Below are 60948 nucleotides of genomic sequence, written 5' to 3' on the forward strand. Positions count from 1 at the left end.
GACTGTCCGGTGTGCACCGGACATGTCCGGTGCGCCAACGGCTCCCAGATCTCCAACGGTCGACTGCACTGTTTAAGGAAGGAAATCGGGCACCGGACAGTGTCCGGTGTGCACCGGACTGTCCGGTGCGCCCGACGACAGAAGGCAAGGATGGCCTTCTGGATTTGTTCTCAACGGCTCCTAGCTGCCTTGGGGCTATAAAAGGGACCCCTAGGCGCATGGAGGAGTACACCAAGCAACCTTAGAGCATTCTTGATCATCCACACTCAGTCCTTGCGCATCCGTTTGTCATTCTCAGTGATTCGAGCTCCGTTCTAGTGAGAACTTTGAGATAGTCTTTTGAGCTCGATTCTTGGTCGTGTGTGTGCGCATTTTGCTGTGGATTTGTGTGTGTTGCTTCCCTCCCTTACTCCGTATTTCTTTGTGAATCTCAAGTGTAAGGGCGAGAGACTCCAAGTTGTGGAGATTCCTCGCAAACGGGATATTGAAAGGAAAAGCATAACACTGTGGTATTCAAGTTGATCATTGGATCACTTGAGAGGAGTTGAGTGCAACTCTCGTCCGTTGGGACGCCACAACGTGGAGTAGGCAAGTTTTGTACTTGGCCGAACCACGGGATAAACCACTGTGTCTTCTCTGTGTTGATCTTTTGTGGTATTATGTTTTGTTGAGACTCATCTCTAGCCACTTGGCGATTATTGTGCTAACACTTAACAAGTTTTTGTGGCTATAAGTTTAAGTTTCACAGGATCACCTATTCACCCCCCCCCTCTAGGTGCTCTCAATTGGTATCAGAGCCATTCTCTTCAAGAAGGGACTAATCGCCCGAAGAGATGGATCCTAAGGGAAAGGGGATGGTGGTCGACAACAACGAGAAGGAGTCTATCTTCAACGAGCCGAAGAATGACAAGTCTACCGACTTGGGCTCAAGTCACAAGCGCAAAGATGGGAAGAAGAAGAAGACAAGGCGCATCAAGGAGATCGTCTACTACGACAGCGACGAATCCTCTTCTTCCCAAAAGGACGACGACAACGACTACAGGAAGACGGTCAATTCGAACTTTTCATTTGATTATTCTCGTATTCCACATAGTTCGAATTCGCATTTGCTTTCCATTCCTCTTGGCAAACCTCCACACTTTGATGGGGAGGACTACAGATTTTGGAGTCACAAAATGCATAGTCATTTATTCTCTCTCCATCCAAGCATATGGGAGATTGTAGAGAATGGAATGAAATTTGATAGCTCGGATAGCCCTATGTTTATTAATGAACAAATTCATAAAAATGCACAAGCTACTACTGTGTTGCTAGCCTCTTTGTGCAGGGACGAGTACAATAAGGTGAGCGGCTTGGACAATGCCAAGCAGATATGGGACACCCTCAAGATTTCTCACGAGGGGAACGACATCACCATGCTCACTAAAATGGAGTTGGTGGAGGGCGAGCTTGGAAGGTTTGCAATGATAAGGGGCGAGGAGCCAACCCAAACATACAACCGGCTCAAGACCCTTATCAACAAAATAAGGAGTTATGGAAGCACGCGATGGACGGACCATGACGTCGTCCGACTATTACTAAGGTCCTTTACCATTCTTGATCCTCATTTGGTGAATAATATTCGTGAGAATCCCAGGTACACCAAAATGTCGCCCGAAGAAGTCCTAGGAAAATTCGTCAGCGGGCGAATGATGATTAAGGAAGCAAGGTACGTGGACGACGCCTTGAATGGACCGATCAACGAGCCGCAACCTCTTGCTCTCAAAGCAACAAGAAGCAAGGAGGCGCTACCCAGCAAGGTGGCACAAATTGAGGCGGCCGGACTTAATGATGAAGAGATGGCTCTCATCATCAAACGCTTCAAGACGGTGCTAAAAGGTCACAAGGGGCAGCCAAGCAAGACCAAGACAAAGGGGAAGCGGTCATGCTTCAAGTGCGGTAAGATTGGTCATTTTATCGCTAACTGCCCCGATAACGATAGTGACCAGGAACAGGGGAACAAGAGGGAAAAGAAGAAGAATTACAAGAAGGCCAAGGGCGAGGCACATATCGGAAAGGAGTGGGATTCGGATTGCTCCTCCGACTCCGACAATGAAGGACTCGCCGCCACCGCCTTCAACAAGTCATCTCTCTTCCCCAACGAGCGTCACACTTGCCTCATGGCAAGAGAGAAGAAAGTAAGTACTCGAAACTCTACTTATGCTTCTTCAAGTGAGGATGAGTCTAGTGATGATGATGACATAGACTATTCATACCTATTTAAGGGCTTAGATAGAACCAAGGTAGATAAAATAAATGAATTGATTGATGCCTTGAATGATAAAAATAGGCTTTTAGAAAAGCAAGAGGATTTGTTGTATGAAGAACATGACAAATTTGTAGAAGCACAAAAATCACTTGCATTAGAGATTAAGAGAAATGAAATGCTTTCTTGTGAGTTGTCTACATGTCATGATTCAATTGCTAGTTTGAAGAGCAAAAATGATGATTTAAATGCTAAACTAGAAAAATCTAGTAAATCAACATCTTGTGTAGAACATGTTGAGATTTGCACTAGGTGTAAAGATTTCGATGTTGATGCCTGTAGTGATCATTTAGTTTCAATTTCCAAACTAACTGAGGAATTGGCTAGTCTTAATGCCCAACTTAAGACTAGCAAGAATGAATTTGATAAACTAAAATTTGCAAGGGATGCCTACACGATCGGTAGACACCCCTCAATTAAGGATGGACTTGGCTACAAAAGGGAAGCCAAGAACTTGACAAGCCATAAGGCTCCCATCTCCGCCAAGGAGAAAGGGAAGGCCCCTATGGCTACTAGTGCTAAAAAGAATCATGCCTTTTTGTATCATGATAGGAGACAAATTAGAAATGCTTATAGGAGTTATAATGCTTACGATGATTTTTCTCATGCTATGTTTGCTTCTAGTTCTTCATATGTGCATGATAAAAATGTTGGTAGAAGGAATATTGTTCATAATATGCCTAGGAGAAATGTTGTTAATATTCCTAGGAAAGTTAATGAGCCTTCTACAATATATCATGCTTTGAATGCTTCCTTTGCAATTTGTAGAAAGGACAGAAAGGTGATTGCTAGGAAGTTAGGGGCAAAATGCAAGGGTGATAAAACTTGCATTTGGGTCCCTAAGACAATTGTGACTAACCTTGTAGGACCCAACAAGAGTTGGGTACCTAAGTCCCAAGCCTAAATTTGCCTTGCAGGTTTATGCATCCGGGGGTTCAAGCTGGATTATCGACAGCGGATGCACAAACCATATGACGGGGGAGAAGAAGATGTTCACCTCCTACGTCAAGAATAAGGATTCCCAAGATTCAATTATATTCGGTGATGGGAATCAAGGCAAGGTAAAAGGGCTAGGTAAAATTGCAATCTCCAATGAGCATTCTATCTCTAATGTGTTTTTAGTGGAGAGTCTTGGATATAATTTGCTATCTGTTAGTCAATTATGTCATATGGGATATAACTGTCTATTTACAAATGTAGATGTGTCTGTCTTTAGAAGAAGTGATGGTTCACTAGCTTTTAAGGGTGTATTAGACGGCAAGCTCTACTTAGTTGATTTTGCAAAAGAAGAGGCCGGTCTAGATGCATGCTTAATTGCTAAGACTAGCATGGGCTGGCTGTGGCATCGCCGCTTAGCACATGTGGGGATGAAGAACCTTCACAAGCTTCTAAAGGGAGAACACGTGATAGGGTTGACTAACGTACAATTCGAAAAAAATAGACCTTGTGCAGCTTGTCAAGCAGGTAAACAGGTGGGAGGAGCGCATCACAGCAAGAATGTGATGACCACTTCAAGACCCTTGGAGCTGCTGCATATGGACCTCTTCGGACCCGTCGCCTATCTGAGCATAGGGGGAAGTAAGTATGGTCTAGTTATTGTTGATGACTTTTCCCGCTTCACTTGGGTGTTCTTTTTGCAGGATAAGTCTGAAACCCAAGGGACCCTCAAGCGCTTCCTAAGGAGAGCTCAAAATGAGTTTGAGCTCAAGGTGAAGAAGATAAGGAGCGACAACGGGTCCGAGTTCAAGAATCTTCAAGTGGAAGAATTCCTTGAGGAGGAAGGGATCAAGCACGAGTTCTCCGCTCCCTACACACCACAGCAAAATGGTGTAGTAGAGAGGAAGAACAGGACGCTAATCGATATGGCGAGGACGATGCTTGGAGAATTCAAGACCCCCGAGTGTTTCTGGTCGGAAGCCGTGAACACGGCTTGCCACGCCATCAACAGGGTCTACCTACATCGCCTCCTCAAGAAGACTTCGTATGAGCTACTAACCGGTAACAAACCCAATGTATCCTACTTTCGTGTTTTTGGAAGCAAATGCTACATTCTAGTGAAGAAAGGTAGAAATTCTAAATTTGCTCCAAAAGCTGTAGAAGGGTTTTTGTTAGGTTATGACTCAAATACAAAGGCGTATAGAGTCTTCAACAAATCATCGGGTTTGGTTGAAGTCTCTAGCGACGTTGTATTTGATGAGACTAATGGCTCTCCAAGAGAGCAAGTTGTTGATTGTGATGATGTAGATGAAGAAGATGTTCCGACGGCCGCTATACGAACCATGGCGATTGGAGAAGTACGGCCACAGGAACAAGATGAACGTGATCAACCTTCTTCCTCAACAACGGTGCATCCCCCAACTCAAGACGATGAACAGGTTCATCAACAGGAGGCGTGTGATCAAGGGGGAGCACAAGATGATCATGTGATGGAGGAAGAAGCGCAACCGGCACCTCCAACCCAAGTTCGAGCGATGATTCAAAGGGATCATCCCGTCGACCAAATTCTGGGTGACATTAGCAAGGGAGTAACTACTCGATCTCGATTAGTTAACTTTTGTGAGCATTACTCCTTTGTCTCTTCTATGGAGCCTTTCAGGGTAGAGGAGGCCCTGCTAGATCCGGACTGGGTATTGGCCATGCAGGAAGAACTCAACAATTTCAAGAGAAATGAAGTTTGGACACTGGTGCCTTGTCCCAAGCAAAATGTTGTGGGAACCAAGTGAGTGTTCCGCAACAAACAAGACGAGCACGGGGTGGTGACAAGGAACAAGGCTAGACTTGTGGCAAAAGGTTATGCCCAAGTCGCAGGTTTGGACTTTGAGGAGACATTTGCTCCTGTGGCTATACTAGAATCAATTCGTATCTTGCTAGCATATGCCGCTCACCATTCTTTCAGGTTGTTCCAAATGGATGTGAAGAGCGCTTTCCTCAACGGGCCAATCAAGGAGGAGGTGTATGTGGAGCAACCCCATGGCTTCGAGGATGAACGGTACCCCGACCACGTGTGTAAGCTCTCTAAGGCGCTCTATGGACTTAAGCAAGCCCCAAGAGCATGGTATGAATGCCTTAGAGACTTTTTACTTGCTAATGCTTTCAAGGTTGGGAAAGCCGATCCAACTCTTTTTACTAAGACATGTGATGGTGATTTGTTTGTGTGCCAAATTTATGTCGATGACATAATATTTGGTTCTACTAACCAAAAGTCTTGTGAAGAGTTTAGCAGGGTGATGACGCAGAAATTCGAAATGTCGATGATGGGCGAGTTGAACTATTTCCTTGGGTTCCAAGTGAAGCAACTCAAGGACGGCACCTTCATCTCCCAAACGAAGTACACACAAGACTTGCTGAAGCGGTTTGGGATGAAGGACGCCAAGCCCGCAAAGACTCCTATGGGGACTGACGGACACACCGACCTCAACAAAGGAGGTAAGTCCGTTGATCAAAAAGCATACCGGTCCATGATAGGTTCCTTGCTTTACTTATGTGCTAGTAGACCGGATATTATGCTTAGTGTATGCATGTGTGCTAGATTTCAATCCGATCCTAAGGAGTGTCACTTAGTGGCGGTGAAGCGAATTCTGAGATATTTAGTTGCTACGCCTTGCTTCGGGCTCTGGTATCCAAAGGGGTCTACCTTTGACTTGGTTGGATACTCAGACTCCGACTATGCTGGATGTAAGGTCGATAGGAAGAGTACATCAGGGACGTGCCAATTCTTAGGAAGGTCCCTGGTGTCGTGGAACTCTAAGAAACAAACCTCTGTTGCCCTATCCACCGCTGAGGCCGAGTACGTTGCCGCAGGACAGTGTTGCGCGCAACTGCTTTGGATGAGGCAAACCCTCCGGGACTTTGGCTACAATCTAAGCAAAGTCCCACTCCTATGTGATAATGAGAGTGCTATCCGCATGGCGGAGAATCCTGTTGAGCACAGCCGCACAAAGCACATAGACATCCGACATCACTTCTTGAGAGACCACCAGCAAAAGGGAGATATCGAAGTATTTCATGTTAGCACCGAGAACCAGCTAGCCGATATCTTTACCAAGCCTCTAGATGAGAAGACCTTTTGCAGGTTGCGTAGTGAGCTAAATGTCTTAGATTCGCGGAACTTGGATTGAATTGTAGCATACTTGTATTTATGCTTTTGAATCATGTTCCTTTCTGCATTTTGTTGCTTATTGTGGTGCTCAAGTTGTACAAACACTCCCTGGACCTCACAAGTCCGTTGCAAAGTGATGCACATGTTTAGGGGGAGATGTGTTACAACTTGACCCTTTGAGACTAACCATGTGCTTGAGTTGATGATTTAGTCTCAAAGGAGGATTGAAAGGGAAAAGGTGGACTTGGACCATGAAAGACTTCCACTGCACTCCGATGAGAGGGTAACTTATTCCAAGTTCATCTTTAAATTCTCATTGCCTATTTGTTCTTAATTGAAGATTTTGGTGAGGCAATGGGGTTAAAAGGGGCCAAGATTGATCCCGTTTTGGTGCTTGATGCCAAAGGGGGAGAAAATAACGGCCAAAGTGAAAAATGGATCAGCTACCACTTGAGAGATTTTGAAAATAGTAGAAGAGAGCGTTTTGTGTTGACAAAACTCTTTTATTATTTCTCTTGTCAAAAGTTGGCCTCTTGTGGGGAGAAGTGTTGATTATGGGAAAAAGGGGAAGTTTTTGAAATCTTTGATCAATCTCTTTTGGAATGACTCTCTTTATGCTTCAACATGTGCGTTTGACTTAGAGACAGAGATTTGAGTTTGATTTGCAAAAACAAACCAAGTGGTGGCAAAGGATGATCCATATATGCCAAAATTGAATCAAAATCAATTTGAGTTTTATTTGAAGTGATTTTGCACTTGTTCTAGTTGCTTTATGTTGTGTTGGCATAAATCACCAAAAAGGGGGAGATTGAAAGGGAAATGTGCCCTTGGGCCATTTCTAAGTATTTTGGTGATTGAGTGTCAACACAAGTGCTTAAATGTGAATCAATGCCCATGGATGAACAAAGTGCAAATCTAGAGCAAAGGTATGTTTCTAAGTCTTAGTACATTGGTTTTGTGTACTAATATACTTGTCTAAGTATTAGAAACAGGAAGAAGAAGAAAAGAAGAGAGTTGGCTGTGTACAGCCAAGAGGTTGTTTCGGTCTCGGGCACCGGACTGTCCGGTGGTGCACCGGACAGTGTCCGGTGGTGCACCGGACAGTGTCCGGTGTGCCAGGCTGCCTCGGCCGAAGAGGCCGCTCTCGGGAATTTGCTGACGGCGTACGGCTAAAATTCACCGGACTGTCCGGTGTGCACCGGACTGTCCGGTGAGCCAACGGTCGGCCGCGCGATCTGCGCGGGACACGTGGCCAAGCCAACGGTCGGAAGGGGGCACCGGACTGTCCGGTGTGCACCGGACATGTCCGGTGCGCCAACGGCTCCCAGATCTCCAACGGTCGACTGCGCTGTTTAAGGAAGGAAATCGGGCACCGGACAGTGTCCGGTGTGCACCGGACTGTCCGGTGCGCCCGACGACAGAAGGCAAGGATGGCCTTCTGGATTTGTTCTCAACGGCTCCTAGCTGCCTTGGGGCTATAAAAGGGACCCCTAGGCGCATGGAGGAGTACACCAAGCAACCTTAGAGCATTCTTGATCATCCACACTCAATCCTTGCGCATCCGTTTGTCATTCTCAGTGATTTGAGCTCCGTTCTAGTGAGAACTTTGAGATAGTCTTTTGAGCTCGATTCTTGGTCGTGTGTGTGCGCATTTTGCTGTGAATTTGTGTGTGTTGCTTCCCTCCCTTACTCCGTATTTCTTTGTGAATCTCAAGTGTAAGGGCGAGAGACTCCAAGTTGTGGAGATTCCTCGCAAACGGGATATTGAAAGGAAAAGCATAACACTGTGGTATTCAAGTTGATCATTGGATCACTTGAGAGGAGTTGAGTGCAACTCTCGTCCGTTGGGACGCCACAACGTGGAGTAGGCAAGTTTTGTACTTGGCCGAACCACGGGATAAACCACTGTGTCTTCTCTGTGTTGATCTTTTGTGGTATTATGTTTTGTTGAGACTCATCTCTAGCCACTTGGCGATTATTGTGCTAACACTTAACAAGTTTTTGTGGCTATAAGTTTAAGTTTCACAGGATCACCTATTTACCCCCCCCCTCTAGGTGCTCTCAGTTAGGTAGTCCTCGACAGATTTTGGTGGCTAGAAACTATAAAAAAAGTTGTAACAAATAGGCCTTTTGTGTGCGCAGCTGGTGTTTCAAGTGGTTTTTGAGTTCCTGTCTCTTTTTTTTATCGGTTTGTTTCTATGGTTTCCTAATTAGCTGAGAAACTTCTCTAAGTTATTACACCACTAATTGACTTAGGTGGTTTGAGTTTGTGCTTCTTCTACCCTTCAGTGGTTTCAGAGGCTTTTGATGCTGTGATTGGTATGTTGCTAGATTAAGGGGACATTATCTTGCTTAAGGCAACACAACATGCCTAAGCTTAGGCAGAAAATGGTTAGGTACTTTGTGGTGTCTTAGACAGAAAACCAAACAACCCCTAAATATAAGTGCTCCGTTGTTTTTATCGGTCGTCACAGATAATATATATCTAGCCATTGTTTACCCTGTAAGCTACCCATTTGACATTTCTATTGTTTTAAGGGCTTAGATGAAGTTTTAGAAAACAAGATTAAATTGCATAGATGAGAACTTTTGTATTACCTTATATACGTTCACACTTTTTCCATTATATCATCATCTGATATGATCTTTCATGTTTTGATAATAATAGACATAATAAAATTTAAGGATCTGGTCGGATTAGGATCGAGCTTTATTTTTATTTATTTTTAACTAAAATTAATGAATAATCCGAACAAATTGTGAAGATGCATTTGTATTGTGATCCATTACCACCCCTACACTACCGTGTTACAATTTTGCACTGAAATTTTCAAAATTTCCTTAATTTCGGTGGGGTCCAAAAATATATGTTTCTAAAATTGGCATTTTTAATATAAATTATATATTTTTTGTTTTAGAAAATATTAAATCTATTTGATTTTAACATAGAATTTCGGAAATTTCATGTTTTTCACCCGGCGACGATGTCGCCCTGCTCGGCGCGTCCTACTCACCTTGTTGTGGATGCCAAGCGCGTCGAGGAGGGCGACGATGTCGCCGACGACGTGGAAGGCTGAGTAGGACGCGACGTCGGGCGGCGCGGCGGTGCCGCCGTAGCCGCGGAGGTCCGGCGCCACGCAGCGGTAGCCCCGCGCGGCCAGGTGCGCCATCTGGTGGCGCCACGAGTACCAGAGCTCCGGGAAGCCGTGCAGGAACACCACCGCGGGCGCGCCGTCGCCGTCGGGGCCGGACTCCGCCACGTGCATCGAGATGCCGTTCGCCTCCACCGTCCGGTGCCGGACCGCCGCCGCATCCATGCTCGCGCCGGCTGGTGCTAGGTGCTAGCTGGTCTCGCGCGCTCTCGGCTCACGTACGGCCGGCGGACGTCGTCGTCGTCGCTCTCGCTGCCCCGGCTCCCGTTTCTCGGCCGGCCGCTGCTACTTATCGGCAGGCTCCCGCTGGTTTCTCTGGCAAGCGGTGCGGATGGGGAATATATAATCCCAACGAGAGACACGCACATGACGCAACGCGGTTGGAGGTGTTGAGTATGGAGCGAGAGCATATATTTATCTTTTGCTGTTTAGATACATCATTAATCCTTTAGTTTTAATTTTTATGAATTTATATTATATAAAATTTACCGCATATCATCCATTATTTTATGTTCGAAACCAGCCGCTCCTTGGCTAGATAGATCGGCGCGCGCGGATTGCATTGCATTAGATTAGGCCGGTCGACCCGCCGCCGTACCCCAGCTTGCCGGCGGCCGGCCGGCCGCTGTAGCAGGCTCGCCATTCTATTCGTTCCTGGCGAGGCTAACGCGAATCAGAACCAGAACGAGCTGCTTATCGGAGATGTATCTGGCAGCTATGCCCTACGAACCGTACGGGGTGGCGGCGGCGCCAGTCGTGTCCTTCCCCGTTGCCGGAGCGGCCAGGGCACAGGCAGTGGTCGTCGGGCCTCTTCGACTGCTTGGACGAGTCCCGCGTCTCTGTAAGCCTAGTTAGCACCCTCGATGTTCGTCAGCTCGATCTTGAACTTTTGCTAGGTCGTATAGTAGGTAGCTGAGCTCACCGGCAGGCACAGGCTGCCTGACGCACTAGTGCCCGTGCGTCACGTTCGGGCGGATCGCGGCGCGACGTCGTGCGCGACGGGCGGGGCGCTATACGCGCTCATCGCCTGCCTCTCGGCGTCGCGGTGCCAGTGGGTGTATTCCTGCACGTACCGCGCCGTGATGCGCTCGCAGTTGGGCCTCCCGGAGGCGCCATGCGCCCGACTGCCTCGTCCACCTAAGCGCTCTGCCAGCAGTACAGGGAGCTCAAGGCTTGGGGCCTCGAGCCCTCAACCCCGCCATCGGCCGGGACTTGAACGATGCCATGTACCCGCCGCCGGCGCAGGGGATGCGACGGCACTGATCGGTGGATCCCTCCATGTATCGGGTCCATTTCGTTTGTTTGTTGACGACAGATGCAGACACAGTACAAGGTGTCCACCTACACCACACGCCAGGCTGGACCACCCTCCATATATATAGGGTGAGTAAATTGGAAGTCATATGCTTTCAAATATTATAGAAAGACCTGACCCTTTACCCCCGACCTGGCTGAAACATGCATACGCCAGGCTGTCAACTGTGTCACTGCCCGTGCACCAGGTCAACCTTCCCCACGATCATCAGGCAAACACCTGGTCCAAAATCAACCTCCCGCATGGGACGCAAACCATAAATTGTGGTTCTGTTTTTACACAAATAGAGTAAAACTGTCAACATAAATAGTGTAAATAGTTCAGAGAGATAGCATAAAAACCGCGCCACATGCTCATGCGCAGGTGCATGCATGCAGATTCTATTTTTATGATAGATCCAATAATTATGACATGGCGTGAGAATTTTAATTATATGTAATCAAATTTTAGATGACATTTTCGTTTCCATTGCATGCGCGCAAAAAATTACATGACAGGAATGTGCGAGATGAAAGGAAATTGATTGACATATATGGAAACAATAAAATCTTATTTTAGATTTGTATTTTATTCATAAATATATGATCGCTCGAACAGTCATGCAGCTAGTCTCGTTACAACCAGTTATGCAATATGGAACGCTGCATAAAAACTACCACGAGGTACACTAGTAGACGTATCTCCAGATTCGAGCGTAAAAACCTTAAGTTTTGAGCATGAAACCCCTCAGTTATGTGCGTAAATATCGAGCCATGTGAGAGAGGTTGATAACTCTAATGCGTTGTATGTACGATCCTATTTTATGGTAGATCCAAAAAATATGAGTCAAATGCATGTGGTTTCTTTTTTATGCAAATCCGAAAATTATGGAAGATCGTGTGAGTTTACATTGCATGCGCATAAATTTTGGATGTTATTTTCATTTCTACTACACGCATGCAAAAAAAATAGAATGACATGATTCACGCAGAGCATAAATTCTTATATAAAGTTGCATAAATACATACACTATGTAGCGTAATTGATAAAAAAATCGCATACATAAAAATCATACTTCATCATCGTAAAAATTATCACTGGAATGCATAAATATTGTAAGTAGCGGGTATAAAACATAATCATCGATGACATAAACATGGATCGGATAGTTCGCCGCTGGAGAATGATCCCGAGACCGCTACATCAAAGGATGCCTCAGAGGCCATCGGGTAGAAGGTGGTCGTCGAAGGAGGACGCCCTCCGATGCGCCACACCCGAGGAGATCGTTGTCTTTGGATGACACCACAGACGGTCAACGCAACCATCACCGCTCGCGCCTTGAAAGGTCATCACCACCGCCGCAGATCGCGCCTCGGGAGATCGCGATCGCCCCAACCGCTCGTGCCTCGGCAGACGCGGTCATCGCTGCTCGCGCTTATGGTCGTCACGGCCGCCACAACGCTCACGTCTTGGGCCGCCACTCGACGACATCGTCTTGGGCCGACGTTGCCTGGGAATGCCTCTCGCGTCTCACAATGCCGCTCGCGTCTCGCGTCGCAGCCTGCAGGAAGTCGTCATCGACGTCCGGTCGCCGCTCGCCTCCTCTAGCACCTCACGCAGTTGCAGCCGCTATGAGGCCTCGAAACCTTAATTCCTAGGGGTCTAGGGTGTTTTTATAGACGCTCGTACGTGATCTGGCTCAACCGAAAGGCACGTCGGGCCTAGGCTTCTGGTAGCTATTGGACATGGTATAGTTTCCAACATAGATGCCAGTATGCCACTGTTGATCGTCCGACAACAGTACACGGTCACCGGTACAAGCATTGTACATTTAAATTACGAAACGCATGGTTTATCCATTTCACATCGAACATACCATGTCCAAGTCACAAATTAAACCAGACATATATGCGAACACTTATTACTCTTAGTTCGAAAAACAAAACAAGTTGGCAGCACGGATATCGAGGTTGAGATTACAGGCTTTAGCAGGTAAGCAAGCAAGCTGATGGTCGATCCATGCACATGTATCAGAACTTGGAGATGAAGTCGTAGATGTGCTGGCTGACCTCGTCGGCCTTCTCCTGCTGGACGAAGTGGCCGGCGCCGGGGATGACGACGACGCTCTCGAGCCCCGGGACGTCGGCCTCGAACCCGCCCTTGTGGATGTAGTCCTGGATGCCCGGGTAGTGGTAGGTGAGGTCGCCGTCGCCGACGATGAACCTGGTGGGCACCCGCACCTTGGCGTCCGCCCACGGCGCCGCCAGCTCCCAGTTGCGGTCCATGTTGCGGTAGTAGTTGATGGGCCCCGTGAAGCCCGTCCGCTCGAACTCCGACGCGAAGTGGCCCACGTCCTCCTCCGTCAGCCACGGCGGCAGCGGCTCCTCCTCGGCGGCGTCCGCCGGCGGTCGCTTGTCGTCGCCGGCCGCCGAGGAGGTGAAGCGGTTGCACAGGATCCGCTTCATCAGGTACCCGGCGTTGGCCGGCGAGAACTCCTTCTCTGCGACACCAGGCTCCTGCAGTTCACTACTTAGTTGTTAGTTGTAAGGAAGGAGATCGAAGAATCCTCTCCATATGCATGCATGCACAAAAAAAAATGATTTCGTTCCATGATCCCTCCCCCTCTCTATAAATGTCAATTCCGGCCGCATTCTCACGTACCGATCGACAAACAACAAAAGCAGCAATGGCGCCGGTTATCCTTGCCATGAACGTGCACTGCTACGGCTGCGCCGGCAAGATCCGCGAGGTCGTCAAGAACCTCCTCGGTACGTAGCGTACGCGCCGGCGGCAATTAATCCAGTCCCCACGCATCCTTGGATCCTTACTGCTGTACTAGTAGCATATATATATAACTAATGCCTATAGCTTGCTCGTCGTCGTCGATCGCCGGACCACCGCGCGCGCGTACATGCAGGGGTGGAGGAGGTGTGGGTGTCGGTGGACACGGGGCTGGTGGTGGTGTCCGGGACGTCGCTGGACGCCTGGCTGCTACGGTGTCGGATCCAGAACAGCACCCGGAGGCCCGTCACCGTCGTCAGCGACGTCGCCGCGGACACGGCGCCGGAGCCGCAGCACGCCGCGCCGCCGCTTGGTGGGTACTACCCGCAACACCACTACAGCGGGGTGCTGCACATGGCCCCGCCGCCTCTTCCGGCCGGCGCCTATCCCTACTACTACTACTACGGCAGCGGCGACGGCTGGGTGCCCGCGCCGCCGCAGCACCTGCTCCAGTACGTGCCGACGACGACGACGGTCGACGGCTACTTCCCCTCGCGCCAGTACGTGCCCAACCTGGCCCCTGTGTGCTTCAACGACGACAACCCCAACGGCTGCTGCGTGCAGTGACCGACATCGGTCGGGCTAGTCGATCGGTGGTCGCCGGCGGCCGGCCGGCCGACGACAAATTGTTTGTCTGGATTGTAAGAATTCTTTTTATTTGAATAGCTACGTACTAATAAAGATCTCGAAATAAAAAGTTACCAAAGGTACCTGGAAGCGGCAGATGTAGTAGGTGGGCCCGTAGGTGCGGTGGAAGTAGTCGATGGGCGTGACGGCGGCGGCGGCGGCGCGGACGAAGATGTGGCGCATGAAGGCGACGCTGGTGTTGACAAGCGCCGCCACCCGGTCCGGCCGGAACAGGCAGAGGTACCACGCGATGATGGCGCCCCAGTCGTGACCCACCACGAACACCTGCTTCGCCATGCAATGCAAACATCTATCCGATCCGTGAAGAAGCGAAATCAAATCAAACACCGATGATGAGATCAGGCACAAACATTGATTATTGCTCCATTGTGTCACCGATGAGAGATCAGGCAATTATTTGATAAGCATGCATGCTAGCTAGTTTGATTACATATGTGCACACGCTAAATTGATGATGCTGATGCTACAACCACCGCTTTATTCTATCGTACATGTAACATGTGCGTTTTATACACATATTCTTGGATATTCTCGGATGCCTGGCCATACGCTGCACCACTTAGGGATAGAAAGAAAGAAACTTAGGGGTGTTTGGTTTGAGGAATCACTACATCCAAAATATAGTGGTGCATCATGGGTCCATTCCTTAAATTTGGTGGGATGACCTCATTCCTTATATTACTACTAACTAACTAACTATGAGGAATGAGGTGATGATGGATCAACTCATTCCATTCCACAAACCAAACAAAAAAAGTGAGGAAAGTGAGGAGTGAGAAGATAATGAACTAACTCATTTCTCAAACCAAACAGCCTATTAACTAGCTTGGTGTACTGATTAGACTCACCAGATTACAGTAAAATGAACTTAGTTTAACTTTAACTTAATTAGCTTGTTACTTTAACCTCGGAACAAAAGGCTGGATAGCAAACAATACGTACGTACGGGAGATCGTAATTAATAAAAAAATCAAATTTAATTTCGAAGAAACACGGATGCGAAGAATTCCATATTATTGGCTTATTATTAGTTTTAAGATGAGTAGATGATTTTTATCAGTTTTAGAATTATTGTTTTAGTTAGTTTTCAAAATTAAAAAAAATTATAGAAGTAGAGGCGTTTGTATATATGTTCACACACTTCACAGAGGATGGATGAGTACGAAGTGTGTTATAGGCTTATAGCAGTAGTACACACGAGAGGAATTGAAGAAGTCAACGTTGATACGGAAAAGGAAGGACCTTGTTGTGGATGCCGAGCGCGTCGAGCAGGGCGACGACGTCGCCGACGACGTGGAAGGCGGAGTAGGACGCGACGTCGGGCGGCGCGGCGGTGCCGCCGTAGCCGCGGAGGTCCGGCGCCACGCAGCGGTAGCCCCGCGCGGCCAGGTGCGCCATCTGGTGGCGCCACGAGTACCAGAGCTCCGGGAAGCCGTGCAGGAACACCACCGCGGGCGCGCCGTCGCCGTCGGGGCCGGACTCCGCCACGTGCATCGAGATGCCGTTCGCCTCCACCGTCCGGTGCAGGACCGCCGCCGCCGCCGCCTCCATGCTCGCGCTGGCTGGTTATCTAGCTAGCTGATGGTATCTCGAGGGCTCTCGGCTCACTTACGGGTGGCGTACGTCGTCGTCGTCTTCGTTCTCCCTGCCCCTGCTACTTATTATCGGGTGATTGGCAAGCGGTGCGGATGGGGAATATAATCCCAACGAGACGAGAGACGCGCACATGACGCGACGCGAGTCAACCAGCCGGCGCGCACCGTTGGAGTGTCGACTTCTACTTCTTCTCCTTGTTCTCGTGCAGCTGCCTTGACGATGACGTCGACCGTGACGCATCTGTATCATGCGGACACGTGGATGTCATGGGCGCAAGCGCAAAGCATCGCGGCGGACAGCAACAACAACAAGCAACCACCGGCACCGCGCCAGCGGTGGGCGGCGCCGCTCTCGGGATCGTCACTCTTGCACTGCATGGAAGCGGCCTTGACAGGTCGGTCACGGGCTCATTGTCACGTGACGGATCCAGTGCGCATCCCAATTCCATTCAGGCTCTGAGCTCCAGATTGCTTGACTTTGAGATCGATTTTGGATCGCAAGGTGCAGATGTGGAGGAAATATTATACAGTAGTATTTTAGCCGGCCGGTGCTGCAAGATCAATCCAACAGGTCCTTTATCTATATCTATATACTTTACTTATATCTAAATCTACATCTATATCTATATATCCAATATAAATAACCAAAAATTTATCCTTTTTCCACCTCCCCTTTAATTTTTTCCCCCTTGATTCAAACGTACAATCACTGACGTTAGTACAACCGTGCATCCAATCAAAATCTAACGTTTTATAATTGACCTCTTTATCTCTTCTATCTAAAAAAAACTTAGCGCCTATTTTCTATTTAGCCCCTTTCACCTAAAATAACAGCCACTGTTGGATTTTGATTGGATGCACAAGATCGTTTGATTACACCAATGTGACTAATTGCACAATTATATTCGTACGAGTTACTCGTATCCAACGATGATCCGATTTCAGTATGTCAACATGTTTCGTGTAAGTTAAAACAACTCGCGTCTAGTGATTATACAGAGTATGATTCGTTTATATGTATTATGTTCCTGAGCATGTTTGCTATATACATAAATATATAAAAGCTAGATTATTTTTTATAGTATGGTTTTTTGCAGAAGAATTCGAAGACAAAAGTTGGAACGAAGAAGAATTGAAGGATGGTGCCTCCCGGTTGTGAAACAGAACGGCAGGCTCACCTCCCGGTTGCTGGAGGCGGTTTGTCCTGCGCTTAACTTTCTGCACGGCATGCTCAACCCGGATCGGAAATCCAGTTACGTTGTGTTTTATTTATTTTCTTTCCGTACAGATATGAGATATCTAAAAATCACGAGTTGTTGGACTGGAGATCGGCGAACCTTTTCTACGGGGATTTATTATACTTTGTTAGAAGCTTGGATCCACACATGTGGGCTATTCCTCTGTTCTTTTATAGTATCAAATTTTAGTATTTCGTCTAGTATTTAATTTTATATAATGATTAATTAGTTCTAATAGCAAATAACTAATACAAATCATATTACACCTTTTGCATGGTATTCTCATTCTTAAATTTTCTGCAACATAGTTCTAATAGCAAACTTCCAAAACAGGCACACAAAAGTACTAGTGCTTCACTTCACATCATCACCTCTTGTGTGGAACTGAAGGGGAACATATGATGCTGGCGACGAAATCTCGGAACTAGCGCAGCAGGAATCGAACCGCAGCCACGGCATCACCCTTGTGCTCACGGAGCGTTCTCTCCGCGATCTTCTTGTCCAGCTGTACGCATGTAATATTCAGATGCACTTGAGGATAGGCTTTTAAACGAATTATGAGACACTATTATTTGTCAGTCAAGGTTTTGGATGTATGAACACCTCAAGCTCACTAGCGATAATTTCGACATCCGCAGGGTTGATCTTCACAGCAGCCAATTCTTTCTCCCTGGTGAAAAAGAGTAAATGCGGTGAGTGTGATAAAACTGTCACACGCATGGCACTTTTCTGAAAAGAAAAACAAACCAGTTTCGGAGGCGACCAACTATATCTGCTTGTTGTGTACCATTTCAGATGGCAATAAAATAACATGTTACAAGAACTACAGAATGATCACAGAGTGCACATAAATCGAAACGTCAAATAGCAATATAGTAGACTGAAATGCGTTAGGCAAGGCTAAAATTACTGAATCAAGAACGCTAGATTCCAATTGGATTTTCTTCCAAATTGTCCATGCTACTACTTTCTGGTCATCTAACTCGACCAAGATCCTGGAAGATTTATTTTCATACTGTGCAGCAAAACGTGCAGGCCCTACCGAAGCTAAAACCATAGGGGAAGGACTGCAAGGAGCTAACAGTTGTGAACATGTTATGTGCTAACCTCAGCCTCATCGCGTTCCAGTCAGCCTCCTTGGATGAAGCAAGTGCCGCCATGGCCTGCACCATAAACAAAGCATGTAAAAACATGTTTAGTATTTAAAAACATAGCTGAATCACAAACACAACATTTCTCCGTAACTCTACATTTGACGCTACTTTTATCTATGACTTTAATATTCATAAAACTATAAAATAATCCCCAAGAGTCCAAGACCGTTGCAATGAGCAGATAAGAATCAGATGTGAATAGAAAGGTTATCCAAGCAAATACAATCGAGGGCCATTTAATGCTGATCCAATGCTTTCCCTCAAGTACATCATACTCTGTAAATCTCTACTAACTATTAAGGCATTAGTGTAGACCGTCCGGGTGCCCCCGCCTCCCCCTCTCAGCAGCAGCAGCAGCCCACTTGCCTGGAGCGCGAGTTTTACCCCGAGCAAATCGCGGCAACGCTCGTGCTCGTGCCTCTCGCGCCCAACCCTAACACAACCACCAGATCCGGAGATCCCGCGCGACTGGTGGCGGCGGTGGTTTCCGCGACTTGTTGGAGATGTACTGGAAGAGCTGGGGCGCGGGTTTCGGCGGCATTTTGCGCGACCGCGAAGCGGGCGGCCGTTCGCGGTCCGGGTATTTGGTGTCGACTATCGAGTGTCGAGGGATCGCCCACCTCCCGGTCGTCGCGCAGATCCACCGAACCCCCTCCCCCTCGGATCCTCCCCGCAAATTAGATCCCGCTAGGTGCTCGCCCAGCCCGCGTCCCCCGTTGCTTCCCTACCTCGTCGCCTCAAGTGGCTCAAGAAATCCTCCGCTCAAACCACAGCCACCGCTAGCACCACCGTCGCTACCACTACTAGCAGCAAAGCAGCAGGATCTTCGAAGTGGTGCCGTGGCGCTGCCCTGGGTACATGTTCCAGGAGTCGGGGCCGGTGGGCACGACGAACCAGAGCCGCACCGAGGTGCGCGTGCTCATGGCGGAGCTCGCCGCTGACTTCCTGGGAACGCCTAGACCAGGACGACGACTCGGTTCGCGGACGAAGCCAGCCGTAGTCCTCCCTTCTCAGATCTGCGCGCTCGTGGTGCAGGAGCGCTCCTGGCCCCCCGCCGCGACGGTGGCCAGGGCCCCCTCGCTGGCGTCCCGATCGCGTCAACCACCTCAACCGCGCTGGCGTCCGCCTCCACGGTACGTGCGTTTGTCCACCCTCCATTTGCAGATTCGTCTGCATCTGCTGTTTGCGGATCGTCGACTCATTGTTCTTGCCGTATGTGTTCGAACCGTTTCTTTCAGATGTCAAGAGGTGTATCTTGTTTCTGCAGTGAGTTGCTCATCTGGAGACAATCGAGCGTAGATTGTTGAAGGCACATCTCCAATATTCCTGCACAAAAACACAATGCGCATCAACTAACAGAAGTGCAACACCCTCTCATCTGAGTGTTCACATCTTTCTTTCTTTTTTTGGCTGATTCGTTTAAACCTCACTGTGTACAGGGCAGAATCACAGTCCCTGCATCGCTGGCTTGCCATGTTTTTCTCTCTTTTGCCACCTCCTAGGTCAACTATTGCTATTGCTTCCGGTTCAGATGGAAAAACACTTGCATCCATAAGATCATTTTATACAAACTTAACTGAAAGACATTTATTTTGTTAGTGGCGACCATACAGTGAAATTAATTGACTGTCATATAGGGAAATGTTTGAAAGTTTTGAGTGGACATCATAATACAAACTGAACTGAAATACGTTTATTTTTTTTCAGTTATCAGCCTCATCAAACTGTATTGAAAGACACCAAACTGTATTGAAAGACACCAAACTGAACTGAAAGACAACAAACATGCCAGGTAACTGTATTGCAAAAGAATATGGTACTTATGCACCTAAGGAGAAAGGGAAGAAGCATACTTTTTTTTGGCTTTGGTATGTGTAGCTCCCATTTTAGATTTTACCAAGTATCAAATGTACGTTACTTATTGTTTGATGACTAACATCATGCAGAGGTCTTAATTTAAAAAAATATTGCTGAACCTTAAAACATATTCAAACCAATCCTTTTATAGTGGTATGTTTCTACAACCTTTTTTGCCAATTGGATTTAGTCCAGCATCTGACACTATTGTAGATTTCAATCCATGGATGAGTTAAATGGCTATTTTAAGCTAAAGCTTGTTTTCCTTTACAAGAGGGGTTTTTATCTAAAAGAATATCTTTGGAGTGGTTCTTTGACAGTCTATGAAACCATCCTTTTTATTTGATACTAATTGTTTTAGCTGACCTATAATTTATCTAAAAGACCGTAGTCCTTAGAGCTTGGAAGGGCTGCACATCCGACAAGCTACATGGTTGAAGAGATATGGCAGGAGCTTTCTAAAGCAAAATACATCGAATGGGAGAGCTTATCAAGAGACCGAACTTGTCAACTGCAAAAGCTGAAGTGCGTGACTTGAATCTATCTTTTCCGGACAGGGCTATACTATAGCACCCTAATGTATTTGTTCTGTGTCTTTTAGGGTAGCATGTAAGGAGGCCCTAACGAGTTACAACAGCCTTGATAACCCAGCCGCAGGTGCACCAGTAGAACAGCTAAATGAGCTCGAGGAAGTTTTCAAGAAGGCTGCAAAGACTGATACTCCAGCAGAAGTCCTACACTGCCTCACTCAATATTTTATTTCGCTCTGTTGGTTTTGTCTCTCTGGTCTAAGTCTAACCACTCAGCCTATCTTATTTGCAGGTACTTGACCATCTCTGTTGCAAAATCACCCATGCTGAAATTAATCAAGTTACCTATTGATTTTTTCTTAAAACTTGGAGAACTAGAAGTGTTTCCTCACAAGTTTTGTACATGTCTCGCTAATACCATGTAATTTCACAAGATGTTGTGATAGACCACATATATTGTCTGCTAGGTAGAAGGATGAATGATCTCACAGACCAAACAAAGCACTTATAGGGGACAGATTCAAACATGAACTGAATAGGAAAATCCCTAGAGCAACATACCTTTCTAAACAGGCCCTGAGAAGAATATTCATTTCATACAGCTAGACCACAAAAATAATTGGAATCCATATTGTTTGATGTGATGATATGATCTGTCATTATTCTATGTTGTTTTATTCAGCAATTTAGATTAACAAGGCAGAACGAGGAGAGGAGCAAGAAGGTGGCCAATGACCTCGCCGCGGCGCTGTTCGTGGTCACCGTGGAGGTGAAGCAGGTCAAAGCGTGGCTCTCCGATGCGCAGGATGAGCTGGAGGCCAGCAACATCGAGGCCGACTTGGTGTGCATTAGTTCCTATGCTTCATGAAAACTGTCTTTGCTGATGATAGACGACTTACATTGGCGCAGGAATGATCTGCCCACATATTGTCAACATCTCTGTCCTGCTTGGAGGAATCCTCTCGTGGGGACTCCAATGTTACATCCGGAGAAGGTTCTTGTTGACCGGAAAGGAAACATCAAGGTTCTGATTTTGGTCTTAGTGCTTTACCGTCGTATCTCGTGGTATATGATAAATAGTTTTTTAGACTGTGAAATGATTTCAGCAAGCTGACCGCTCATCGTATTGCATGATATATTTACTTTCAGATTGATGGATTGTTGTATACAACCTGTGGTAGCCCCAATTACATTGCCACTGAGGTGAAGAAAGCCTGACCACTCCTAGGCCAAACAATTCTTGGTGTCCAGTTATTAATTTCTTGTGATAAATGCTTACAGGTTCTGTAGACACAGAAGATACGATGTATCATTATCAGATATTTGATCTTGTGGTGTGATTATTTATATAATGCTCGTATGATATCTTTTGGTTGATGACCAAAACATTGTTGTTATCTATCATAAGGTACTTAATCAGATAAAAGTGAAGTTTAGTTGTAGCATTTATGTGACATCATTTTAATTATGCTACTTTTTCCTTACATGGTCTAGATTTTTAAGGGTGATACTCAGATCCGAGAGTGGCTTTCTCCTGGTGCATGAAATCTTCTTTGGAGGATTTTTGAACCCAACCCGATGAGGCTGATCTGGTCGGTGCACGAAAGTATATTGTGGCATCATCTGAATGTTGGTGTGTGTTTGTTAACTATGGTCGGTGCGACATCTTAACTTTTTGTCTAGGATGTCAATTGTGATGCGTGCAATCTAAATCGGGAATTTTTTGTTGTTTGGTGTTTGCATACTATGTAATGTTGCCCATATCATCATCAGATTTGTCATTCTGTATCGATGTTTTATACCATTTTTAACTACCGTGGCAACGCACGGGCATATATCTAGTAAATGTCTAAATGTATAACATTTTGGACATAATAAGATCCACTGGGGGCTTTCTTTTTCCTACTAATTGAATGTGCAATATAAGCATTTTATTTACAAATTAACTGGTGTTACTTTACTCAGTCAATCTGGCCAAAAAATAAATATATTTGTGTATGGAGTGACATAGGGTGCTACAAAACTGGGTTTAATAATAGAATAATAGATAGCAGTAAGCAAACATGTTGCAAACTATATTCAGGTCTGTAAGAAATACTACAGACATCTTTTGTGGTTATAAAAAGCTAGAAATAAGTACATAACTCGACCATGGCATGGCGTTACTAGTTTATTTTGGGAAGGAAACTTAAAGAAGGTTACACAGATTGACGTGCAAACAGAACCTCCTAAGAAATATCATGGGTCCTGGTACATACCACGGCATGGCGTTACTAGTTTATTTTGGGAAGGAAACTTAAAGAAGGTTACACAGATTGACGTGCAAACAGAACCTCCTAAGAAATATCATGGGTCCTGGTACATACCACGGCATGGCGTTACTAGTTTATTTTGGGAAGGAAACTTAAAGAAGGTTAGCACAGATTGACGTGCAAACAGAACCTCCTAAGAAATATCATGGGTCCTGGTACATACCACGGCATGGCATTACTAGTTTATTTTGGGAAGGAAACTTAAAGAAGGTTAGCACAGATTGACGTGCAAACAGGACCTCCTAAGAAATATCATGGGTCCTGGTACAATAGCCATTCGGAAATTATGAGATGTTCATGTGCTTGCTTCCATTTGTAGTAATATAAAAATAGCGTTAGACTCCCATTCGTGATGCAGTTGATTCGTAAGTGCAATGGAAGTTAGACTTCCTACTCGTGTAGCAGCCGATTCTTACGTGAAATGGCCAGGGGTGGAACCAGCGGTTAGTTTTTGTAGGCAGCCAACTACCCTAGAATTTGGTCTAAAAACAAACTACTTCTCAGCGTTTAGACCCAAGGAAACAAATCTATACGACTTGCAACCTAATTTGATGATTTAAATGCATTATGAGATATTTTGGTTATTTTCTGCTCATTTAATTGATAGAAATTATATATGTGTGGTACCAAAATATACATGTTATTACGTATCAAAAAAAATTATCCTTGACTACCTAGTTTCAAATCCTAGGCCCGCCACTGGCAATGGCAGTAGTACTGATACGAGATTTTGCACTGAACAACACGTTTTGTTAGCTCTACTTAACGCAGTATATGTTTCGTTGATGTATCAGGATTCAAACAAGCAAAATTGCACATGAGCTAGCTATATCACGATTCAGGTAAATTTACAGGGAAAACTTTAGGTGAAACATGACATCTCCGCAAAGAAGGTAAACTGCACGAAATCTGAAACCACCGATGCCTGATGGACGGCCACATCCTCCAGCTATTCCTCACTAGAGAACCACAGAGGAAGCAGAGGGCGGGAAGGAGGAGATTAAACGTACGGATTGGACACGGGATGAATCGAGCTGCCGGTCCTCGACATGATCAGTGAGCTTGTCGAGCGCCTTGCTCTGCTGCTGAAGGTCCTTGGAGTCCACCGCGCCCTCGCCCTCGGCGGCACCGGCCCCCGCGGCCGCAGCGGCCGCAGCCACCGCAGCCTTCTCGTCGCCCGCCGCACCCATCGCCGTCTAAAACCCTAATCCGGATCTACTTTTCTCCGATGAGACGAGTGTGTGCACTGTGCCACAGGCGGCTGACGAGATGGCCGTGCGCTTCTATTCCTACATCCGGGCCTTAAGATTCGTGCATGATTAGGTGTGAACCGCGAGAGGTTACTGGGGATAAAAACAGCGAGAAATTTTAAAGTTTACTTGCAAGATTAAATATAAAAGATTTAAATCTCTTCAATTCAAATCGTTTGCCACTTTGTTCACGCATAGCTAAGGGTCTTCATCACTTGATATTTTTTAGAATGTCCATTTTGAACATTTGACTTGTGCCAAGGTTTGAAGTCAATTAAACCTTTTGAGTTGATTTTCCAAATTGACATACATCACTGGATTAGTGTCTCGATTGAATGCAAATAAACTTATTCCTTTACTTTTATCTAGGTTCATCGGTTATCAAGTCGTTACTTGTCCTTCACCTTTTGTACCTCAAAAGACTTTCTTGCTATTTTCATCATTTAAAGTTTAAAATGCATTGTCAGTGCTTTCAATCACAAATTGAATATTATTTCCATTTGCATTTTTTTTCTACTTGAACTAGATTGTTTCCATTAATATTTTCACATGCTTTGACAACTAGCTTTGATATACATTTTTTGCAAGCTTTATATTATTATGAGACTAATACCTATGCAAAACCTCGTCTCTCATTATTCGATAACACACTTGCTTGCAAATTCTCGTTTCATAATTACTGCAAATTCTTGTTTGTCTGTAATTTGTAGTCTACCACAACATTATGTAAGCGTTTTGCCTCATTTCCCCATTCCCCTAAAAACAAGGTCGTTGAGGCGTGGCTTAGCCATGCTAGAATCAATGAAATCCAGGTAGGGATTCCCCATGACAGTCAAAAAAAACTATCTTTAATCTTGCAAATTCTTGTTTCGTAGTAACTTGCTTTATAACATTTTTTTTGCTAGCAAGTTACCGAGGGCCAGGACGATATATTAAGATCCGACAACATAATGAACCAGGATTTATAATGGCCATTTAACAGCCGTCAGCACCCCATGATGAACAAGGATTTACAGTGGCCTCTCGTTAGGAACCATTTAAGCCAGGGACCGATTTTTCCGAGTTGTATTTACATACCCAAAACGCTTATTCTGTTTGTTTCTTTTTTTCTCTGCCCCGAGAAGTGATCACCAGACCCCAGCCTGCTTTGCTTTGATTACCACTGTTTCTTTCCTTTCTTCTTTTTCCTACTATTGTTGTTGCTGCTGCTGCTACCGCTACTCTTGGCATTGCTTCCGTTACCAGGAGAAGTCGGGTCGCCTTGTGCCCCGAATGTAGTTTCAAACATTCCAGAGTTGACTGCATTCTGGAACCACTCGAAGAACTCTTCCTCGTTGAGTCCTCCTCCATCCATGTTTACACCACTTGGGGCCTTACCAGCCCTCTGCGTTGAGGTACTCGCCTTGCCACTGCTCTGCTTTGCCATGTTGGCATTGACATGGAAGGTTGCCTTGTGAGTGTTCGCCGGGCATCTCATTCCCTGGAAAAACAAATTCTCAAATATCAAATCACGTATCCACTACTACTCTGTCTGCTTTCATGTTCGAGAAAAGAGAAACTTCTTTCTGCGAACAAAGCAGAGCCAGAGTTTTTACACCTCTGTATGTGTTTGCAAACAACAGAGAGGGTAACAAAGTAATAATGATGACCCTTCATGCAGAAAAAGCAAATGTTTGTGCAAAAAAAACAGATCTGATTTTTTATTGAAAAAAATCTGAATCACCTGACAGTTGAACCACTCAGTGACATCAAATATGTAGCTTTCTGCGCAAACATATGCATGAGGTAAATCAGGCTGCAAAACAGAATACATCATATCATGTCAGTCACAACATATGCATGTAGGTCTTATGCTTGACGCATATAACTGCTCTAGAAGTGGTGCACAAATACATCACTTTATTTCCTGAAAAGAAGTTTATGTTTTTAAAAAGCAAGATCAAATAATTTTGCATTTACCTTCTGCAGCATGCCAAATAGAACAGGTTGAAAGGACTGTTCAACCCATCCATCGCCATCTTTAGCTTGATGGAACTCCTTGCAGTCCTGGAATATAGAAAACAAGTTAGTTAATTTAAGTCATTTATTACTAGCACGGTATTAGAAAATAGAAATCACCCATTTCACATGTCAAAACTCAAAAGAAAGCACCTGACACCATCTAGCTTGTGATTTAGCTCTTCCAGTATAAATCCAAAGATGAAAGTCGCTGCACTTTTTACAAGCTATTCTTCTGGAAAGACCATAAGGACCTTCATCAACACCTTCTGAAGGGCTGAACCCATGTTGGAAAGTACTGTTTCTTCCATTCTAGAAGAATCAGAGAAATCATGCCAATCAGAAATGTGATGAATTAAACCCTTTCAAAAGATAAAATAAAGCAACAAACAGGATGGTCCAATGTTTGCACATTCAACAGTAGAGTTTCCATGCAACATATAGCATAATAACTAAAAAAAACTGGGCCGGGGAGGGAAATACCGCCCTCCCGGTTTTCTAATAAAGAAACCGAACCATGGTCCCGGCCAGAAAACCCCCGAACCCTGCCCTCCCGTCACTAACGGGCCGTCTCAGGCTGTCCACACTGCAAAGGCCCACCCAGGCCCGAGGAGCCACAGCCGAGACGCTCCCCGAGAGCGGGCAAGGGACAGCGAGGGGATTTTTTTTTTGAAAAATCGGGAGTTCGAACCCCCGACCTGGTGAAAGGGCAACACCACCTCCACCACTCGGGCTAGCACCCGGTCCTCATAGCATAATAAGTACAAGTAAAACGAAATCCACCTTAGTCTATAGATAATGTCTTTCGATGTCAGATTTTTTATCTTATAGGTATCCTTCAGTGAATGAACCTTATAACAATAAAATTTTGTGTTTTTATAAAGTTTGACAAAAAATACAAACGTGAGACAAAAAAAATACAGTTTTATAGCAGGATTTATCTAGACTTATTTCAACATCCTAATCGTCTATGAAAAAAATTAACTAATTTTCAACAGCACTTAACAAATAAGCACAATGCAGTAAACAAAAATGGACCCATGATATGTCGGATAAAACTATTCCAGGATCCAGCAAAACTTTCCTGAAAGATACATTGAACAAGCTGCTCCCAAATTCCCATTGAAACCAAGAACTGTTTAGAGCGGTGTTTGAGGACACCTAGAACTCTAGAAGTAACAATGTTTTCGTCTAACAAACAAACCCACTAACACGTGCAACTGAAAACACTAGTGATAACTGATAAACTATATAATTCCTGGATAAATTCAACTTTAATGGCTGTCCATGAACATTTATGGGTAATGTTTTCGAAATTTAAGTACTCCATTGCTGATTGTGACCATATGTAAAATTGAGTTGCACGTCCACAAATGACCAGAGCCAAATATTAATTTGGTTACGCCAGTAGGTGACTTCATTCAATGTAATCCTCTTTTGTGATACTTGGAAGAACATTGAGTTCCAAACTTGCCCAGTGATATAATGTAAATCCATGAATGCACCTAAAAATGAGAACACTCCAAAACTAAACTAGTTCCAAACTTGTCCAAATTTGGATGATTTTAAAAATGAGAACACTCCAAAACTAAACTAGTTCCAAACTTTTCCAAATTTGGATGATTTTTCAGTCTACTGAAAGTAACCAGTTTCCCTACTACAGTCCTCACTGATCAAACTGTAACAGCCTAACAGGCCAGCGGTAGTTGCAGGTAGCTTTAAGAATGCATGCTTGAACTACCTCAAAGTCAAGAATGGACATATACAAAAGTTTAACAAAGCATAAATGGCAATCATAAAAGAAATCTAGTAAGACCTTTTGAGAAACACTCTGCCTGAAGTAGTTCAAGAGGTCTTCCCTCCTCAACTCATCATCATATGTCTTGCGTTTCAGTGAATCAAGAAGAATCTGTGCATTTAGGAAACTCATAATATACATGACCATAACAAAGATACGCCGTGATTGGATCAATGATTATCTTGACAAGGAATATACAAACCTCATATGCATTTTGAAGCTTTTTAAATGCATCAGCAGCTTTATCATTGCCCATATTCTTATCAGGATGGACTAACATAGCCTGCAAAATCAGTAATCACTGTTAACAATGATTACCATGTCACAACTTTGAAAAACATTAATTTAAACTGAAAGGTGACACGTGCAAAATAATGCTTTAGTTCATCTTTTAGCATCACCTTTTTCTTGTATTCTCTCTTAAGAGATGATACATCTATGTTCTCATATCGACGGAAACCTAATGCTGAATAGTGGTCAGTGCAGTTCAGTAAACGAGCCACTTCATCTTCAGAGGTAAGCTCTTTCTCAGGTCCACTTGTTGAAGGATCACCAGGATCTCGATCTGAAGCTCGAGCATATCTGGCTTGGTAGGTGCTATTTGCTGATGGCTGAAATTCTTCAAAGATATTGCCTTGTCTACCAGAGCTTCGCTCTGAGTACCTTGAAGAACCATTGAATTTTTTATTGTCTGCATTGTCCCTTAGGAACTGCACTAGAATATCACTAGAAAAGAAAGATAAGTTGAGGCCCAAAAGCAATCCGAGCCATCCAACATAGCATCTCGCGCAATACATCGAATATAAACAGGCAACAAGAAGAGTTATTCTTTCGCGTTTCAAGAAAAAGAGAACACCTGCATTTTGGAAACAAGGGATGTCATGATTTAGTAATCAAGTAATACTGCATTTACAAACTGTAAATTTGAAATACATCCGAAATAAAATATGAATAAGTTGCAGAATATGACCTCCAAGAATCATTACACAAGTGGTCGTCCAAAAACTTCCATAAAACCATAAGATTACCACTGCAAGCACTGATATAAGCAGGATAGCAAAACCTAGACCTATGAAGGCAAACGCAGAAGCTGCAATCGCCTGAAAAAAGATAGTAGCAAAGATGAAAAGAATGACAAGTTACAATGAGCATAACAATTAATGATTTAAACAAGAAACAGCATGGCAAGAGCAAAGACAATTTAAAACAAAACCAGACATAATTTACCTAGCAAAGTAATCTGACAATGGAACTTTTTTAGTGAAAACCTCATTTACTGATTTACAACCATGAGACAAGAGAAGATTAATCTAGTGATAGAATAATATAATAGATAATAATTATATCAAGTTACTAACTGATACCAGACTTTGATTTTCAGTTCATGCAAAGCATTTTGAATTATATTAGCATTTATCATAATTGAGAAATCGGTAAAATTAGTAAACAAAATATGAGATGAGATGAAATAAGATTGGGCGCTTACAATGCAGGCTCATATGAACATTGAATGTGAATGATACATGTTGCATGGCAACTAAATTCATTTTTTAATATCTGGGAATAATGACCATTGACCAAGATCATCTATGAAGTTTTCCTCTACCACAGATGCAGTATGCTGTGTTTTTTTTTCCACAATGAGAAACCTGGATTTCATTACTAGTATGCTGTGTTGCAGCCAGTTAATCAAGAAACCAAAGTAATGACTAATGAAATGTTGGTGAGCAGCAGATTGGCAATTCTAAGGTCAACATTTACTGTAAGCAGGTGTATATCATCATAATACTGAAAGCACAAAAATGTGAGGTCAAACAAAGGGTAGTAGAGCTAAAACTTTCATTAAACCATACAAAAGAGAAGATAATGTACAAGTGTTGCCATCATAAACAATTTTCTTGCTCTAAAGGTCTTGCTAGCAATATGCAATTACTGAGGTTGCTCACGCATGTTAATTGACAAGCAAAATGCATTTTCATTACTGAGGTTAATAAGCCCAACAACGTCAAGAATAGAATCTCCATATATGCTAACGACGTGTTCCTATTCATTAAACCAGAGGAAGAGGAATTAAGTTGCACTAAGGTCATTTTAGACTGCTTTGGTGAAGCCTCGGGGCTGAAAGTCAATATGGAAAAGAGTTTGCCTATTCCTATAAGATGTAATGATGCAGAGCTACATGTCATCTCCTGCTCCCTTCACTGCACTATTGGGTCCTTCCCTTGCAAATATTTGGGACTCCCCATTTCCAACTGGAAGCTTAAAAGATCAGATCTCCTTAACTGGGTAGAGAAGATTGCTGATAGACTTCCAAGCTGGAATGCTAATCTCCTTAATTTGGCTGGAAGAGCAACCCTTGTCAATTCAGTCTTATCTGCTATTCCAGTTTATCTGCTAATGTTCCCAGTTGGGTAATCAAAGCTATTGATTAGATTAGAAGGGCTTTTCTTTGGAAAGGTCGGAAGGAGGTCAATGGAGGTAGCTGTTTGGTGGCATGGGATATAGTGACACGACCTCGGTGTCTAGGGGGTCTTGGAGTGCCAAATCTTCCATTCATGGGCTGGGCATTGCAACTCAGATGGCTTTGGTTCCACAAAGCATACCCTTCTAAACCATGTTACGGTTTAGAGTTCAATGTCCAGAAGCAAGTCCGCGGTTTTTTTGCCATCTCCGTGGTGGCTTTGGTGGGCCACGGGCAAAACACATTTTTTGGAAAGATCGTTAGCTTAATGGGAAGACCATTGCTGATTTGGCACCAGAGGTTGCTGCTGTGGTGGTGCCTAAGGTGGCTGACTCTAGAACAGTGGCTCAATGTCTTTCTAACCGTAGCTGGGTTGCAGATATCAAGCCAGTGCTCACCATCAATGGCATTCACCAGTACCTTATTCTTTGGGATTTATTGGAGAATGTGGTTCTCACCGAGGAAGCTGATAAACATATCTGGGGGTCTATTGTTTTTGAACCCTGGAAAAGACTTTGGAAGTCTTGGACTCCTCAAAAACGTAAATTCTTTCTTTGGTGCTGATAATCTGGAGAAGAGGGGATTGCAGCACCCAAGCTGATGTCCTTTGTGTGACCAAGAAAGGGAGACGATACAGCACATCCTCACAACTTTTGTTTTTGCCCGGCATTTCTGGTTTCTTATCTTTGACTCTCTCGGGATGAGTCACCTCGCTCCTAGGGCTGATGAGAGGTTGTTTGAGGACTGGTGGAGGAAGGCCAACAAGATTACAAGGAAGGGTAAGAGAAAATGGATCAATTGTGTCATCATTTTGGGGGCTTGGTGCTTCTGGCTGCATAGAAACAGAACGGTCTTTGATGGGATTAGTCCATCCATTCAGAGGTTGCAGCAGCATTTCAGTGACGAGTTCTCCTGTTGGCTCATGGCAGGCGCCAGGAGTTTGGGTCAGCTTGGTTTCCCTAGTTCCATGAGGAATATCGGATCCATTCCTTATGATCCTCTGTAACCTTTTTTGGTTTTTTAATTTTTGCTTTTCTTTTGTTTCTTTTTCTGATGTAGTCTTGAGAAGGGCGGGTCTGGTGCAGCGGTAAAGCCTACCGTCTGTAACCGGAAGATCCCGGGTTCGAGCCCCAGCCTCTGCATATTGTGCGGGTAAGGCTTGGCGCTTAAAGATACCCTTCCCCAGACCCCGCACAGTGCGGGAAGCCTAGCCCTTCTGATGTAGTCTTGGATGTAAGTCCTTTTTTTTCTCTCTCTCTCTAATATAAAGATGTGCAGCTCTCTTGCGTGTTCTAGAAAAAAATGATCTGTATTGAAAAATGTGAAAAAATAAAAAGGTCATTGTCGACCTTTCCATATAATATCTACTTGCATGTATTGTGTAACTAGGAGAAATATCATAAATTAAGCTAGTACACATTGGCATTGTCAATAAATTTGAACAGAAGCCTAAGGGATACTTAAACCATACCATGAATATGAGCATCTTTTTTATCCCAATCATTGCAAAAGTTGACAGCGTGCTGCACCAAAGTACTGCTAGGAGAGAGTTTGTCCCCAATCGTAGCAAAGAATCAAAGCCCCTTACATTGCAGTCTAACCAAACTGTAAACAAGAGCAGCATCACCCTTCCAGCATTAAGCATCCAAGCTCGAACTATGGGATAAACATATGCAATTTTGCTTAAGACATATGCATGCCCTTTGTTGACAAAAGCCATATAAGTGTTGATTGTTGGCATTCTTTTTTCGATAAATCTTTTGCCTTCTTCAACTAGATATATCATGGAAGCTCTAATAATGGATGCAGCCATGCAAGCAATGCACCTGGTCTTCTCCAAAACATTTCCTGCCAATCCAGACGATGTTGTTTGCTCAATGAAAAAACTTCTACCAAAACCGCGCCTAGAGGGTTTCTGGCTACCTCTTCTATTTTTAGTACCTCTTACCGGAATCTCCTTTTCTTCTGAACTGTTTATATCACAACCGGTGTCCATTTGTTGTTTTTTTCCAGAGGATGATATGCCGTTGTTTGTGCTGTTCCTTTTGCTGCCTCTTCCTTTCTTCTCACTGCTTCCTTCAGGACCCTTTGATCTGCCTTGAACATGTGAACTCGGATTTTCACTATCTGCAGCACCTCTTTCTGGTGTACTTAGTGCATCACCATCAGTTGTATTTTTCCACTTAGGTGAAGCATGATTGGGGCCACTCTTACTTTGATTTCCTTTTCGTGCCATGATTTCACTTGAAACTAGGATACTCAAAGTTTATGTAGGTGTTAACGCATGAGGGCTAATACATTATTCTGTTGCTTCAGCAAAATCAGTACCTATGGGTGCACCAAAACATACCACAAAACTAAATGAGAAAACAGGATGGATGATATGGTTAGTTGGAAGATAAAAGGAATACTTCTACAAATAAGATGCTCACATTCAGGTGTGACATTTTTAATGAGACTGAGAAATAATAAGTTCACTAGCTATATGTTAGACATAATACAGAAAGCTTGTCATCGTATGATAGAACTTTACCAGCCCAGGGTCCCTGTTACCGAGAAGGTTCCTGCTAGTGAGCAAAACTAGTGGAATCTTGCAAGTTTAGAATCTGAATTTTTAACTTCACATTTGATACAAGCGTATGGAATGATAATAGAATGAAAGAATGAGTCGTCTTTATACGTGTGCACGATTTTCTGATCAATCTGTTGGTGTTGGTGAGCTAGAGGGGTATTTTGTTGATCAACCATTTACAAGTGTTCTCATTAATTATCCCATGCATGACATAAAAGAACTAGCCGTACGTGTTCAAAGTACTCCACTAAGGTGGGGGACAGCTAGTTTACGTTTCTTGGCGTTTTGTCGACTTGGACACTGAATGGTGCATCCACGTGCTCGAAGTGGGAGCGAACGGTACTGCATGCATGCATGTCTTATCTAGAAACGTACACGACGCCAATCACTGTGCCCAGCATTTTCTCTCTCAAGCCCTGGGGTACCACATAAGCTGTTGCGTGCAGTCTCATATAGAGGCTGGGTCCAGGATTACAGCTAGCTGCATTTCCATACAGGGAGTTAAGCCACCAGATAGACGTGCTCCTACAATGCAGCTCGCATACTTATCTGACATTATGACTGAAACCTAGTTAAGTTCTGCTTCCCTGATGTTACAGAGCTCAGTAGAGCAGCTCTCAAACAGGGGCATACCCAGTAAAGGACGTGCACCCAATGATTTTTGCAAAGGGAGAAAAAAATAATTCTAGGTTTCTAGGCATAATGCATGCACACTACACTTAGTTGGATCAAATCAGATCCCGACATGAGGATAGCTTCATCTAGGGTTTGGGTGCTCGGTTTGGCACAGCATGAAAGGAAGAGAAGGGGTGGGCGTACCTGTTGGGTGCTCGTCGCCGGTCGAGGTCCCGAAGATAGATACCTGGGAATCTGGCGGCGGGCGTCGGCGTCGGCGGCCGGCGAGCAGCCGCCTAGTCGTCGCCCCGAGAGACAGAGAGCGCACGCGAGGGGCACGGGAGAACCACGAGAAGACAGAGTACGCGACCGGGAAGGACGGGAGAAGAAAAGGCCACAGGGCGTGCCAATAATTTATTTGCTTTTAACGGTGTGCTTTTCGGGTTTTTCAGGTACATATAAAATTTTTATCTCTACTATATTAAATCATCAATTTTAACTATAGACTCATTTCATTCATCATTATTAATACAAAAATAAAATAGAAATATATACAAATACGGGGTTTAAACCTCGATTGTTGACTCCATATTCATAACTAGTTAATCAATTGTGTCTTGTTAAAATAAAGTCTACGCATACATATATAGAAAATATAGCAATATATAGACAACTAACTAGTGATATTATTAACTTTAACCTCTTTTTTCTTATTTATTACACCCTCGGTCATTATTCTACACTGAAGTTTTTTCCTCAAATAAATCAAACCAATTTATTTCCTCAAAATTATTAGCAATATGCTCCTAGACAATATGCTCCAATAGTTAAAATTGTGTGCGCATTGTGCAACAGCATTTAATATGTTATTGAAAACAGCAATACTTAGGGTCTGTTTGGTTGGGCTGTGGCTGTGAAAAAAGTTGCTGTGGGCTGTGAGCTGTGGAAAAAGCTGCTGTAGGCTGTAAGCTGTTAAAAAGCTAAAAACCGTTTGGTGGAAACCACTAAAAGTCATTAAAAATTCTTCGATATATGTTTTCATAGTTCCATCCGAAAAGCCACTAAAAGCAGGTCCAGGGGTGCTTTCAGATTTGCACTACGAGAAAGTCGGCTTTTAGGAAAAGCTGCTTCCTGGATTCAGTCCTTTGGTTGGCTTTTGGCTTTTAGGGGGGCAAAAGTCAAATCTAAAAGTCAAACCAAACACACCCTTATTGCTCCGGCTTTCTCAATTATTGTTGAATACACCAACACGGTTGTGAGTGTTTTACCATATTTGAGAGGCAAAGAAACAATTAATAGAGAACACTTGGTTATATACGGATCAAAGGGCACGACAACATTTGTGTGAGCGCTCTAATGGGAGTTAATAGAGGGCATCCAATGGCATAGCTAGGATTTTATCATGATGTATGTCGTAAGTTTTATTATAAATAACTTAGTATAGTCTATAACAATTTGGTGCACAATTCAGAACATAAAGAAAAATAATAGTACATGGAACTATAGATTTAACATTTAAGTCCATGAATAAACACATTATCTAAATATAATAAGTTTCTTTTTATATTGGTCTTTGGTAGATCGGTGAGCCGGCGTAGGGTATGCCACTGCCCATCCACAACACTCACTGGCTACGCCACTAAGGGCACCGACTCTCCAACACCTCAATACTATTTCGTTCTTTATATAAATATTTATAATTAACAATTTCTTTCAAATATTAACTTTACTAAAATGTCATGTTAGTGTATAGACGATTAAAACTAAGGGCTCAAAACTTTTAATCACACTATTAAACGTAACGAGTAAGGTTGGACTTCATCACAGGTTTTAATTTGTGAAACAAAATTTGAGAAGTCCAATTCAACCCCCTCTTATGCATATCAATCCATTCACTTAGTCCTAGTGAATGTCGTCGCCCAGATGGCCTAGAGTTTGTGGGACCGTTGAGCTGCTTTTAGAGATTGTCACCGTCTTCTGTCATCATTGTGAGAAGCACTTATGCTCATTCATCATGAGAGACTCGTGAAGAACAACTTGTAGAGTGCATATGTATAGTGGTTCATACAATGTACTTATCGTGGGTTTGGCGCATGATACCAATAATCACATAAACCACCTAGTCTGGACTAATTGTAATGAGGATATAGATTGTCGGTAAGCAACTGGACATTAGAGATATATTTCCCCATTTAGGGCTTGTTCGGTTCTACCCCAATCCATATGGATTGAGGGGGATTGAGGGGGTTTCAATCCCTAACAAGTTAAAATCCCTCCCAATCCATATCAATCCCCTCCAATCCATATGGATTGAAAATAAGCGAACAAGCCCTTATTGTATCGTGTGGTTTGCACCCATTGTTTATTCATATGTTTACATCTATCTACCTATTGTACATCTCGTGGTCAACTAGAAATGTGTAGATGATACTTGATAATTACTGTTTGATATCTCTTGCTAGTGACTCAATTCGTTGAATATATTTTCTAAATACCAAGCTACTATATTTGTTTATGAGGTTTGGGTAGAGCAAATAAAAACTAAGGTAAGTATGCGCTTCCGTGGCACTTTATATTCCAGTCAACGTCATTCTCGTGATTTGATAATGTTTATAGAGTATTTACTCTCATTTAGTCATCAAGGTCCTAGCACTTAGACCAACCAGAAACTATATATGCCATTTGAACGTCTCTATAGATGCAACGAGATTGACGTAGACAAAATAGATGTCCCAAACTCTACCAACATAGAATTAGGCTCTCTCTTGATAAGACTTTGATGTAGATCCGGTATACGGCCTTTTCGGACTTTTGGAGTGAGGAGTTGTGCTTCTAACTCCCTCGTAGCGCTTAATTAATTGATTAGATGAGTTTAGGTATGGAGAGATTAACCTTGATCCCAAAAACATCTTTGGTGTTATTTATATACACGTTATGCAGACATGCAGTAGATGCTAACTCTATATAGTCCTTAGAGTTATTGTTGATTGTTGTAAATAACCTAATAGATGAACCTTAACTGTTGTGTGAAGTTAGCAGAGACTAGAGACCACATCCAATGGAATGTCCTCCATTCAGTCCAGATTACAAAACATTCTAATTGTGTCAAAGCATCTAAAGTTTGACCAATATTATATTAGAGAGCTAAAAAACATCTTAGCATTTAAAAAAGTATACTATAAAAATGCAATTAATACAAAGATTTATTTATGCTTATTTAATGTTGTAATTATTACTTTTCCGTTCCAAAATATTAGTCGTTTCAGTTCACGATTTTTATATCTATGATCAAATAGATGATGACGAATCTAGACATATATATAAAAAACAAATACATTATTTTGTATGAATCAACAAAAAGGTAAAACAAAAATTATTTTATGAAGTGTTATTTTGTTAGATAAATTTGGTTAAACTTATGATGCGTTGAATTTATAAGAAAGTTAGAGTAACTTATAATTTTTTACATAGGGGTGTACGACAAGCTAAAATTGCTTGTGCGTATACGAAGTGTGCAATGGGATGTAAATTATGTATGATCGATGGGCCGAATGCTTAAATTTGAGAATACCCCTCGACCCATGTTCAGAAAAGCATGCACATGAACTCTGCAGGTCACAAGGGAGATGCACCCTGGCTACAATGATTGGTCGGTAGCGAAACAAAAAGGTAGGATCGATGATTATTCTCCTAATTGCTTGGACGAACAGCAAGCCAAGCTGGAGGGCTCTCTACTCTTTGACACCCATGTCCTGTCTGAAGGCGTCGAGCAGCAGACAGCTCGGGCTGGCCGGTGCAGGGGTAAGCAGCGGGTACCAACAAATTTATGTGTTCATCAATTTCTCGGTACATAACCTAAACCTAGTGCTTGTCTGATACAGTCATACAGGAACTGTAGTCACATGAAGGTTAGTTATACACTAACTGTTTAATGGATAGATTAACGAATGGACTGGTTTTCAGTCTATGTCTCAATTAATAACTACTCCCTTTTATCCCTATGGTTAATAAGGCTAGTTTGGAAACTCAAGTTCTCTTTAAAATTGAAGAGGATTAGAGGAGAAAATAAACTAATTTTCCTTTAATCCTCCTTATTTTCGAAAAGGAACTGAGTTCCAAACTAGTCCTTAATAAGGCTAGTTTAGAAACTCAAATACTCTTTGAAATCAGAGGAGACCGAGGGAGAAAATGAACTAATTTTTTCCTCTAATCTCCTTTAATTCCGAAAAGGATCTGAGTTCCAAACTAGTAGCTTGACTAAGTTTTTATACGTAACGACGTCACACAATCATATTTGATACTTATAAAAAATAAATTTAATATCAAGATGAATATGAACAACATATCAAATACTATTAGATATTAACAAATATTAATACAAAGGCCGATAAAAGGTATATGTTAAAAATAAGCATGACCCTTTTTTATACTTTGCTGGGTCGCTTCTCCTCCTTTAGCTAGCGAAGTGGTACCTTATAGGAGTGTTGCTACGTGTGGATTATTGTTGTGACGTGCTTAAGTGTTTTCTCATGACCGATATGTGGTGTACCCACCCCATTGATAATGATACTATCTCTATTTTCGAATATTTATCGTCCACAAGTTTATTTATGAAATAAAAGGTGACAATAAAAAAGAATGGATGAAGTATATTTTATACATATCACATTTGATTTTTTTAGAAAGTAAGACATTTCGAAAACTGGACTAATAACCATCAGTTGATACATTCAAATTCATTGAACAACATTTATTAAATAAAGAAATTTTATCCGGACCTCGAATATTTAGCTCGAAGGCAAAAATGTCCGCACAATGTGTTTTCATTGGGCTAATGTGGACCGCTTATACTCGATCAGACGGTCGATCTGGCTCTGCGAAGATCTCGACAGCACCGTTCCGTTTCCATCCCCATCGTCGTCGTCGCCGCCGCCGCCGCCGGAGATGGGCCATGCGCCAGCGAACGGCAAGCGCTCGCCGCCTCCGCCTCCTCTCGGACGTTGCCACTTCTGGCTCCCCAACAAGCGCCGCCACTGCGCCAACTCCCCCCTCCCGTCCTCTCAGTAAGCAACTCCTGCTAAGTTTCCTCGCTCGTCAGCCTAACCACTGAGCCCTAACCCTAGCTGCTCCTGCTCCTGCCCCTCAGGTATTGCGGAAACCACCTCCCCGAGTCCGCCCCCGGGGCTGGCCGCCGCGTCCCCTGCCCCGTCGACCCCTCCCAGTAAGCCTGTCCCAGCACCGACCCACCCACCGTTTGGGTTGGCTCCAGCACCACTGCTAACCCGCCTTCTCTTCTCCTCTCTTGTCTTCTCACGTGCAGCACGGTGCTCGAGGAGAACCTGGAGGCGCACGTCGGCAAGTGCCCCCTGAAGAAGCAGGTCGCCGCGCTCACCGCGCAGCCGTACTACTCCAAGGGCATCAACTCCGGTACACCTGAGGCGGGCTGCGGTGTGACGTCGGCGGAGAAGCGTGCGGCCGTGTACAGGCTTACCGAGGAGGAGTTCCGCCTTCTGCTCGGGAAGATCCGGTCGGTGCACGCGGCGGTCGCAGCGCCGATACGGGAGTCCAACCTGATCACCGCTGCTTGCGACAAGTGGATGAGCGGCCAGGTTGATAGGTGCGGGCCAAATCCAGTAATCCACATTCTGGGAGTGTAAAGATCACTCATTCTTCTACCGGGGAGTGATTTCTATTTCTGGGTTGGACTACAGGAAGATGCCGTACCAAGAGAGGCATGTCGCGCAGCAGGCGTCCATTGTTGGAAACATGGAGGCATTTGGCTTGCTGCAGAAGGCTAGCCATGAGGTGGTTGATGGGGAGAATGCGGCGGTGAGTGCTCAGGCAGTTGTGGAGTTTGGAGCTGGAAGAGGGTACTTGACTCAGGTGCTGGTGGACTGTTATGGGATTAGAAATGTCTTCTTGGTTGAGAGGCGGTCCTACAAACTTAAGGTCAGTAATTCTAAGTGAATTATTATGTTTATGGGATAAGACCCACTCGATCTGTATTAAGCTTTTTTGTTGCTTACTCTATCTTGTGAAGTGTAGCTTAACTTTCACAAGCCCCTCAAATCTGCATCATAGTTAGGCTCAGTAATCAATGCATCGCCTCCCAATTTTCTTGCAAAATCGAGTGTCAGCTTTTTTTTTTTTGAGACATTTTGTAGTTTTACTATCCTCAATGTTGCCTGTATTTTCTTTGATAGAATGTGACCCATATTTTGCAAGCGATCGTTAAGATGCAATGACTTGTGCACTAGGGCAATGTGTAGTTGTGACGTTGTGTGTTGTTTCTAGTGAGGTGACTACGGTTTTAACTTGTTATTCTTTTCTGCATCTAATACCGCTGCAATTATTTTGGATAATATGTTATTTTCTAGAGTAAGCTTGATTGTACTGTGAATTTTCTCTAACACAACAACTCGCTGTTATGCTAAATCTAATTTGTCCAAGATAAGTTCTTTCACTTCCTCATTGAGCACCTGTTCTCTTTCCTCTACAATTTTTAGGCTGATCGAAGCTTGCGTCAAAATGAAGATGTTACCTTGGAGCGTTTGAGAATTGATAGTGAGCTTTCTTTTTCATTCCGGTATTTATTGGATTACCTGACGTAACGGATTTTGAGTGTTCTGCACTTTGCAAGCACATTCTTGAATGAATCTTTTTTGCGTGCGACATATCTGGTTCATTTGACATTTAAATTTCTGTTACTCTCTGACATTTATAAGCACTGATTATAAACATAAACACATTGCAGTTGAGGATTTGAAACTGCACGGAATTGAGGCATTGAGGGGGCTCCAATATCTAGCAATTGGAAAGCATTTGTGTGGACCTGCCACAGGTTGGCCTGATTTATGAAATTTATGCCTTCATTTCATGTTGCGGAGAAGTTGAGAATATCTAAGAAAACTTATCTTCCATCTCCAGATATGACCATGATGTGCTGTCTTCCTGAACGATATGACCAAACCGAAGAAAACGGCAAACGTAGTCTTCAAGGCCTTGCTCTAGCTACCTGCTGCCACCATCTTTGCCAGTGGAAGCATTACACGAGTAATTTCCTTTTTAAAGTTCACCTCATCTATAGATATACAAAAGTTTGCCTTCCCTTGAAAGTTACAGCATTACACGAGTAAATTGCATGCCAAGTAATTTGTTTTTCTTATCGCCGCAGATAAATCTTTCCTCTCGGGACTAGGTATCACAGAAGAAGATTTTCATGCCATGACATGGTTTAGCAGCTGGGCTGTGGATGGTGATCATAGCTACCCAGATGCTCCTGTGGAGGTTGAAGACACGCCCTCTGAAGTCAGGTAGGGAATTATCAATCATTTCTGTTGTGGTTAAATACTCTGTTCGAATCTCTGCTCTCTAGTGTCATCTGTGCATCATGCTTGTCATCTCTAGGTTATTTATTTTTCGATGTTTGTGGTTCAAAGAACTCTCACAACTCACTTTCTGGACTTCCAATTTTATTGTGTCATGCCACTGAAAGCTTGATATTTGTTTTATGCCATTTTGTGATGGACTAGAGGACCAGAGAAGCTTGATCAGGAGGCCGTCGGAATTGAGAGAGTAATCCGAAGTATACCAGCAGGGGAGAGGGCCACTCTGGGATCCATGTGTAAAGATATCATTGATACGGGGAGGCTACTATGGCTTGGGCAGAAGGGTCTGGTTGCTGATCTTGTAAGCTATGTTCCATCCAGCATTTCACCAGAAAACCGTCTGCTTATCGCAAAATGTACATCTTGATTATAGGCTGAAAAGCAAGTGCACGCATTTCAGCCCTGCAAATTTGCAGGAGCTTGGATTGTATAAGATACTTTCAACTAATAAAATCTTGAGTTTTTCAGTGTCATTCCAAGATATGTTATGTCTCAACGATTACATAAACAAGGACATGTTTTATTCTGACGGCTCACAAAATCTCCGCAAGGAAGAAACAAATTCTACAATAAAAATGATGAATGGAATCGAAGCATGTTAGGCTGTAAATATAGTTGATATTGACGATATATAAGCTTACAACAGCAACCGGATCTTGCTGCAAATGCAAAGGAACTTCTTCACACGGTAATTATGTTCCTTTGCGCTAGAGCTCTCAAGTTACAAAACTGCTAGGTTTATTTCATCCTAAAATTTACATGGGTCCACGCTCCAGCAGCTCCCATCTGAATGTGGGCGCGGCATAAACCCTGGGAAAGGTGTGGAGGAGTATGCCCACGCAGACACAAACCACAGCGACTCCCATCACAGTTAACATTGCTGGCCTATAAAGGAAGGTCCTTGCCGTAGAACTTGGATGCATCCGTGCCTGACGGCTGCAGAGGAGGCAACCTGGCACTGATGCAGACATTGCCCTGCATATCTCGAGGCTAACATCGCCAGGCTTAACGCCATCGGTTATTACAGGGCATATACTGCTCGGAACACCGAGGACAACGTGGCCTTCGCCAAGATGCTTATCAATCTTCTTTTGGACCAGATTCAGGTAAGCGCCATTGCCTCTCTGCCGAGCATAGTCTTCTGGGGTAAAACCTGTTTCGTCCCGTGCATTGCTCCAAGCACTAATTCCAATCTGCACGGGACACAGAATGTCAGATATAACAATACCATTCAACTCTGTTAGTCAGATTTTGAATCTATGCAATGCATCTGACATCTGGTAACTCATGTATTCATCACTTCACAGTTCAATGTACGTGTAAGTGTGTGATTTAATGAAAGAATAAAACATCAAAAGAATGATAATTTACTAAGTTTCCCATGATCTACTGTTGTAAATTAATATAGCTCAGCTTGAGGTGGTGGGAAAAAAGAGGGACAAAATTCCAAGAACTAGAAAAGAGAATACCAGTCCAGGATCATGGGTAAGCGCGTCCAACACATCCTCTGCATCACTAGTGGCAGCTGCTATATGGAGGGGGGTAATCTTTGAAGGGCCCAGAGCATCAGGTCTAAATAAGTATGCCTGTGCAGTTCCCTTCGAGTTTTTATTTGGTTTGTATCTCAGCAGAAATCTAACCATGTTAACAGACTTCCTCCGTACAGCAGCATGCAACAGATTTTCTGAAAGCACCATCTCTTCTGCAGACCGAGATCCCACATCAACAAGGCCAATAAATAAGAAATCTAACAGCATTTTGATCACGGCACACCACTCCCGCTCCATGGCAAATACACCGAGATTTCTGAATCTCCACATGTTAAAGGGAGCTAGAGATGTGTCAGTTTCATCCTCTTTAGACATTCTGTTCGCTCTATGAAGAAGCCAACCCAGCTCATTTAGAAACTCCAGAGCTTGGTCCCTGGCATTTGCATGTTCATTACTGGATGACTCAAATATGCTCTCCAGCTCAGAAACCTCAGCGCATACATCCTTCTCAGCAATTATGAAGGGGAAGAAGCCATTGCTAAAACCACTATCTTCGACCTGAAATTGCAGGTGATATTGAGGCGGGGTTCAAGGTTACAGAAGAAAACCAAAATAACCACATAAGAAGAAAAGCTCTATAAGTATATTTTGTTCTAGAACAGAAGTTATGTAAGTATACTTTGTTCTCCAACAAAAGCTGTATAGGTATAAATGTCTGTACCTCTATAAATCCTCTTCCTCTTGGACCAGGAACAGAACAACAAAAACTGAGGCATTCGATGTCCCTATCCTTGTACTCAACATTCTCTGCTCCAGAATCCGTGTCTTCATGGAATATGCAGTGTCCTTCAAAAGAACAAATTAGCCTGCAAACACGAGAATATGGTATTTAGATGTAAATGGATAAGCTGAAGGGAACATCAAGGTTTATATATATAATTGTATATACTTCATGAATAAGTTAATCAGAATTGAAGATGATGAAGTACCTTGAGGAAGTACTGAGTAGGTTAAAACCTTCTACCCTGAAATTTATTGTTGCAGAATAAGGTGCAGCAACAGGTCTGACACATAAAATCTTGCAGTAATGATGAGAACTGGGTGCCAGAGGCCTGTCCAACATAATTTGACCTGCAGTAACATGACCAACAAAGCTTGATAGTTAACAAATTTCCTACATAAAGTATCCAGAATAAAGCTTGCATGGCAGCATCACTGTACAAGAGCAGCTAAGTGCGTGGGATTGGCTCACCATTGAGCATAAAAGCTAAGTGGTGCCGAACCATCACAAATACCAAGCCAGATGCCCAAAAGTCGTCAGTGGAGCTATTCAAAAGCTTACCCAGGAGCAGGCTCATATTCTCAGAAAGCTGTTGAAAAGACCATTAATAACCAGACAAAAAAGACACTATTTTGACATGAGAATTTAGAAAGGAGGCGTACGCGTACCTCTTGCCATGCAGACTCAACTAACCGAACATATACAGTTAGAATAATACAGCCAGGACTAATATGGCTTTCTATATCAGATGGGCTACTCGACAACCAACCAAGAATCTGAAAAATCAGGATTTAAGTGTTAGGTTCAGGATATATTTTCTTGTGGCACGCTGAGAGAATGCATAATTTACCTGCGACCGCAAAACTGGAGGTAAGTCACTGGGAACTTTATCGAAAAGCTTGAAGACAATCTTATCAGTTCGGCACTGCAGGCAAAACAATAAGAATCAGGTGTTTCACAAAATGGCATCTAAGCATAGTAAGGTACTAAGGTGCAGTTCCATATATGGAATAATATGGTAAAATTAGCATCTTGGTGTTTGCATAAGTGCTGCCAAGACTATGACTCTTCATCAAACTTTCCATGTATGTTGGAAGGCTGTCCAGTTCATGTTAGTCCTTTTCAGTATTCACATGGCATGTTTGTTCAGCAGATATGCAATCAAAAGCATGTATATGTATCTTTGAAGAGAAATTTAGTGGCATGTAGTAATTTTTTTACTTTTAGGCTAGTACACTTAGATCTTCGAGATTGAGCACTTGTTTGGTTCACTTTTCCATCAGAAATCATTCTAGCATATGTTTTAGTTCTTGACAGTGATGGATACCACAACTTCTAGTAAATGTATAAAAAAAGTCAGGTAGGTGCAGAAGTCAAAAGGTTGAACGATTAAAGGTAGGAGGTACTAAATCCCGAAAGCCAAGTATGGATACACAATCTAGTCCTCATAAATGCCAACACTTGTATTGTAGTGGTAAGCTCCTCAGTTGAGGGAGACACCAACCAGGGTTCAAATCCTGGTGGCAGCAAAAAAAAAATCCCCTCACTGGCAACCCCCAATAAATAGTGGCAGGGCACCAGCCTGTGGCACCTGTAGTTGGTTTGGGCCCTCCTACCAGGGAGGTAGTTGCAGTGGTCACCAACCCAGTGGATCATGGTCAGCCCAGATTACGGTGCGTCCCTATATGTATAGGGTGAAGCTAGGGTTTGGGGGTTTTCCTGGCTAGCTTGACTGAGATTTCTTTCCTAGTGCAATGCCGTGGGGGCGGTCTTTCCTCCACTGGTCCAGTTTTTTTCTAGTCCTACATAAACCAAGTGTATTGATGTGTCTCTCCCTCATTCAGGTGCACTGAAAATCTTATTCCAATTCAAGTCCAACCTTGAATATTCTCCACCTAAGTTCGTTGCCGATAACAGCTTGATGCATATGAACATATACTGCTGCAATTGGTTGTTAGTGACTTGTCAACTTCCCATTAAAAATTATAGCCACTCAAGCTGTCTCACTAATATACAAATATGTTAATATACAGGTTGCTAAGTCATACGAGAGCTCACAATCTGCCACCTATCATTCTTCATATGTTTGCAAGGAATAAAAGACAAACCTGAGTGTCTCCATTTGAGCTTGACAATGATTGTGTTGATGTTGAATCTGAGTTGCCACTAGTCTGTGGTGGGCTTTGAGTAGAATCTTGCTGCATCCATGATGCACAATTAGGAGAGTCAGCTGTCTTAAAGGCAGGTGTAGGTGAACCTTCTTGCCCATCCTCAAAGCCTTCCATATCAATGCAAGTGTCATTCAGATCAAAATCTTTAAGCTTGCATGATGCAGGCTCTGTGCAGTCAGAGGGAAAAAAAGTAAGCTGAAATTGTTAATCAGAAAACAATTTCTGAAGGTTTAACAGTGGTTGTCCACCATACCTGGAGTTACCACCGTGGTAGCCTTCGATTGTACTGGCACAACAGATGATGATGCCTGTCCATAATGACTATCATTCACAGAAGGCAACTTAGAGTTAGATGGTCCTGCAGCCTCTTCTGCACCATTAGCTATTCCAGAGGTTCCAGCATTCAATCCATTTTGCAGGCTTTGGTATGCCTCCAGGAATTTACATAGTTCTTTTGGCTCCAGTGATTTGGCAACAGATCCTAGGTTCTTCAAAAGAGTGGATAGCAACTCCTGGCCGTTTGCATTCTGAGCATTGTCAGCTGCAATGAGAATTCTAAGAGTCATGTGCCTTCCTTAATATACAAGTAGTTCTGCAGAATACATATATGAAATACATGTGAAGTTCATGTGATTCGGTAAACAGAATACAGATTCCATGATTGCTAGATTGATCCATATGGAGTTATGGACTAATGAAGATTTAAAAGGTTTTTTTTCTTTGGTGATTAAGAAACTTAAGATTCAAATGCTCCAGAATGGAAATGATGGAATGTCCACAATATCGGAAGGTCACACAGCTAGTAATTGCAGCATTCTGTCAGTAAAATATGCTAAATTTCAATATGATATCCTAGCATGCAGCTGATGGAGGCACTTCCTGTGACTGTGAACAATCCTAGAATTTTATACATAAGACAATGCATGAACTTCAAACACACTGAATACCATGTACATGTAGCATCCTTATGGCCCTAAGACTACTAAACTTCCAGCATGTCAATAGAGTAATAAGAACTCGTATACTCCTGTAAAACAGAGTACAGTCGCTAAATTTCGCCAAAACATCGCAAACACAATTTCATAACACTGAAGGGAAAACAAGTTATACGAGTATCATAGAAAATAAAAATGCATATGTTATATAGCAAAGTTGGCAAACGTACAGTTCATATTAGCACAGATTCCGATAAGACTCAACAATAAATAATTGCTGACTTTGTCCTCAATTGAAGCAGTCCCACCAATTGCAGTATCAGGCCGGGTTTTCCTCCTGCGTCTATTGTGGCCTGCTAAGCGTCGCCGGCAACTTCGCCTCCCTTCATCGAATTCATGAAGAAGGTGAAACCTGCACAAGAACATGTACAATAATTACAGAGAACTTGGGAGGGGGATGTGATTTTAAGTACACAGTGGCATAAACACATTACTTAACAACTTAAGTTCTAAGCATGAAACTATTTAGCCACTTACCACATTACTCTGATGTATTCTACCCATTCGTTCTTTTATGAACAAATAAGTGCATTTAATTGAAAGGTAATGCAAGAAGGCGGAACCATAAAACAAATAAGTGCATACAATTGAAAGGTAATACAAGAAGGCAGAACCATAAAACTAACCTACTACATTGCTGGCAGAACCTCTGGACAGTGTTCCCGACCACGGCGGTGCTGGCCTTAGCATGCTTCTCGCAAACCTTGTGTCGGCGGTGGTAATCCTTTTCTGCAGCCAGATCCGCTCCGCAGTCCTCAACCTGGCACGCCGGCCCACTTGAGCTGCCTCCTTGTACCCTGACCTTCTTTCCATTTCTCTCATTATCCTCGTTTACATCGCTGTTCTCCATCGCTCCAACACCACCAGCAGCACCCCCAATTTTCAAGCTGAGCGACCTGCCACCATGCAAGACCGTGCACTGATCCTCGGTTTCGTCATCATCGATGACCCTTTTCCTCTTGTCAGTGTCACCTCTGAAGCCACCATTCCTAGCCACCTCTTCCACGGCTTCCTCGGACGACGATGGTGAGCTGTTCAGTCCAGAGCCATTCGCCGCCTGCTGCTGCACCGGCGTCGCAACAAAGCGCTGACTGTCCCAGCTCCAGTCGTTGAGGTCCCAGCCAAACACCCTCTTCTCGCGCCTGTTGAGGTCAAGCCCACCGCCGTACAAGTGGCTGCTCTGGGTGCCAAACCTGGCGGCCTCCATGTCCCCTCCCCTCCCAAAACCCTACACCAGCCTTCTCCGATCACAGCTAGCTAGCCTCCCCGACTCTCCCGAGGAGCGCAGGAGCCGAGAGATCTAGTGGGCTTCCCTCCCGGTCTGGAAATCGACGAATGTGACGCCCACGCAGCCCCGGACCCACACCAGCGAAACCCACATGCCCCTCGCGCCTCCTGCCAGAGGGAATCAGAAACGCCACCTCCAATCCGAGCTCATGCAGAAAGAGGGTGCCGGAGCGAATCAGCGAGGCAATGAACCGAGCGAATAGGCGGCCCAGGCCGCAGCTCCGCGGACGAATCGGGCTCCGTAATCCACGAGCTTGGCGAATCCGGCGGGAGGTTGGGGAATTCGGCGGGGAAGCTTTGGTTGGGATGCACAGCAGTCAGCAGTGGAGTCTCGAGGTGGGGGGGACTGGGAGCAGCAGGGTGGAGGGGAAAGAGCAGAGAAAGGTAGAGGTGGGATGGCATGTGTGAGTGGGCCGTGCGGGACCTACCCGTAGCCGGGTCGCCTAGGACCACCAGAAATGTATGCGACACCCTATGATTGGCGGTCAGAGTCTTTTGATGCAGTGACCGGAGGATCAAGGTATGTCAAAGTGTATAGGATTTTAGGGGTTTTAGAGTAGGGTTGAGAGTGTTTTCAGTTAGAATCGGCTCTGAAGTCTTTGTGGTTTTAATACAGAGAAAAATACCTACAATCGGCTCTAAAGACATTCGGTTTTTAAGAGAGCGAAAATACCTAAAATCCGCTCTAAAGTCGAAAATTCCTTATGTATGTCATATGATAAGTTGACGATAAAATATACCTAAACGTGTTCGTCACAAGATCTAAATGTACTTCCCCAACTGATTTCATGTACAGCAAACTAAGTGAAGCCTCTTGTTTTCTAGGAAAAACTCTACACCACCCTGTGTAGGGCTGCAAAATAAACTATGATCTACTTTTTTATCTATTTATCTGTATATACACCTACTATCTTTCACTGTCATACAGAGAAAAAATGATAAGGTAACAGGTTAACATCAAATGACATATCACTCTCTATATATATTTGTATATCTTATAATTCTAAACTTCACTGTAGAGCCATATACAACCACTGTTAGATGCAATTATAACCTGCTAGCATCTGCAATAATTATGATATGTTGAAAGTTGCCTAGAGGGGGGGGTGAATAGGCAAGTTAAAACTTTTTCAACAAAAACTAGAAGCAAACTGGGTAAAACTGAATTGATCTCGAAATTCACCCAGTTAACTTTGGAAATGAGATGTTCTAAATGATCCACAGGGTTCAAAGTAGTAGATCTGAGAATGGCACTTCTCAAAATCCACACACCAAAAAGATATAAACAAACCTTCCACGCAATGGTGAGAGAACGAAGAACACAAACAAACACAATGAGCAAGAACACAAGAGACACAAGATTTATCCCGAGGTTCGGTCACACCACCAAGGTGCCCTACTTCCTCGTTGAGGCGCCCACAAAGAGCCGGGTCTCTTTCAACCCTAATCCTCCCTTTGCCGACCACAAAGGTCAAGCTCACACACTAATCTTTGCTCAAACGAGCGGGTAATACAAACTTTCTTGTGGTCTTCCACAAGATTTGGAGACTCACAAGAGACACCTAGTCGTCTAGGAGCTACAAGCTCCAAGAGTAATGAATCCACAAAGAACTCGATGTAGTACCAAAGCTCGAATCAAGAAGAAGAGCAAGAGAGATTTAGAGATGAAGCACAAAACCGCAGCTCTCAAGCTCACTCAAAGATTTCTCTCCAAAGATTTGAAATGGGAGAGGCAAGAGATGTGTGAGAGAGAGTGAGAGGTGTTTCTCAAGTTGGAAATGGAGTTCAAATCGTGCTCTTGGCTGTGGGGAGAGAGGTAGGAGGTAGTATATATAGTGGGAGCTCAAAACTAGCCGTTGGACTAAAAAATCCGTTGAAAACCGGTTGAACCGCCCCCTAGGGCGGTTGAACCGCCCCTGGCAGACCTGGCAGCCTGTCTGCCAGTCTGACTGCCAGACTGACGCGCAGACTGACCGCAGACTGGTCAAAGTTGACCAAGACCGGTTGAACCGCCCCTAAGACCGGTTCAACCGCCTGGGGCAGGCTGACAGACAGTCTACCAGTCAGACTGGCAGACTGCAAGTCAGACTGCAAAAACAGGTCCTGACACCGGTTGAACCGCCCCTAGGGCCGGTTCAACCGGTATTGACCAGTGAGGTCCGGGAAAAAAACCCCGGCTGAACTTTTCTTGGACCCCGGTTGAACCTCTCTGGACCCCGGTTGAACTTGCCCTGGACCCCGGTTGAACCTGCCTGGACCCCAGTTGAAGTTGAAGTTCAGCTGGAGTTGAGAAAGTTCAACCCAGCTGAAGTTCAGCTCAGCTGAAAAGCTCAGCTGCAGCTGAAGAAGCTCAACTCAGCTGAAGTCAAGTTCAGCTGGAAAGCTCAGCTGCAGCTGAAGAAGCTCAACTCAGCTGAAGTCAAGTTCAGCTGGAAAGCTCAGCTGCAGTTGAAGAAGTTCAGCTGCTTTTCAACAAGAACACTCTAGGTTTCTCAAACCTAACCATGGTCAACCATAGAACGTTAAAGAGATTTTTGCTTTTCAAAAATAGCTTTTGAATAGAGAGGTTTGAGCTTTGGCAAACACCAACCTTCTTTTTGGATCCCCCTTTATAGTACGACGATTCCTATACTCAAGTTAAATAAAATATAATGAAGTAAACTCCTTGAGTCATTGGTGTCTCATGTGTGATTTCTCCATGGCATTGCTTCATAAGGATCACAAACATCTTTGTCTCACCTTTTGAAGCAAACTCAAATCAAACCCTGTGACTTGTACCATATCACCTTATATGAGTTCAAATCATGGCTTCAAGTCACCTTACTGATGCATCAACATGTTGTAACTCTTCATAGCTGATTAGTTCATCGACTTAGTGCAAGTACTCTCTTCTTCACCTTAGCCATGGTACCTCGGTCTACAAGCCGTCGCTTGACCTTCACCTTCGCTTAGTTCCTCGAAGCCCTTTCCTTGCTATCTTCACCCTATCAAGCCATTCTTGAGTCACATCAAATTGAGCATCCATTGAGAGAACCATTTCTTCAATATTGTGAACCTTGCTTGAATGTCTTCTAGATATAATTGTCAAGATCAATCAAGCTCTAGTTTGATTCTCATAGAAGCATATATGGACTGACAGTAATATGGTCAAGCCAATTCACGATTCCTCATATCTTATTCTCTTTGGCTTGACCAATCCTCTAAATCACTTTGTCCTCTATTCTGGTCATATGTATGTAGTGATTTCTCAGGTCTTGTCCATATATTCAAACCAATATAGAGATCATATTATATCCATTTGCATTGTCTCATTGGTTATTTAACCTCGTGTTGAACCTTTGTTCACTGATCATTATACACTATTCAAGTATGTTCATCATACTGAATTTCCTGTTCAACACTTAGCAAACTCGTTAGACCTTTAAATGTGTTGTTATCCAAATCACCAAAACTCACAAAAGGGATGAATGCACTTTCAATCTCCCCCTTTTTGGTGATTGATGACAACACATTTAAAGCTTACATAAGATTTGATAAATAAGATTTTAAATCCTATGATATAGTTTCCTCCCCCTAAATATGTGCATTTCAGAAAATAACACTTTTGTACTCAAATGCCAAAAGCACATATTTGGGTCAAAGTATGGAGACAACTTATATCATACTATTCATGGGGTGCAGTGTGTCATAAAATAAACATGATGCTCATGAAATAGTATGCACTCATCAACTTTCTACATCTTATGTTTTTCTTATGATTCCCCCTTTTGTTAATTATTTCTCCCCTTTTCAAAAATAAAGATAAGCTTTAATGCAAAATTTCTCCCCCTTTGTCATAAATCTCCAAAAAGGATACAAAGAATATAAAGGGTAGAAATTATGATTTAAGCAAGATGTGAACACACTATCATGAAAAGGATCCTTAGAAGACAAAAAAATAATGTAGAAGTGACATGAAGTGATGTACCTTTGTGTTTTACCTTTTCAAGGGGGTGTTCCAAACTTGTGTTGGATTTTGAATTCATTTTGCAATATCTTGTTGGCATAATTTTGACATAGGTCCAAGATATCAAATGAATATTGTCATACTAATTGAAAGATAAATCTTGATACCTGGAGTCTAGATGTCACCTAGCATTTTCTTATCATAACAAGAGGCAGCATGAAAATTGTACAAGTATGAATTATACAACTAGTGATCATGTACGAAAAATATCAATTGAAAACCACCAATTGATACAATTTGATAGATAATCAGATCACTAATTACATATTACACTAAGTTCTCCTCAAGTTTTAGTGCACACATATATATGAATTCAATTGATACCTGTTGAGAGTACTTATTTGCAACTTAAAGTACCATTGGCATAAAAGGAGTATCAATTGAACATAATCATGCAACATAAGAAACATGTGCACTATTTAATCAATTAAGTTCTAGACAGGAGAATCTATAAGCTATGCTATTTCAGATATTTGCAATCCAAAAGGATGTGATACATATTTACCAATTTTAGATGATGTTGGAGTAGTATATAAAAGAGAAACTCATTCTCTTATGAAATGTATAACATATACATTTATTGGAGCAAAGAATCTTTGATACCCATCAAATTTGCAGTGGAAGCGATTGTCTTTGCCCGAAGATTCCTTTCTAATTCGAGACTTTGTTCCATGCCATATGGTCTTCATTATAATCATGAATTTCTATCTTAGCTTTTGATAGGCTTGACATTTCAAAGAGAAACTTATCCTCTTTAAACAATCAAGAGAAACTCATTCTCTTCAAAGAACTACACAAATTCACTAAAAGAAAATGTTAGTCTTTAAGGACACAAGATATAGAATGAGCTCCCCCTAAATGTATGCATCAAGTACTTGAATTACTTGTAACATGCATTTGATTCAATTAAGATTCTTAGAGGAGTTCATCATATATCTTGGTCAAGGCATAATATATTTGAAATAATTGAATTTATGCTAGAGAACACATGTCGTTCCCCAAAAGAACTAATCCATGGGGTGACATGTGGTAATTATTTGATCATTTCTTTGGAACCACTCATCCTCATTTGATGTTCTTCTTTCACCAAGGTGTGAGACTACACAACATGAACTTGAAAGAAATCATTAGTCTCACAAGATATAGGCTAAACTCTCCCTCAATTTGTGCATGTAAGAGTACACAAAGTACACTTATTCACATCAACAATACGAGGTTAAAGGAGATGTTTGCACTATATCTTGGTTGAACATGACATGCTTTACATAGATAATGAAAATTAAACCAATTGAAAGTTTAAGAACTAAAAGTATATCAATTGAAATCTTGAAGGGTAAAGCATGCTAATATGAACCTCAAACCTCATAATGAAGGATATCATATAAATATATCACTACATCTTCATTATTTGGTTGACAAAAAAATATAACTCCCTTCTTGAATCACTGTGATCTCTTTTCTCTTTACGATTTCATCCAACCAAGTTATCATGAACTTCTTTCATCTTTGCTTGGTTCGATCATACTTGATATGAGACCCATTGAAACTCAATGATTGAAAGAACCAAGTCTCTTATATTTGTAGATTTTGAATCCATCTTGAAAGCACTTGGAAGGACCTTGTTGAAACACTTAGAAAAGAGAGCACTAAAAACACATGGGAAGGTTTCACAAATGATGATCCTTATATGTGGATGAAAATGAACCATCATTCTTGAAACCCAAAAGGATAGACTAAATTCCTTTAAATTAGTGCACACATATAGTTGATGTCAAAGTTATATGCACTATTGAACATTTTATAATGCAATGAATTTAACCTATACTATGGTACATCCCACTAAGGATAGAATACTAAAACAACTGAAGGAGAGGAAGTTTTCATACCTTAGCCTCTTATCAACTTCTTCTTACTTTAGTTGAATAGTATCCTTTAAGCTTGTGATTTATCCAATTTAAAACAAGCACCATCTCTTAACATAGATTTTCTATGGATAAACTCAACACAAGAGATGGCATTAGTAGCACAAGCACTAGTTTCTTATTTAGCAACCCTTTATATGCGAAAGACAAGCGTGTTGCTAAAAATAGAGAAACCTCATAATATGGACTAAATTTCCCTTGAGCCCTTAAGCACAATATATTTTGAATGATATGGATAATATGCATGGTTATTCAATGAAGTCTAAAGGGCTAACTTAATCCATATTATGGTGAGTGTCTAATATAGAAGAATCAAATCCAAATTAACTAGAGAGAGAGTACATCACATAGTTTTGAATTTGTTGACCATATGATAATATTCATTTATCTTCCAATTGGACCTTTATTTCATAATCAATAACTGATGTATATCCTCAAGTGCTTCTTTTCCCTTAGTGGCTACACAAGTCACAAAAGAGATAAGATTTGAAAATAATATGCACTTGAGATTCAGTTGTTACCACCCTTGCTACTATCTCCAAATATGATTTATATATTCATTATCGAGCACCCAACTTGATCCATTGAAGGAGTGATCCTGCAAAACAAGTTTAAGCTTTGTATTTTGGTACCCAATTTTAATTGGGTCCTTTAAGATTAGTAGTAAGAGCCTTGGATACCCACACATTCCTTACTGTGGCCTTTCTCTTTGTATAGGCACCCACATATACTTGACAACCATCTTACATGGTTTCAAGTCAATATTTAATCACTTAGATAAAAACTAGAGTTAAGAATAGGAGCCTTTTCTCCTTTTATTAATACATCGTTGTGTTGCCTTCTTGATGATGAACCTACCTTGACTTTGGGTGCACCTAGCTTATCAAGGTTAGTCGCACAAGCATTCATATCATAAAGACAAGTTATGCATGGAATTTACAACTTAGTGATCTAATTCAATGTGAAGCATACGGATATCAATTGAAGTAGATTTCTAAAATATCAAAATATGGGTTTTCAAAATTTAGAGAGTATGGATCACTAATTATACCTTTTACAGTTTAAAAATCATATCCATGTTAGTGCATATGTATGTGATGAATATCAACAGAAATATTATTATGCACTTTTAGAATTAACGATAAGGGAATTTTAAACTGCATCAAGAGTAGCTATTTAGAAAACAAAGATTACAATCCATATGAATGAGATACAAATTTACCATTTTGGATTGTCTTAGTATAGCTTACACAAGTGAAACTTATTCTCTATGACACAAGATATATAATGTTCTCCCACTAGATATGTGCATAAAGTATTTGAATGACTTACCACATGCACTTTCAATTCAGATAAGGGTCTCATGAGGAGTATATTACATATCATGGTCAAGGCATGACAAATTTGCAATGAATTAACTTATGCCTAAGAATACTTACCACCATATAGAACGTACCATTTGTTATACCAATTTGACAGATCTTACTATCTGTGGTGGTGTCACCTTAGTATTCTTCTTTTCATCATTTGTGGAGACTTCCTTCTTTGTTATCTCTTTTCCTTTTAAAACTAGTTGATAAAACACTTTGAAAAGAGGTATTAATAGTACAAGGAAGTATTTAATGAATGATGATATCTATATATGAATGGCAAACAAATTATCATTTATGAGGCATAAAGGCATAAATTAAATTCTTTTTAAATTAATGCACATGGATGAGTGAATTAATAATATGCACCAATTTACAAATTTAAGCCAAAAGGAATTTAACCTTCATATTGGCATTTCTTTCCATAAAATAGATTATTACCAATTGAAAGAATGCCACTTGAAAGGAACTATTATTGGTCACATACCAAATGAAACAACTAGTTCCATACCTTTGCCTTGAGCATTCCTAATCTTTCTTTGTTTGAAGATTAACCTTTAATGCTTGTGATTTTACCAAATGAAAGAGCACAATCTCTACTTATGAATTTCCACGAAATATCTTAAAGGAGATTGTATTAGTAACACAAGCAATAGTTTTCTATTTAGCAACCTCTAGTATATGAATGACAAGAAGGTTACTAAAACAAGGAAACCTCATGATATGAACTAAATTGCCCTTACAAGCATCATGCATAATTAAAAAAAAAGATGAAAGTAGCATGATTATTTAATTAAGTTTACGTGGCAAGTTTAATTCATAGCATGGTGAGTGATTAATGTAGAAGACTCAAAACCAATTTAAATGAGAATGAATACATCACATAGTATTGGTTAGATCTTCTTTGAACGTTGAATGTCACACTCCATTTGGGAAACACATTCTCATGTTGTGAAACTACATAAATCACTTAGATAAAAACATTAGTTTCACAACTCTAGTCATATAGAGAATTTCCCTTTCGGTAAGTGCTTTAAGAATTTGAATTTCTTACTTAGCACTCTATTCATTTAAGAATATGGGATAATCCTCTTTATGTCTAGGTCATGGCAATAATACGATAATCAATTTGAAATATGCCACAAGATATATACAACCAATTTAAAGCATGTAGATTGTCATAATATAAAAATATGAACTTGCAATCTACCATATAATTAGATCCTTTCCAAAGCAAGGTAAAATCATTTAAGTTCATTCTCAAGTGCTTCATTTTTCCTATGTGGCTACAAAAGACACAAAGGAATATATTCCAATTAAAAGCAATGTGCACTTAAGAATTAATTGTTACCATCCTTTGGATATCACTTGGTTGTAGGCCTTTTGCTTGATTCCCACAAAGGTTAATCCTTATTCCCTACAACACAAGTTCTTGCTAGAGATGAATATGAAGTTAGTGATATAACAATTCAATTCATCTTTGGGTCAATCTTAAAGGATAGACAATGTAAGATTGATATCTTGAGATAATAATTGAGTTAAACCGCTCAAGCACCCCAAAGCTTCATATCATCTCTACGTACCTGCAAAAACTTATTAAGTATATTTTGGTACCCATTTTTGGATGGGTCCACCAAGGTTAGCTAGCAAGTACTTAGGCACCCAAATGGCCTTTGTGCTAGTTTTAGGTGAACTAATTACCTTTCTAGCACAAATGTCATTTTTGGGTCTCCTAAGCGAATATGAAAGAATTGACATGGTAGGCTTAGGATACTTACTCATGGGACAATCCTTGAATAGATGACCTTTTTCACGGCAATTGTAGCAAATGTGATGCTTGTCCTTGCAAAGCATTTGCCTTTTGCTTTCATCCTTTTTGATGGTCATATTTCTTGATCCTGCAAGGTCTTGATTCTTCATGTGGGGGCATGAATCAATTTCATGGCCCTTCTCCTTGCATCCATAGCATCTCCTATCGCTTCTCTTTGATCTTTCTTTGTTGAAGCACATAGGTACATTGTTAGAGCAAATAGTATGAGCATTAATTTTCTTACCATGAATTTTGCTCATGCCCTTCTTGGAAAGCTTGGTATTCTTTTGAAGGGGTTTTGTGCATGCTACAGTTGTCCCCTTCTCAAGCTTTTTCACCATATTATCACGGTTATCTTGAGAAGGTTGAGCATGACACTTTCCCTTCAAAATAGTTAAGCTCCTTTTTAGCCTCTCATTTTCTTCCTTGAGCTCTTTATTTTCTTGTGTGATAGAAATATCACTAATTCCTGAAATTTCTAGCTCAATGGAAGATTGGCTTGCTTGATAACAACAATTGTTAGCACATGGTAATATAGTTTCTATTTGAGTACATGTGCATATGTGAGGTTGGCATGATTTCAAATTAGTTAACACAACCTCATGAGCCATTTCTAACATGATATGTGAATCCATAAATTTATTATGAGAGCACACAAGCATATCATGTTTTTCTTGCAAAGCTAGATTTTCAATATTTAGCCTTTCTACCGTGTTCTTGAGCATAGCATTTTTATTTTCTAATTGAGCAATATATGATGAATGTTTAATAGCTTTAATTTGCTCAATTGAAATGTCTTCATACCTTTGGACCAAATCATCATGAGAGCACTTTAGCTTCTCATGCTCTTTGGTCAACTTCTCCAAGTCTTTGATTTTTTCGATGAGGACATCTTCTTGCTTATGAAGCATTTCCTTTTGTTCTTCCGCTCTTTTCATGAGTTTGAGCAAGCTCATCCGGTTCTTCTTACTTAGTTGAGCGAAGAATTTTTGAAGATCATCCTCATCTTCACTATCACTTTCATGCTCCTCCTCATTCTCACTTTCGCTTTCACTGTCACTCCCATTAGCTATAAAGCACATATGAGAAGTGGATTTGAAAGACGAACCTTGTGAAGAGGTGGATTCGTCGTTTGGTCTCCATCGATCATTTTCTTCTTCTTCAATAATGTTCTTCGCCTCATCTTCCTTCATTTTGAGGAACATCCTTTCGGCGATTCTCATGGCAAGGTCTATTGCCCTAGGATCAACATCTGCACCAAAAGATAAAGTCGAGGCAACCTCAACTTTTTCAAGCTTAGAACCACTTTCATTTCTTAGTCCCCCCGACATGATCTTTTCCTCACGCGGTTAAGCGTTAGAACGAGGATTAGGCTTTGATACCAATTGAAAGTTGCCTAGAGGGGGGGGGTGAATAGGCAAGTTAAAACTTTTTCAACAAAAACTAGAAGCAAACTGGGTAAAACTGAATTGATCTCGAAATTCACCCAGTTAACTTTGGAAATGAGATGTTCTAAATGATCCACAGGGTTCAAAGTAGTAGATCTGAGAATGGCACTTCTCAAAATCCACACACCAAAAAGATATAAACAAACCTTCCACGCAATGGTGAGAGAACGAAGAACACAAACAAACACAATGAGCAAGAACACAAGAGACACAAGATTTATCCCGAGGTTCGGTCACACCACCAAGGTGCCCTACTTCCTCGTTGAGGCGCCCACAAAGAGCCGGGTCTCTTTCAACCCTAATCCTCCCTTTGCCGACCACAAAGGTCAAGCTCACACACTAATCTTTGCTCAAACGAGCGGGTAATACAAACTTTCTTGTGGTCTTCCACAAGATTTGGAGACTCACAAGAGACACCTAGTCGTCTAGGAGCTACAAGCTCCAAGAGTAATGAATCCACAAAGAACTCGATGTAGTACCAAAGCTCGAATCAAGAAGAAGAGCAAGAGAGATTTAGAGATGAAGCACAAAACCGCAGCTCTCAAGCTCACTCAAAGATTTCTCTCCAAAGATTTGAAATGGGAGAGGCAAGAGATGTGTGAGAGAGAGTGAGAGGTGTTTCTCAAGTTGGAAATGGAGTTCAAATCGTGCTCTTGGCTGTGGGGAGAGAGGTAGGAGGTAGTATATATAGTGGGAGCTCAAAACTAGCCGTTGGACTAAAAAATCCGTTGAAAACCGGTTGAACCGCCCCCTAGGGCGGTTGAACCGCCCCTGGCAGACCTGGCAGCCTGTCTGCCAGTCTGACTGCCAGACTGACGCGCAGACTGACCGCAGACTGGTCAAAGTTGACCAAGACCGGTTGAACCGCCCCTAAGACCGGTTCAACCGCCTGGGGCAGGCTGACAGACAGTCTACCAGTCAGACTGGCAGACTGCAAGTCAGACTGCAAAAACAGGTCCTGACACCGGTTGAACCGCCCCTAGGGCCGGTTCAACCGGTATTGACCAGTGAGGTCCGGGAAAAAAAACCCCGGCTGAACTTTTCTTGGACCCCGGTTGAACCTCTCTGGACCCCGGTTGAACTTGCCCTGGACCCCGGTTGAACCTGCCTGGACCCCAGTTGAAGTTGAAGTTCAGCTGGAGTTGAGAAAGTTCAACCCAGCTGAAGTTCAGCTCAGCTGAAAAGCTCAGCTGCAGCTGAAGAAGCTCAACTCAGCTGAAGTCAAGTTCAGCTGGAAAGCTCAGCTGCAGCTGAAGAAGCTCAACTCAGCTGAAGTCAAGTTCAGCTGGAAAGCTCAGCTGCAGTTGAAGAAGTTCAGCTGCTTTTCAACAAGAACACTCTAGGTTTCTCAAACCTAACCATGGTCAACCATAGAACGTTAAAGAGATTTTTGCTTTTCAAAAATAGCTTTTGAATAGAGAGGTTTGAGCTTTGGCAAACACCAACCTTCTTTTTGGATCCCCCTTTATAGTACGACGATTCCTATACTCAAGTTAAATAAAATATAATGAAGTAAACTCCTTGAGTCATTGGTGTCTCATGTGTGATTTCTCCATGGCATTGCTTCATAAGGATCACAAACATCTTTGTCTCACCTTTTGAAGCAAACTCAAATCAAACCCTGTGACTTGTACCATATCACCTTATATGAGTTCAAATCATGGCTTCAAGTCACCTTACTGATGCATCAACATGTTGTAACTCTTCATAGCTGATTAGTTCATCGACTTAGTGCAAGTACTCTCTTCTTCACCTTAGCCATGGTACCTCGGTCTACAAGCCGTCGCTTGACCTTCACCTTCGCTTAGTTCCTCGAAGCCCTTTCCTTGCTATCTTCACCCTATCAAGCCATTCTTGAGTCACATCAAATTGAGCATCCATTGAGAGAACCATTTCTTCAATATTGTGAACCTTGCTTGAATGTCTTCTAGATATAATTGTCAAGATCAATCAAGCTCTAGTTTGATTCTCATAGAAGCATATATGGACTGACAGTAATATGGTCAAGCCAATTCACGATTCCTCATATCTTATTCTCTTTGGCTTGACCAATCCTCTAAATCACTTTGTCCTCTATTCTGGTCATATGTATGTAGTGATTTCTCAGGTCTTGTCCATATATTCAAACCAATATAGAGATCATATTATATCCATTTGCATTGTCTCATTGGTTATTTAACCTCGTGTTGAACCTTTGTTCACTGATCATTATACACTATTCAAGTATGTTCATCATACTGAATTTCCTGTTCAACACTTAGCAAACTCGTTAGACCTTTAAATGTGTTGTTATCCAAATCACCAAAACTCACAAAAGGGATGAATGCACTTTCATATGTATGCACACAACATCCACTAATATTGATTTATAATTGGTTATCTATTCTTATACATAATTACTTGTAGTCTAATTTTATTACTCCAAATTATTCACAATTCTTGCAGCAACACGTGAGGTTTGATTTTAGTTATTGACTACATATGACTGGGGTCAGAATGTTAGGACCCTAAATAAAATTTAGTTCAAAAATAAATAAAAATGGAGTCCGATCCTAATTTAACCTGATCCTTAAATCTTATAGTATAAAATTTAGAGTTCATTGTCACCTCTACATATGACA

At 42.5% G+C, this 60948-nt stretch overlaps 5 protein-coding genes across 7 annotated transcripts; 1 reads left to right on the forward strand and 4 right to left on the reverse strand.

Moving 5' to 3' along the window:
* Window positions 1-12688: 12688 nt before the first annotated feature.
* LOC100191966 (uncharacterized) lies at window positions 12689-16034 on the reverse strand. Of its 3 annotated transcripts, none has more exons than NM_001157729.2 (3): window positions 15522-16034; window positions 14343-14543; window positions 12689-13366 (listed from the first exon to the last, which is right to left on the reverse strand). In NM_001157729.2, the coding sequence occupies exons 1-3, from the start codon at window positions 15828-15830 to the stop codon at window positions 12881-12883; spliced, it is 996 nt and encodes a 331-aa protein (NP_001151201.2). In that variant the 5' UTR covers window positions 15831-16034; the 3' UTR covers window positions 12689-12880. The 3 variants fall into 3 exon arrangements, with proteins under 3 accessions (NP_001151201.2, NP_001130862.2, NP_001168469.1); NM_001137390.2 differs by having other exon boundaries at window positions 14343-14568; window positions 15522-15896; NM_001174998.1 differs by having other exon boundaries at window positions 14343-15934.
* Window positions 16035-17337: 1303 nt separating this feature from the next.
* On the reverse strand, window positions 17338-24242 carry LOC100281726 (uncharacterized). Its single transcript, NM_001291541.2, has 4 exons — window positions 23976-24242; window positions 18220-18275; window positions 17716-17782; window positions 17338-17617 (listed from the first exon to the last, which is right to left on the reverse strand). Exons 1-4 carry the CDS (start codon window positions 24153-24155, stop codon window positions 17537-17539), a joined length of 384 nt encoding a protein of 127 aa, NP_001278470.2. The 5' UTR covers window positions 24156-24242; the 3' UTR covers window positions 17338-17536.
* Window positions 24243-25041: 799 nt separating this feature from the next.
* On the reverse strand, window positions 25042-34088 carry LOC103625739 (Chaperone DnaJ-domain superfamily protein). The gene is made up of 10 exons (XM_008646140.3): window positions 33864-34088; window positions 31944-32800; window positions 28982-29111; window positions 28413-28867; window positions 28214-28294; window positions 28030-28122; window positions 26367-26525; window positions 26175-26261; window positions 25939-26010; window positions 25042-25695 (listed from the first exon to the last, which is right to left on the reverse strand). Exons 2-10 carry the CDS (start codon window positions 32706-32708, stop codon window positions 25372-25374), a joined length of 2166 nt encoding a protein of 721 aa, XP_008644362.1. The 5' UTR covers window positions 32709-32800; window positions 33864-34088; the 3' UTR covers window positions 25042-25371.
* Window positions 34089-38495: 4407 nt separating this feature from the next.
* Window positions 38496-41519, forward strand: LOC100272611 (methyltransferase). The gene is made up of 9 exons (NM_001147074.1): window positions 38496-38722; window positions 38806-38880; window positions 38980-39276; window positions 39371-39608; window positions 40166-40223; window positions 40414-40500; window positions 40587-40712; window positions 40834-40972; window positions 41192-41519. Exons 1-9 carry the CDS (start codon window positions 38604-38606, stop codon window positions 41412-41414), a joined length of 1362 nt encoding a protein of 453 aa, NP_001140546.1. The 5' UTR covers window positions 38496-38603; the 3' UTR covers window positions 41415-41519.
* LOC100191441 (squamosa promoter-binding-like protein 6) lies at window positions 41493-48271 on the reverse strand. The gene is made up of 11 exons (XM_008682746.3): window positions 47111-48271; window positions 46655-46836; window positions 45743-46030; window positions 45427-45656; window positions 44169-44243; window positions 43987-44094; window positions 43790-43907; window positions 43527-43668; window positions 43259-43403; window positions 42517-43095; window positions 41493-42240 (listed from the first exon to the last, which is right to left on the reverse strand). Exons 1-11 carry the CDS (start codon window positions 47689-47691, stop codon window positions 41803-41805), a joined length of 2886 nt encoding a protein of 961 aa, XP_008680968.1. The 5' UTR covers window positions 47692-48271; the 3' UTR covers window positions 41493-41802.
* Window positions 48272-60948: the final 12677 nt, after the last annotated feature.

This window comes from Zea mays, chromosome 5 (genome assembly GCF_902167145.1).
Source record: "Zea mays cultivar B73 chromosome 5, Zm-B73-REFERENCE-NAM-5.0, whole genome shotgun sequence".
In the NCBI taxonomy this organism is placed as follows: Eukaryota; Viridiplantae; Streptophyta; class Magnoliopsida; order Poales; family Poaceae; genus Zea; species Zea mays.

Bases quoted from the DNA above. Each gene is read 5' to 3' on its own strand.
- LOC100272611 (NM_001147074.1), top strand. From the start codon at position 38,604: ATGGGCCATGCGCCAGCGAACGGCAAGCGCTCGCCGCCTCCGCCTCCT. The intron at 39,609-40,165 runs GTCAGTAATTCT...TACAATTTTTAG, and splicing joins GGCGGTCCTACAAACTTAAG to GCTGATCGAAGCTTGCGTCA. The intron at 40,224-40,413 runs GTGAGCTTTCTT...AACACATTGCAG, and splicing joins GGAGCGTTTGAGAATTGATA to TTGAGGATTTGAAACTGCAC.
- LOC100191441 (XM_008682746.3), bottom strand. From the start codon at position 47,691: ATGGAGGCCGCCAGGTTTGGCACCCAGAGCAGCCACTTGTACGGCGGT. The intron at 46,031-46,654 runs GTACGTTTGCCA...TTCTCATTGCAG, and splicing joins AATCTGTGCTAATATGAACT to CTGACAATGCTCAGAATGCA. The intron at 43,669-43,789 runs GTGAGCCAATCC...ATGTTACTGCAG, and splicing joins CTTAGCTTTTATGCTCAATG to GTCAAATTATGTTGGACAGG.
- LOC103625739 (XM_008646140.3), bottom strand. From the start codon at position 32,708: ATGGCACGAAAAGGAAATCAAAGTAAGAGTGGCCCCAATCATGCTTCA. The intron at 26,526-28,029 runs GTCTTACTAGAT...TGATTCTTCTAG, and splicing joins GGCAGAGTGTTTCTCAAAAG to AATGGAAGAAACAGTACTTT. The intron at 25,696-25,938 runs GTGATTCAGATT...TTGTTTTTCCAG, and splicing joins CTGAGTGGTTCAACTGTCAG to GGAATGAGATGCCCGGCGAA.
- LOC100191966 (NM_001137390.2), bottom strand. From the start codon at position 15,830: ATGGAGGCGGCGGCGGCGGCGGTCCTGCACCGGACGGTGGAGGCGAAC. The intron at 14,569-15,521 runs GTCCTTCCTTTT...CGGATCGGATAG, and splicing joins CGCTCGGCATCCACAACAAG to ATGTTTGCATTGCATGGCGA. The intron at 13,367-14,342 runs GTACCTTTGGTA...AGTGAACTGCAG, and splicing joins ACTACATCTGCCGCTTCCAG to GAGCCTGGTGTCGCAGAGAA.
- LOC100281726 (NM_001291541.2), bottom strand. From the start codon at position 24,155: ATGGGTGCGGCGGGCGACGAGAAGGCTGCGGTGGCTGCGGCCGCTGCG. The intron at 18,276-23,975 runs GTACGTTTAATC...TTTATGGTGCAG, and splicing joins ATTCATCCCGTGTCCAATCC to GCCATGGCGGCACTTGCTTC. The intron at 17,618-17,715 runs GTGTTCATACAT...ACATGCGTACAG, and splicing joins TTATCGCTAGTGAGCTTGAG to CTGGACAAGAAGATCGCGGA.